We start from the raw sequence: 54,090 nt of genomic DNA on the forward strand, positions 1-54,090 counted from the left end.
ACGAGTCATAAAAGAGCCAAGGTTGACTACCCCTGGATCTAGAGAGCCAAACTCCAACCCGAGTATTTCCAGGTCGACCCCTGCACCTAAAAAAACACCCACCCCGGTTCGGCCAGCAAAGCCCTCCCCCCCCCAACCCCCCTTGCATCCGCTGCTGTCGATGGACGACACCCCGCTTCTTCATGCATCATGTTTTGTTTCCACCTTCGGCAGACAATACTTGACGCCGCCGCTCTCAACTGCCCACTTCCCCCAAAAAAAACAACAAACGGCATATTCTTAAATCTCCTCTGACAATCAACCCTGTTCTTGTTTCTGTTTCTTTTTTCCCCTCTGGTGTCTCTTTTGATTTCCTTTCTGCCCCATCTACCTTCAACTTCGGATTAAGAGCAATCGGGCCTGGCCTTTTAGGAACTAGGCCTGGGATTATCTGTTTTTAAACCTGATAAACTCCCATCTCTGGAAACCCCCCCATCCCTGGATTTCTTTTCTTAATCGGGGAGGAAACGTTTTAGAAGAAATCAATAGGGGAGGAGGAGAAATGTTAAAAAATAGAACAACAGGAAACAAATCTCATTGGGTCCTCCGAGAAAAGTTAGGAAGCCAAGTAGACTCCCCTCTCAGCTTCATATTTTTTTTTCCCCCATCTTCCAAATATTGAGAGGCTTGGATGATCCTTTCTTTTCTGGTTGTGGACGATGTGGGGAGAATGAGTATATAAAGTGTGGTTTTCTTCCAAAGAGATTATTTCTCCTGTTGAATAACAACTTGGGGTCAGGGGAGGAGAAAGCCAGTCAGTCAGTGTGACGTGTCCAATTAAAAATAAACCGGTTAGGGCAAGAAATGTGTTTGTTTAGCAAGAGAGTAAAGGTCAGCAGAAGTTGGAAGAATAAATGTAAAACTTTTAAAACGAGTAAAAACGAAGAAAGAAATCCACTGTTCTGTAAATTCATCTGGCACGATGATGAACATTAGCTGCAATATTGACTAATGAAAAATTGATTCCTTCAAATTTGGTTTCTATTATATGTTGAATTTATCTTCCTTCTTCTGATGTTAATATCAGGAAGTAAAGAGTCACAAGCTGATGTACAAAAGAAGCTATATTTTCTGTTGTGCTGAAATCATTTGGGGACAGTTCATGTTTCCTTCTGCATTTTAGATTTATACACACATAAACACACAGTCCAGACTTACACTCATTCATCTAAAATGGAATAGGAAACCAAGATATACTTAAATGAAGTAAGAGAAAAAAGGAGACAACTGGTTATTAAGTGCATATTGTAGAAAAAGACTCATCTATTGTTCTAAACTTTTGAACTTACAAAGACAGGCTTTGGAAAAAATTGCTTGTGTGTAAGTGTGTGTGTGTGTGCATACAAAGAAACAGGAGTGCTTTGCCTAGAATGGAGGAAAATGAAAACAAATAAGAACCTATTTTATATAGCTTCTGATTTACAGCTTAATACATAGCAAATATAAAATTTTCAATATTTAGATATCAGCATGCATCTTTCACAGAAAAATGGTACAGTGTCCTAATATGCTGACAGTCCCTTTAAGCACTGGAAGAAGTTTCCTTGTTTTGATGCCGAATTTCTACATAGTGAAATAATATTTTTAAGTTCAACCATAAAGATTTAGATAACTAGTAATTTGGAGTTTTCCAAGCCAAGTTTTTCTTTGAATGACTATCTTTTGTATGTTGTATGGCAGTATTATAGTGTATATTTGAAATATGTAACAATTTAATGATTCAGAGATAAAGATAAAATACTAAATTATCACTAACCTAAATGAGAATGATGTTGTGTCCTTGGGCTTTCTTATCACTGTGACAAAGATTATAAGTCATTGCTTCCGGTTTTTTATTAATTGTAACTTTTCATATCACATGGCAGATCAACTTTTATTTATCTTAGTTATATTAGAAATATTCAGAATTTGAGAGTGTTATGAATCTATGCTCACTAACCATAATCATAGTACAGGATAGTACAGTACTAACCATAATCATAGTACAGATGCTAAACTGCAGATAAACTAAAATAGAAATGGATGTTTTGACCTCCTTGCAGCCATGCTGAAGGATGAGTTGATAGCAAGGGGGAAAGTAGAGGCTAAACTTGTTGGACTAACAACAATGATTTATGCACTGTTAAATCTGAAAAGTGATTAACTTCCTATGGATTTGAGCTTTAAGTTAATATGTTCATTATGATTTGCATTGTTAATCAGGAAATATACGTTGAGAATAATTTACAGCTATTCCATATTTATTTTATTTTGTATTGTACTTTTTGTGTGATATTTTATTAACAAGTATTACAGTGTGTAGTTTGGCTTAATATAAAAGTATAATAGTGGTTTCTTTCTTTGTCTGCAATGCTCAAAAATCGTTTCATTTCAGAAAATTTGGATTGAGCTCATTTCACCCACAGAGAAATAGAAATAAAACTGCACAATTCATTCATAACTATGATTCATTAATAATTACTGTAATTCAAACATTGATTTAGTTACTTGAGGATCTATATAAAGAAGAATATTGAAGATTTGATTATATAGATACCATTTGATTTTTTTTTCTTAGAAAAAGTATATTTGGAGAGATAAAATGATAAATCAATTCAGTTCAAAGAGATATTAAGTCTTAAAGATGCAGTTGGAGAGTGCATCTTTTCCAGTCTTAGGTAAAATTCTCAAATATAAAGAATAATTCTTCATGCAGACAATAGTTTTGCTGTATACGCTAGCTACATCATCTAGTAGTGTCAAACACTAGATAATAAAAAATAGTGGAAAAAGATTTCTAGAAAACCTGTGTAATAACTAAAAAAACAGAAAATGAAGGATTAACTTATTTAGAAGAGGAAGGCATTGTATTTTTATATATAATAACATTCTGAATAAGTTCAATGATGTAGCTGTTTTGTTATTAGTTATATAAACTTAACACTTTAAAACTATAATAGATGTCCCACTAAATTATAAATACGTTCAAATGAAAGTTTGATACTGATAAATAGATGAGCCATTGTAAATTTTGTTGTTATGGAAGGGAAAATTGTATAGGTAGTTTTTTTTCTTCTCTAATAATTATTTGAATGAATTACTTAGTACCAATTCTTCAAACAGTGATTCTACAGTAATAAGATTATGTGGGAACCACACAAACTATTTTCTATAAATGTCTGCACTAATTTTCAGATAGCTGAAATGCAAGTGTCCTGATTAAAACCATCCCCGCTGAACATTATCTTATATTGAACCAATATTATGGCCATGTGGCTTATTATCATTTTATAGCTTAATTACAAATGAAAAAAATATTATTGCTTAACCCAAACTGTATATGGATATGAATGGATAGCAGTGTCATTTTTTTCTCTGCTCCTTCTCTTGCATAAATACCACTTAAACTGTGAACTGAATATTGCTCATTCAACCCTATATTTTAGTGGGCTGTTTGCTATATTTTGATTTTCTAGTAGCAAATATCACTGTATAAGAGTTTAACTCTGCGTTAACATTTGTTTTGTTTTAAACAGTTTTCAAAACTGTTATTCTACTTTGAGAAAAGAATGTACATTTATAGTTTACCATAAGGCTTATGCAACCTGTGCAAGCATAAAATAATGTAGTATAAAATTTGTATCCCAATTGCTAAGCCTTATTCTGATAGCTGGTTCTATACCTATTGTTTAAATGCAGGACAAATTAAGAAAAGTGATTGGTGGATTCCCATAGATTAATTTCTCATTCCATTAAATGTTACGTGCCAATGGGAAAAAATACCATTTACTTTCCCTGATGTGGAGAAAATGATTAGAATGAGATTGAGCAAGTTTAGGCAAGTGCTTGAGTAGTTTAGCTGTTTGTCAGATTATGCAACTAACAGGTGCAGTGACATTGGACCCTACCAGATAGATTACTTCTCAATACAGATCTAGCACTTTTATGTGAAAAAAACCCTAAACCTGTTATCTAAAATTAATCCTGACAAGTTATACTAATAGAAGAGGAGCATAGGATGAAGCAGGAGGGACAATCAATAACAAGCAAAAATTTCATCTTGAGTGCTGCAAGGGAATATCAGTGCTGGCATGCAGATATCCAGAAGTAGTCATGGAGCCAGAATGCTTTTGCAATATAGTGCTGCATTCCCCCACCATCAGCATCATAAACATATAGCTTCATGAACCTTTTATTGGCAGAAGTAATGGAAAACCTGCAATGCATATACAATGGTGACAGAGCCAGCAACATACAATTAGTGGGTAGAAATCAGCTTTTTTTCCCCCAGCCTTTTAACTCAACCTTCTGAGCAATTAAAAGACTAGCAATCTCTTTATAAGGACCTTATCTAAGGCCTGATAAACACTTCAAAAAGCACCGATCAGGCAATTCAAGAGGAGATACACATGGAAATATAGGCACAGTGATACCTTGGTACTCAAAACTGCTTTGAAACTCATCAAATTTGGTATTCAGCACATTTTGACATGAAAATTTTGTCCCAGTACTCATGGTATTGGACAAGCTAGAACTTGTCAGTGTCGGCTGCCTTTTGACTCACTAAAAATTGTTCGGTACTCATTGTTTTGGTACTCATTATCTCTCCCAGAACCAATTAACAGTGAGTACCAAGGTACCATTGTATTTTTAACACATATGTAGAATCATTTCAAATGTAATCACTGGTTTCAAATCTCATGCAGGTATCTTAAGTAATCTTATATCTGTAAAATTATTTAGCCATGATTAATCTTATTTACTGGTTTGATAGATTGTTTTTTTTTTAGTAAGTACTAAGAGTAGATGTTTTTCTGGGGAATAAAACCAAAAATAATACTTAATTACATAGAAGTAGTAAACTACTCAGTCTTGGCTTTAAAGAAACTAATGTTAAACTCTTTGAAAATTGCTTCAGGTATAAGGAATGGTTGTAAATGAACCATTGTTTTGATACAATTGTTTTACAAATAGTTCTTTCCTTGTTTTCTGATCAAAATGATGATGAAGATGATGATTTATTAAAATTGTATAGCAGCCAAGTTCCAACTAATCAGGACACTTCACAAGAAAAAAAACATTAAAAATAAAAAAAATACAGTAGGCAAAAATAAAAGGAAAAAAGATGGCAAGGATGGCAGACATTGATCCCAAACAAAAGAGAACAAAACCCTATAGAATCCTAAGGGGGATCTTGCTAAAGGCCTGGACAGAGACATGTCTACAAGATTCTTCAAAACATCAGTAGAATGGGGGACCATCCCAATCTCAGGGGAATCTCATTCTAGAACCGGCTACTGCTAAACTGAATGCATGTTTTAGGGTTTCAATAATACCCAGATTGAAGAATACGATTAGGAAAGTTAAATGTTTAGCCTCTCACAAGTACTTTATTTTGTAGCTGTTTTATTAATGAATCATTGTCTTCAATTTCTAGAATATATTTTAATATATTTTCACAGGCCATGGGAAAACTCCAAAAGATGCTGCTTCTGTTCGTGCCACTCATCCCATACCTGCTGCTTGTGGAATATATTATTTTGAAGTAAAAATTGTCAGTAAAGGAAGAGATGGGTAAGATTTTCATATATATTGTTGCAAATATAGTTTGATTTATACAGGCTGACATTTTAATAAAAAAATTAGTGGTGCTTGCAATTGCTGTTTCTAATTTTCTCCATATATTAAAGATGTAATTCATTTTATTCAGTTGAAGAATTGTTATAGACCGACACTGTTCGTTTTTTTTCAATCATCAATTTCTGTATAGTCCAGAGAAATCAAATACTTGGCCTACTTGCATTACAAACAAATTCCTTTTGGTAATTTAATACAGTAACACTGTTAAATTAATAGTATGCATACTACCTAGATTAAAATAGAATTTTTTATTTTTCATTTCTGCTTTCGATTATTATTCTAGTAAATTCAAATTTAGTAAATTTGTGGCTCATGCTAAATAATCTAATGCAAGCTACAATTTCAAAATTCTGATTTCTTTGATTCAGTTAATCTTGGTCTATAGAGGAATATACAGTTCCCACTACCTGAAGCCACAAAACATTTTGCACAACATGCTAATAATTATGCTCCAAAAGTGAATAAGTCTAGAGCCTTTTTTATAGAATAGGAATTTTAAGGAGTCAAATCAGTTTTCCTAAACATCTGCAAATGTCTATGGAGATTCTCAATCATCCAGGTCATGGTTATCATGCCTTTTGGAAAAAGCACCTTTAGGATAAATTTCTGCAGCATCTTTCTCTACAATTTCTGAGGTTGCAGGTCTGTAATTTTCTATTCATATATGAATATTCAGTCCAGGTTTGGACAGTATACTACAGTTAAATGTTGCAATTGGATTAGTTCAGTAAACTATGGTTAATAGATTAATTGTGGGAATAAAATTAGCTCTATCTTAATGTGATTATAATGATGAATAAAGACTAATGTGCCATATAAGTAATTAATAATATGATAAAATTTTGTAAATCGTGTTAGCATATTGGAGGAAATAAGTACTTCCTCATTCCATGGTTGACAATCAGGACTTCATTTAATTAACAACAGACTTCAACTGAATCCCAGTAAGACAGAGTGACTGAGGTGGGCCCCTCTGTACTCAGGAGTTTATCATTTTTGGATGGGATTGCACTGCCCCAGACAGACCTGGTGCATAACTTGGGGGTTCTCTTGAACTCATGGCTCCTGCTCAAAAAGCTGGTGGCGGCTGTAGCCAGGAGGGCCTTTGCCCAGTTCCACATTACGCGCCAATTACACTCTTTTCTGGACAGGGAGCCTCTACCCTCAATCACTCCTGCCCTGGTCATCTCCCTATTAGATTATTGCAATACACTCTACATGGGGCTACCTTTGAAAAGTATCCAGAAGCTTCAACTGGTGCAGAGTGCAGCTACGTGAGCCATACTGTGTGCCCAAAGAAGGGCTCATACAACACCCTTACTCCACAAACTGCACTGGATACCAGTTTGCTTCTGGGTCCAATTCAAGGTATTGGTCATCACCTATAAAACCATACATAGCATAGGCTTCATCCAATCTCATCAGCCCATCTCACTCGATCAGGCAGGGAAGGTATGTTACCTGTCTGTAGCAAAGAATTTCGACTGGTGGGGTCTAGGAAAAGAGCCTCCTCGGCCAGTGCCCTCACTTTGTGGAACATCCTGCTACCAGAGGTGAAGAAAGTCCTCAATCTCTTGGCTTTCTGCAAAGGGGGCAAAATTTGGCTCTGCATCCTTGCATGAAGGTCACAGAGGATCAGGCAACCATGGGGCTGGTTAGCCCCTTGAGAGCCCCTCCACCTGTAATAATCCAATGTTAAAAGGCCATCTTAGAATTTTTTTCCCTTTTGATATTTTGTCATTCTATAATTTAAATTTTTTTAACCCTAATTTAAGTTTTAATGTTACTATTTATATTTTTATGTATTGATTATATTGTACATCGCCCAGAGCCCCTTTTTGAGTGAGAAGGGTGATTTAGAAATATGATATATAAAGAAATAATAAATAATTCCTCCTACTTTTGAGTGTCTATCGAGATCCTCAATCATCCAGGTCATGGTTATCCCAAAGATGCTTGTCCAAAAGGCAACTGGACTTTCATTCCTTTTGAGGAATGTGATAATATGAGTTTATATTTGTGATATTGATAGAGTAAATATAGACAGTTTATAAAATAATGTTAGCAGTAGAAATATCCAGCTCTATATTCAATGCATATGTGTGCATCTTGGAGTGAATGTTGAGTCCTGAAGGTTTTTTTGACAAGAATTTAGAAGTGGCTTGCCATTGCCTTCTTTCTAGGTCTGAGAGAGAATGAGTAGGCCAAGATCAAAACTCAAAATCCCCCAGTTTCTAGCCAGGTATCTTAACCACTACACCAAACTGGCTCTCAGTTACATCTAAAGAAGAAAGTTAACCATTGGTCATCCTCCAATTTGGACTTTAATAACAGAGTCACATTTTGCAGAAGTTAATTTCAAATGATTCATGGTCTCAGAGTGCAACCAAAGGTCTGTGTTTTAACCTATCTCTGTTATTGTCCCTGGTTAGAGATCATGCTGAACAGAGCAGAACAGAATAACAGAGTTGGAAGGGAGAGGCCTTCTAGTCCAACCCCCTGCTCAAGCAGGAGACCCTATACCATTTCAGACAAAGGTCTGTCCAGTCTGTTTTTAAAAGCCCCCAGCGATGGAGATATTGAAGAGTACCGGATCTAAAATAGAAACTTGTGTTACCCTTCTGTTTCCTTCTTTCCATGTAGATGTAGTTCCATTAAGGGCTACACATTGAGTGTGGTTTGTCAGTCAGTTACAAATTCATCTGGTGGTGATGTTATCTATCCCACATTTTTCTAGCTTACCAAGAAGTAGGTTGTGGTCTACTTTATCAAATGCCTTACTGAAATCCAAGTATACTATGTCCACAGCATTTCATTGGTCCACTAATTTAGTCACTTTGTCAAAGAATGAAATAAGATTTGTTTGACATGATCTGTTTTTGACAAACCCATGTTGGCTTCTGGTTATAACTGCATGCCTGTTTTCAGATCAGTTGCTTGATTATCTTTTCCAGGATCTTCCCAAGTATTGATGTCAGACTGATTGGTCTGTAGTTTCCTGGATCTAATTTTTTTCCCTTTTTTGAAGATGGGAATCACGTCCTCTGGTAATTCCCTGGTGCTTCAGAATCTTTGAAAGATATGATTCAATGGTTCTGAGATCATGTCTGCCAGCTCCTTCAGAACTCTGGGATCTAATCCATCAGGTGCTGGTGATTTGAACTCATCTAGAGTAGACAGGTGTTCTCTTACCATTTTCTTGCCTATTTCAGTTTAAATCCCTTGTCTGTCTTTTACGATTCTGTTTTTGGTAGGTTGGGCTATTTTTTCTTTTTGTGTGAAGACAGATGCAAAAAAAGAATTAAGCAGCTCTGCTTTCTCCCTGCTGACCGTCACTTCCTTGCCATCTTCTCCCATTAGTGGACCAATTGTTTTTTTGACTTGTTTCTTGTTTTTTATATGTTGAAAGAAACTTTTAATTATTTTTGACATTTGTTGCAAGTCTTAGATCATTCTGCGCCTTAGCTTTCCTGACTTCATCTTTGCAAATTTAGGCTACATGCTGGTATTCTGCCTTAATTATGTGTCCCTCTTTCCATTTTTCATACTTACCCTTTTTGTCTTTCAGTTTATCAGAGAGTTCTTTGTGCAACCATGCTAAACTCTTGGCACAACATTGTTTATCAAAACCAGCAAATGCATTTTATAATGCTTGTCTTTTGTTATATTAAACCAGGCATGTCAAACTCGCGACATCACGTGACGTCGTGCGACGTATCATGACTTTTCCCCCATTGTCGGCAATGGGGTGGGTGCGGTTTTGGCGTGATGCATCCGGCCCGCAGGCCAACAGTTTGACATGCCTGTATTAAACCATCACTAATGTACTTGGATCTTTTGCTATAAGTACTACAAATTGTGGATATAATAAGTTGTATTCAGAAAGTCGTTTCCTTATAGTTTTCTCTGATTGGAATAGTATATTTTCAGCTTAGTATTTGCTATAATTTAATGCATGCAAGTCCTAATGTAACAAAAGAATAAATGGATATACTAGGTAGTGGAAATATTTAATCATATTGTGCAATTCTCAAGAACATTTTAGAACCTGAGCTTGGCTATGTTTACTCAAAAAAAGTCCTATTAACTTTCTTAGAAGTGTGTAATATTACAACAAAAGAGGTGCAGTGCAATCTTGTAGCCAATTTTTAGTAGAACTCTACACGGTTGTCCTGGAAATCTGTTATTTTTTATATAATGAAGATAACTTAATTTTTTTCAAGAAATATTGTATGATAATGCAAAGTTCAGGCTTTTTGTAAAGGAGGAGTTTTAATCTGTTTAAGTTTATTTTAATTCTGGAGTAGATATTTAGAAAAAAGTTCTGATACTTTTAACTCCACGTCTCAATTATATTCATTGGTTTATTTTATTAATTTATTTGCAATGGAAATTTGAGTTCTGCATTTTTAGAAAATTAGACTAGAACATCCGAGTGACAAATGTTCTTATATTTTATACCTCTTCACAGAATTTCAGAAGGTTTCCTCAATTACTATCATCCTTTTGTTATTAAAGCCATTTCATTATTCGGTCTACAATACAGAAATGCAAATAGGATCTAGATGCTTTGCCATTTTCATTTGAGGGAGAGACATAAAAATCGTGTTTTTTTTTAAAATAGCTATTAAAGAAATATCACGGTGTCATACAAATAATTTAATGTACTTTTATTATGGATTCAGTTATAGTATGTTTTATAAAATATAAAACTTGCATCAAGTCTTAAAATCCTTTGAGTTATTGTAAACGCAATTTGGGCTAGGAAAACCTGTGGAATACCTACCATTTAGCTAAAATGGAAGAGTAATATGAAGATGGATAATATTAAATATTACTTTGGAACAAAGAGTTGCAGTAATCAGTTTGAATAAATCAAACTGATTTGACTGATTTGATATTATGTTTCTTCTAATCTTAAGATAATTCAGCAAAAGACTATTTTACTATTTATTGAATATCAGAGAATGTTCTTAAAAGGCTGGCTGAACTTATATTGTTTAAAAATGGAAAATTATGTAAAGGCAGTTACCTACATGGCTCTCTCACTATTATCCTGGTTTTGTTTGATATCCATAATATTATTAATAAGGTTTTGGGGAAAATAATGTGACTTAATTCTAAATTATATACCTCTTGAAACCTAGTTGCAGATGAAAATTAGATATTGGCTTATCAGTCAATAATATCTTGTAGATCAAAAAAACAAATACAATGTTGATGGTTTCCAAATCATAAGAATTAGTAGTTTATCTTGCATTGGTGAATTCCACCTTCAGCACCACTGACCTTTTTACCACTGTAAAAAAGTCCCAAAGGTGCTTTTTCAAGAGGCAATTAGATTTTCTTGTTTTTCTTTGAAGATGTTTAGCTTCTCATCCTAGAAGCTTCTTCAGCTCTGACTGAATGGTGGGGAATGGAAGGATTTATACTCCTGGTAGGCAGCTGGTCATTTGCATTCTTTTAGAGAGTCGTTGATGCCACCTGGAGGTTTATCTGTGTCCTGAGGGTCATCTGACTAGTGCAAATGGGTGTGGAGCTTTCTTGGAACTGTTGAAAGGACTGTGTTGTGGACTGAAGATAGATGATGTCGTATCCTTTCCCCTCTGTTGAGAGAGGGCAGTTCAATTTTGACATAGATGGCCTCTTTGACTCTTCTTTCAAGCCAGCGATCCTCTCTGTCCATCATATGGACTTTGCTGTCTTTGAAAGAGTGGACAGAGAGGACCACTGGTTTTTATTTGTTTGCTTGTTTGTTTTGTTTTTTCCCTTTTATCTATAATATTTGAGTATTGCTTAAAATTAGTAAAATATCTAAACCAGGGAAAGTGTTTTTCCCTTTAGGGTTAAAAAAAATAACTGAAAATATATATCATATGAATTATAATAAAGATTAATGACTCAATACAGGTATATATTATTCCCCACGGCAATGAGAAGCAGAGATGGTCAAACTGATCCTTTTATCCAAAGAATAGAATAAATCTAACTTTACTTCTAATTTGAAATTGCTTCCAGATGTTGGGCTTGCAATGAAAAATGAAACCTTGATTTTGTTTTTTTTGTTAATTACGGTAGATAGGTTTGTTGCTATAGAAATGGTTTGTACATATTGTTGTTTAAAAACAAAAAGTAGTGATTGTAATGTTGTTATCTTCTACTGTGCTAAAGAGAGTCGGAAGTTGGTGTCTTTCTTTTCTTTACCCTCTTTACATTATCTTTTCTTTTTCCTCCCCCTTCTTCTAGTTTTCTATTATTTTTTTGACTTTCTTTGTATTTTATATTTTGACAAACCAATAAAAATATTATTAAAATAAAAAAAGAAAAGAAAAGAAATGAGAATTGTTGTTAATCTTAATGTTTGGGTTGGAATTGTAATCTCAAAATTTGGGAATTATGAAGACAGGAGAACTAGTTTCTGGTTTGTTGTATATTCAGCTTTCCTCACATAACACTAAAATATTTCCTTTGAATGCTATAAATACATTTAATTTTGAATATTTTTATACCAGAGGTCCTCAACCTATGGGCCATGGACCACTACTGAGCCGTGGCCTCTTGGCCGTTGGGCCGCATGAGTAGCTGGGCAGTGCATGCCCATGTATGCGTGCTCAACCCCCCTCGTGCCATTGTTGCCACGAGTGTTGTGCGGGCAGTGGTAACGCCGCTAGTATCACGCGGGCAGCAGTGTTGCCACGAACCTTGTGCGGGGGATGGCAGCACCATGGGCAGTGGGCAGTGGCGCACCACACAAAGATGGCAGCATTGCCGCAAATGATGTTCGGGCGGTGGCAATGCCGCAAGTGGCAGGTGGCCTGCGGCATGATCCTCGTGCGGGGGGTGGCGGCGCGATCTTCGCACTGGGGTGGAATCACTGCGGGCCACAGAGCGGGCCTCGCACTGATAGTAGCATTGCCACAAACTTCACACAGGCGCCACCGTCACAGCCTTGCATGCATGCTCGCAGCCCCATTTGTGTGGTGCGCATGCTCGTAGCCTGTTTGTACACACACATACATACACACGTGTGGCCACATTCACATTTGCGCATGTGTGCGTAAGGCACCTGCTGCTCCCTCTCCCATCGGGCCGCCAATCCAAAAAGGTTGGAGATCCCTGTTTTAGCCTGTGTAATGCTCAAGTTAATCTTTGGTTGTACAAAACAGTTTTAGCCTGAGAAACTGGTTGATTGATATTTAAGTGTATAATACTCAGTTTATTAACCATAAATCACTTTGCATATAATGATCAGTCAGAATCTTTAAGAAACCTGGCTCATTGTTAATAACTAGTTGTTTATGCTGCCCAATCTTTCACCATTTGACTCCTGCCATCAGAAAAAACTAAACCTGTCATTATGGAAGTTGTAGTTCTGAATTTGTGAGGCGTCACCAAGTTGCTTAACTAAGGAAATAAACAAGATTATTTTTACCTATGCTTTTTTCTTGGTTTGTTGTTTTTCAAATTGGAATTTTGAAATGCCTTTTTTGTTAGGCAAGGAAGAGGGATTTCATTATGAATATGAAACTAAATAAGGCCTTAGTAGAGATGCCTTTGATGAGAACCAAATAGGATCAGTTAGATTGCAGTTAGATAGTGACTTCTTTTAAATGTCAGAATTTGAAATTAAAACTGGTATTTAAATGTATTTGGTTATTATACCTGAGGATGCAAGATATGGAATAATAGTCATAAATTAGAGGGAAGGATTTTCTGATTATTAAGAAAACCCTAAGAAAATGAAACCTGTTATATTGGATTCTTTTTGCTGGTTCCACGCAGAGCCATCTGGTGAGGGTTTTAATTTAGATATGTATACAAAAGTCAATGGCCTAAATATTTGTTTAAATTATTGTTGCATTTTTATGAGTACAGAATAAATAAGTACATATGTTAACCCCTGAAACTGTTCCCACAGCATGTGGCTTAAGTTGAGCACTACTTGAAATTATGGTTTGTTTGTTTAATTGATTTATGTAGCCAGCCTACTTGGCACACAACTCAAATGTATGTTATATTTCATAAGAAGTCCATGTCTGATTCATGTTTCTAAACATAGGACATCTGTGGTTTAGATTAGTGTCTATTAATTGCTAATAGGCCAGTATATGAGCACAGCTCAGAAGGACATTGGGAACAACACCAATTGTTCATAGAGAGAACACTCACCCAAAATTCAAGGTCTAGAAGGACTTAATCTGAGTAGCCATAAAGTGGAGCATATACCAAGGTAATGCACTGTAGCTGCTCTGTTCTGCATAGGCAGATAATCCCAAAGAAATATGGATATATGTTCAAGAGTGGAACTACCATCAGCTACCTCCTCTACATGGAGGACATCAAACTATGTACTAAGAGTGAATGAGACATTGAGTCGCCCATCCATCCATCCATCCATCCGCAGTGAGGACATTGGGATATCATTTGGACTTGAGAAATGTGGCCAATGGTAATAAAGAGAGGGAAGATAGTTAAGAACTATGAGCAAGCCACATAACAGCCATACTGATCAGCCACAAATACCTCAGTATCCAAGAGTAACAAGGGAACCATGAGGAGGAGGCAAGGAAGACATCAGCACCAAAAATAAGACGGGTCTTGAAGAGCCAACTCATAAAGAACAAGTTCCATACCATCAACATGTATGCCCTGCTAGTCGTTAGATACCCTGCCAATATAGTGGCCAAAGGAGGACACGGGAGATAGTGATGTGAAGATCCAGAAGATCCACAATCTACAAAGGACTCCATCCCATGTCCAACACCCAGATACTGTACACCAGTTGGAAACAATATCAAAACCATTGTCCTGGAGGAAACCCATAGCACCTGGGACTACATCAGTAAGATGGTACCCAAACATGAGCTGCTGAGAGAATGCCTGAGGCAGCATTGGACAAAGGAGGAAGATCAAACAGAGGAAGTACCATGGCAGGAAGTACCATTGCATGGGATATACTATTGAGAGATAGCTGAGGTGGTTGACATTGGGAAATCCTACCAGTGGCTGGAAAGAGCTGGAAGAGAGAACACTAGTCACAGCAGTACCAGAAGAAGAACTAAGCATCAGATCTGTAGAAGCAGGGGTCTGCTGCACTATCTAGGAGCCAAGTTGCAGACTGTGCAGAGAGACCTCAGAAGACAATTCAACCCATACTGGCAGGATATTAGTTTCAGGTAGGAATAGCATACATTGAAAGGCACAACCAAGTAGCTGACATTGTGTACAGGGACAATTGCAAAGTGTATGGGCAATACCCTCCCAAGTCCACAAGAGAGATTTGTGGAAAATAATAGGGCTAAGATCCTATGGGACTTCCAGATCCAAACTGGAAGGCAATCAACCAGACATCGTGGTAGTCGGCAAGAAGAAAAAGACAGCAGTGATAATAGATGTAGTGGTGGCAAGTGACAGCAACATCAGGAAGAAGGAATATGAAAATCTGGAGAAGGGTCTGAAGGAGAAATCAGAAAAGATGTGGAAAGTAAAAGCCAAAGTGGTCCTAGTAATGGTAGGAGGACATAGGGTTGTAACTCCTAAGTTGGGAGAATGGTTTAAATAGATCCCAAGAACAACATGAGAGTTCTCTGCCCAGAAGAGTATAGTGCTAGAAACAGCTAAGATGCTGCACAGAACCTTCAAACTCTCAGGCCTCTTGTAGAAGATTGAAATTGAGCAAGACACATACTACCCATGGGGGCAGGGGAGGGGGCAGATAGGCAGACAAGACAGATGAATAGGTAGATTGGCACAGTTTTACCTCACAGAGTAGCTGTTGGAAAAATTAGACCAGGGAGTGCTATATTCAGTATCTTGAACAATATTATCTAATTATATATAATCTAATTAAAAGATAATCTAAAAGAGTTGTAAGCACCACTGTAGTATCCACATTCCCCTCATTTTATCTCTGCAACAATAATGCTGTAAGCTAAGATAGAAAAATTAATGCCAAGTCACTCAACTCAGTTGTTAAATAGCAATTTGAATCTAGGTCCTATCCAGGTGTAATACCTAAGCTATTGCCGTAATTTGGCTGCATTGCAGTTTATTTGATGTATTAAATTTAGAGTGAGAAAAGAAAGCAGTTATTAAAAAATCTGCAAATAAATATTCCAGATTAATTGCTTGATAAATTCTTATATTTTCTGTGATTATTACTATTAGAGGAGCTCAGTAATATTTAGTTTCTTTTTTCATTTAAAATACCGAAATATTTGTCATCAGGAAAATATTGCCTGGGAGAATATAGAAGGTCCTGTTTGTTATTCACGTCAGTAAGCGAGACTTTTGTATGCACAGAAGGGGAAAGACCAACACATTCCTACAATGAAAGAACAAATGGGGAAGCTGATGGAATTGGCTAAGGTGGCTAAATTGACTACTTTGATTAAAGAAAAGACCGTCTAGCTTTGTTTTTCTCTGGAAACTCCTTTAGGACAGTTTGCTTGAAACTGAACGAGGTGAAACTGTCAGGTGCGAAAGACCAGGGCCCCACTTGAAATTCCAATTAAACTGATAGGGAATGCCTATACAGTTCTATTGGCAGTCATCAATACTAATTTTAGAATTGAATCCATCATTGAGCATAAAGTAGGGCATGGTAAATAATCCTTGAGAGGTAATCCATCTGGATTTTAGCACTTACAGTTTCTTAAATTCTAATAAAGCCTACAGCAGTGATGGAGAACCTTTTAGAGACCGAGTGCCCAAACTGCAACCCAAAACCCACTTATGCATCGTTGGGTGCCAGGTGGGTGTGGCCCATTGGCTGGGTGTGGCCCATTGGCTGGGCGTGGCTGTGGCGGTAACAGCAGACTGGGTGGGACTAAAAAGTTCAATCAATCAATTCCAACTTTGCAAGATCTTTTTTTTTCCCACGAGAAGTTGAAATTGACTGATTGATTGAACCTTTTTTTTTTGTACACGGCGGCAGAGGCCTAAAGCGAAAAGGTTTTATAAAACCTAGCTGAAGGCCTAGGACTGGGGCGACGGCGCGCGTGCCCACAGAGAGGGCTCTGAGTGCCGCCTGTGGCACCCGTGCCACAGGTTCGCCACCACTGGCCTACAGCATTAATTATAAAATGCATAATTTATTTTAGCCATTATAATTTATCACTTGGTAAGTTCTTATTGTTCTCTTACAAAAAATACATTATTAAATTGTTGTGTGATAGGAGATTATGATTGAGCTTCAAGGAGTAATAACTGCAAGTTTTGTGATGTTGAGTATTAACAATCTTTAGTTTACACACATTCATCCTATAGAAATCTTTAAAGATTCAATTTAAATTTTGAATTTGAATTTTCCTATCAGGGTCCTATATTGGCACGACACTTGCTTTCTCAGCTGCTAAGCAGAGGAAAAGCTATTGTAAATGTTAAATATCTCTGCAAAAATATGTTTTTTCTTTTTCTTCATTAATATTTTTAGAGGATGAGCACCTCCATATAACAGATACATGGGGAGGGGAACGGGGACTTTACTTTGAAAAGTAGATATTTTCCAGAATTGCATTAAAAATCAAACATACCAATGTGGGGAAAATCCACATTAAATTATTTTTCTTTTCCAAAATCTTACTTGCTAGGTAGAAATTAATACATTATAAATCAACTTTCTTCTTTTTCTTTTTTGGTCATTTTCATGAAATGTGGATTGTATTTCATTTTTCTAGAAAAAGATTTTAGAAATCAGTATTACTTTCGAACAACCTGAAGGAATTTCATCCTAGAAGACATTTGATTTGTTTGCCATCAGATTTCTTCCCTTTCTTCCCTCCCTAAGCACATGTATTTTTCTCTGGAACCATTTTAGGGCATTTCTACCTGTCAAAGTCAGGCTCCATCCACTATTGCTTGCATGTTATCTCTTAGGAAGATTCTTGGAATGGCAAAGTTCAAAGTTGGACATGGGTGCGTTCCTTGTTGAAGTTCTTAAACCTTGGCAAATATTTTCTAGATTAATTAGTAGAGCAAAATATAATCCAAATGGAAAATGTAACACAGGGTTTTTTTTCTGATTAATTACACCAGAAATAAATACTCAATAATTCCTTAATATCTGAATATTGTAAAAGTATTTTTTATCAGTCGTTAATATTCTCAAGAAAGGAAAATAATAAAAATCAAATAAATAAAAATATTTTAAGTAAAAAGTCAAAAATTTTGGCATTATAAATTAAATTGAAAAATTGCTTTTTGTTTCATTACTGTTTTGAAATGAGTATATATGAAGCAGAGAAAGATGACTGTTTAAATTTCCATTTTTCAGTTATATGGGAATTGGGCTCTCGGCTCAAGGAGTGAACATGAACAGACTACCAGGTATGATGAAGAATAATTATTTTTAAAAACCTTTTATTGTTATCATATATGAATCCATTCATCTTTTCTTTCTTCTAGATGAGAACTGTCTTTAATAAGTTTTTAATGTAATCTAGGATTTAGAAAGAATGTTGGTTTTTATTCAAGGTATAGCTTGTCATATCCTATCAAAATTTACTCCAACATTTCAAGAGTGGTTTTAGGAAGATAATGCAGGCCTTCTATGCAAACATCAGTTAAACACCATTTAGCATAACAGAACTGAAAAAAAGTACTCTGTATCTCAGTATAAATTTTATTTGGAATAGGTTACTCTTATAGATGGATGTTTCTATCTAAAAAAGGGATATTCAACATGCCACAATTATGTGAATATCTTAGCTCTGCTTAGGAAGTTTCAAAATGTAACATTTTGACCAAGAAAAGGAGTTTGGTATAATGCTGATTTCACTTTAAGCATAATATATTTGAGGAACACTTCCTAATCAAATAGGCCCAAAAGAGTTATCAGTAACATAGATTTTTTTTCTTAGCAGTTGTTTGAAACTCTGCTTGGAAATTGTAAATACTTTAGAGGAATTGATTGGTAATTATAAAACGCTTAAAGGCGTCTGTGTTGGTAATTGCCCGAATTGCACTGTGTCTTTCATTTTGTGTATGCATGGTGGTTTAAATTACCATCCTCTCCAGATTTTTTTTAAAAAATCCTTTTTTTCTTAATTGAAATTAAGCTAGTTGTTAGGTTAATTTATGTATAGCTGAATGAGTGAAGGGCTTCAAACTGGGCAGACAAGAGGATGTACATACTGGCCCTAGCCTCTTTTCTCCTCCTGATTTCTATGCATTCTGTCTGAAAATTGAAGACAAGTTTTATTCATCTGTTTAGTACTATTACTGATATATATTTTGGAACTGTTTTGTTAGGATACTGAATCATAAGAAATTCTCTATGCCAGTTCAAGCAAACCATGCTTATGTTCTCCTCCAGCTGAATATGTGTAGAATGTGAGAAATAGAAGGTGGAACTATAGAATAGTATCATTCAGTGGCTGAAAATAGCTAATGTAAACATTAAAGAGACATCTTGTCTAATTTGGATTTTTAGTGAGAATTAAGATGATAATGTATGACATTTTTTTAATTTCTCAAACCAAAGTCTACAAATCGAGACATGTTTTTGTAGCCAGTCATTCTTCACTGCTAATCAGTCTCAAGCACAGTTATTTTTGTAACAGTAGCATAAATCCTAGATTTAGTTTTAAACTAGGAAAAATTATCTTAAAATGCATTTTAAATAATATTTAAATCAATGATATATTCTAAGATTGGTTGTGATTTTATCCCCAGCACCGTGATTTTAACTGCCCTTAAGCAGTGGAGAGGAAATGCAGAAAATATTCCTGGTCTGAAAGGTTTAACAACAACCATATACACATATTTGGGAATTTGTCTACTTGAACAAGGAGAATTGTTCTTGAATAAATTATTATATTTATAAACTTATTTATATGCATTTGTTTATATTTCCAAAAATTGTACTGGGAAGGAAAATGAGAAGGGAAGAATTAATTTCATTTAATTACTTTGAACCAGGTTTTAACTATACGTTCTCATACAAAACTCAGAAGATTATTGATGCGAATGCAGAATGCCAGGAGTCCATACATAACTTTCCATATATCATCTTTTTTTTTATGCATGTCTAGCCTCTGATGTACACACAGTTTCATGTTGCAATGCCAAAACCAGGTTCATTTTCAAAGTCATTTTACTGAAGATTTCTCAACTGTCTTAATTTATTTGTATAAGGCTGATACAACTAAATAATACAGGAATGCGTGAGAAAATTTCAACCTAACAGCTTGGTAAACAGGCCAATAACAATCTTGATAGAACTGACACTAGAGAAGAAGAGAAGAAGGGGAGAATACTGTTTCCTAGGTACAAAGAGAACATTTCGGTACCTCTTCTGCTGCTTTCAAATCTTGCATTGAACAAGAACTTTACATTCAGTTTTTACATGCCAAACTTTATAACCTATGGCCTGTGCTGAATCAGAGTAAAAATTATTTGATGAGGGGGTGGCAACAATAATTAAAGGGACCTTTGTGTAATTCTATCTTGTGCACCAATTAAGGCCTTTCCTGGAGAGCTTGCTCGTAGTCACTCATGCCTAGTCACCTTTCATTTGGACTATTGCAATGTGCTTTTCATGGGGCTGTCACTGAAAATCACCCAAAGCTTCAACTGGTTGAAAATGCAGCACTTATAAAGTGATGGGAGCCTTTCCGTTTTCCCGTTTAAAACCTCTAATGCAATGGCCTAGATCAGGGGTAGGCAACCTTGGCTCTTTTATGACTCATGGACTTCAACTCCCAGAATTCCTGAGCCAGCCATGCTGGCTCAGGAATTCTGGGAGTTGAAGTCCACGAGTCATAAAAGAGTCAAGGTTGCCTACCCCTGGCCTAGATATTGATCACCTTCTTCTAGTGGCTTCGACTTACTAAAAAAGGAGGGTGTCTCTGGATCCTTAGGAAATGTCATATCCAGGAGTCATAGAGATAAGCTATTTTACTTGTAGCCCCCTTCTCTGGAACAGCATTCTTTATGAAGTCAGTGTGGCTCTAATATCTTTTTCCATTTGGAAATCCATTAAGCCCTGTTTATTCTAGAGAGCTTTGGGAATATCTTTGTGGTGATGGAGACTTTCCTGCCAGGTTTGGAAACTATAAGCTATTCCTTGGAGTGCTGTTATTTTGTTTTGATACTGATTTTACTACTGTATTGTTTTAATACTCTTTCTTATTTACCTTATTCTGTAAGTTAATTAGAGCCTTGTTTAGGTCAAAGCAGCATTTAGATTACATCAAATAAATAAATAAATGTTCTTCCCCTCTAACATTCATAGTGCTGCAAACACACATGGCTAATTTATATATCCATGGTACCTGCAGTTTCTTGAGCTCAGAAGCACAATATTTGTCTTCATATCATTATAAAACATTTTTTATATTGTATGTTCTTGTATGTTGAGGCTAAGACAGTCCAGATCTTTCATTTGTAGGATTTGATGTATTTGAATCTATTGAAAGAACTAATTAAATTTAGATGCAGCTCTTAATCTGTTCCTGGGCATTTTATGATGTAGTAAATACTTATTTTTGTCTTGTTTCTAGGTTGGGATAAACATTCGTATGGTTACCATGGAGATGATGGGCACTCATTTTGTTCCTCGGGAACGGGACAGCCCTATGGTCCAACATTTACAACTGGGGATGTCATTGGTTGTTGTGTAAATCTTATCAACAATACCTGCTTCTACACAAAGAATGGGCATAGTTTGGGTATGAAAAAATAATTCTATTTTGTGAAAGTATCAAATACTGTATGATAGCAAATTTGACCAATCTTTCCAAATTTTAGATGTATGTAATTTTGATCAGAGCTTAACTCTCAAAAAATAAGCACACCAAAAATATAATGATTAAAGTATGTTTGGCTCAAACAGGTCTTAGTTTCTCAGGCAAGATCCTTGTTTGATCTCTGAGGGCTAAGATCTGATTTGGAGAAATGTAATATACATAGTTGTCCATTTTAACAGAATAAAACATTATTAGTTTGAAATGAAAGCACAGTTTAGTAGCATGCTTGAAACATGCTACTGTTCTGTGGAAATGGCATTCCTGAAACATTAAATGAATTCTGAAAGTGTTTCTGATCTTTATCAATGAAAGTTCAGAAAACCTCATCATTCATTCATTTATTCATTCATTCATTTCATTCAATTTGTTTAGCCACCCAATTCAAACCAGTGACTCGGGGAGCAAATAAAAACAATTAAAATACAATACATAAAAAAAACCAAAATACAAGCAACAGCCAACAGATACTATTATCTGTCAGTATCAGTGCATGGCAATTTGATAATAGCTTTGAAATTTATGTAGTTTATTTATTTTATGGTAAATATAGCCTTTTAATATGATTGCTTTCCAGTTACTCTGGTTATCTCAAGAATTAATGTTTGAGTCAGTTAAATATTTTTCAGTACAGCTTAATTAATCAAAACAAGGATGTGGAATTATACATTCAGTGAAAAAAACATGAAATGAACACATATGTGATAGTTTCCCAGTTTTGGTTCCCTTGATTTCATGTATAATTGTGTGTAGTAAATATTGTACAATAAATGCATTACAGTTTTAGTTTTAATTTTCAGCAAAAGTGAAAAACCAATGGACATTGTTTTATAGGGCAGTTTCTTAATGTAAAATATTGTATTTGATTTGAGAATGCCAGATAAAATACATAGCATTTTAGTAGAACAATTAGACTTTCATATGAATTGTTGATATTTTATATAATATGTTGTCATTATAACTCAAGAGTTTTGAAATCTAGAGAGCAAAGATGAGCTGGATTTGTATTAATGAAGTATAAATATAGTCAAGCAGTATGAATCACTGAAATAGTGAGCAAATTAAACAGAAGCAATAAACAGTTATGTAAAATCTTTGAAATTACAACTTAAAAATGAAACAAAAGAAAAGTCGCTACTCATAATTAAGACACTTTACCCCTTCTTATGGAAATCATTGCAGATTAAAAACTTGACAACTCTGCTATTGATGGTAGGATTGTGTGACCTTATAGCAGGAAAAATTACCTCTCTCATAACACATCCAATTTTTTTGTTGAGCGAAAGTGCAAATATTCTTGCATGTATATCACTGTGGGAGAGACAACAAAAAATATACCAATTAGGGTCTCAGTTTCCTTCTGGCTTCTGTTGGTGAATGGGATTTTGTTGTAATATCCATCTAATATTGTTGAAAGTAAAGTATTGAAAGGAGCCAAAGTAAAGGCATTATTAATATGCTGGCAAATAAAGTAGAATAAGTAGCTTGTAGCTGTAAAGTTTTTTCAACTAAAACCCACCACAGGTAATTGGCTGTGGAATTCAGATCTGACTGCTGAGAAAGATATCAAAAAGACTTTGAGGAGTTCAGTTTTAATTCTCTAGAACCAGGGTGGATTTGATTTAAATCAAGTCGATTTAAATCACTAGTAAAAAGGCCTGATTTAAATCAACTCGATTTAAATCATAATTTTTAAAGAGCAGCTGTCATCTCTGTCCCGCAGCGGATCCTCCTTTGACCCGCTGTTCACTCACTGACAGTCCCATTCACTTTACTGGGACGGCTGCTGATGTGGCAATGACACAAGGTGAGGGATGTGGCGGGCAGCAGATGAGTGGATGGCCGCTAACAGGCGCTGCCATGATGGATCTGAAATGACAGGTGCTCTTTAAATATAAGGACTCATTCTTGCTGGTAGTTAGAATCTTTAATATTATTTGCAAACAAAATGGTTTCCTATTTAGAATAATAAGCTGTCAAGTTAGTAAAACAGCGATATCAGAACCAATTTTAGGTTAATAGGTTAATCGCACATAGTTGGAAAACTACTCAAATTCTTTTATTTAACTAAAACACTTAGAGCCTGGTAAGATGCATTTCTCTGCAAACAATCATACAGTTTATAATGTATATAGATTTGCAAAACAATGGGATAAAGGAATATTCCTGAACTTTATGATTTATCTCATGGTTACTGTGAAATTGTGTTAATGCATCAGTGCAGTGCGTGTTATCTCAGCTTTCAGAGCTTGGATTCCTTGAATGAGTTTACCAAAAATGTAAATATTGCAGAATATACAGCCTCAAACTACATAACTAAGCTCCATTTCACGCTGAATAAACAAAATTATTAATGTATCTTAAATAGAAAATTATATTTAGATAGATATTTACTCCAAAAGCCTTTTATTAAAATAAATTTGATAAAAATAAAAAAAATCTGATTAAAATAAAAAAATCCAATTTTGTTGACTTTTTTTTTTTAAAAAAAAAATCATTGATTATTATGCACCCTGTCTAGAATTAGGATCAATAGAGAAAAAAGAAAGCGATTTCAATACACAATTCGGCTAAGATTTTTGTTTCCATGTTGATGAAAAGTAGTGGCTTTCTCCTTGCAATCCTGCCATGTATACTATTGTTCAGTGTTTTCCTGATGATGATCTCATAAACATTGACATTTGCCAATGCAAGAGAGGCCTTTAGTTTGTTAAGTTATTACCCTGCTGTTCTTTAGACCTCCTGGAGAATTTCCTCCATATATAAACAATCTGCTTTCTCTGGAAATAGTTTGATAACATTTCCAGCCTAGGGAAGCATTAACAACTGATTTTTGGATGTCCTCAGAAATCTCCTTTTTTTTTAGTAACATTTACTTTGAATGTTGTGAGCTGTTAAAGTTCTCTCATCTTACTGTAGAAAAGAATTTTACCACTTCATATTAAATAAATATATCCTTAATATATTCAGGAATTCTCAATAGAGATGTGCAGATATCTTTTTTATGTATACACATTGGAGAAGTAACTTCTCTCATAATACAAAATCATAACACAGAAATGAAACCATGTCTATTTAAGATACATTTATACATACCTGTGTTGTGAAGATCAGATTTTGAATACCCAAAACACTGTTCTTTAAATAAGGCAGGACACTCCTCTCCCCCCCCCCCCATACACACACACACACAACTTTTTTTTATCATCCCATTGATTGAACAACCTGACTTTATTTTCCCCTTCAAATGAGCTGATTATCCTAGAGGCTCATATACAATTATATAGCTTTGGATCATTTCCTTAATAAAAATGAACAATAATATTTTTGACTCATATGTTTAATTGGATTCGTTTTATTCAGTTCTAAGAATTGTGTGGAGCAGTCACATTTTATGTCATATTTGTACAGAAATATTGAAAATCTAAAACATTTAAACACCATTGTATTAGAAAGAGAAGAGAGTTGCCTTTACGTATTTGTCCTTCCTATCTGACTTGATAACACCAAAATAACTTGCCACATGAGAATTACATTTCTGCAGTAGCAGAAAACTTTAGTAGCTGGAACGCTACATAAGAGACAGTGGTTATTTTACTACTGAATTTAGTAACAAAGCATTTGTTAATCATAATATCATGTAACATTTAAATAATACTGTATTCGTTTAAACCTGGACAAAGTAAGCATTGGAGAAATGTACTAGTTTAGGTTTATTGCAATTACTTTGAAAATTTGAATAATATATGTGGTATAATAATAGTTAAGACCTGGTTATACCAGCAGGTCAGATACCTGAGGAGATGGATGAACTCAAAGGTTGCTCCACTATTATTCATATCCCTCTGTCTTATTACTTTTCTTCTGTTTTTATACAGAACTATTATAGTTTTTAATATTCTTTAATAATTATTGTAATGGTTTTAGGTAACAATTGTTTTATATCTGTTTTATTGGACTATAGTATGCTGCCCAGAGTATGTTTCTTTGCAAAAGTGGTGGTCATTCCAATTTGATAAACAAACAAGCAAGTAAAGAATGGTAATCCTTTGCAGTTAGATACACAATGATGGGAGTATGATTCATATGAGGAGGGCTTTTTTTCTCATAGAATGCCCAGAACGGAGTTCCGGCACCTTTTTTGGGATGGAAGCTTGTAGGGTAGGCAAGGCGGGTTGTATGACGTGTGTGAGTTCCGGCACCTTTTTTTTTTTTTTTTTTAAGAAAAAAAACTGCATATGAGTAAACTAAAAAAGTAGCTTTTCAAATAGCTTTTCTTGAAGCTGAAAATAAAAATTTTACTTGGTAAATTGGTGCTTGATAAATACTTTGACAATCCTGTGCTTTCTGGCCTTCTTCAAATATAATTATATAAATAATGTAAATGTGGTTACTATTGGATGTCTTGCCTGTATAAATTTATTTTCTAGCAAAAAGAAGTGAATAGCTGTTTATATTTTCTCTCGTGTAGAGATGTATTTTAACTACAAGAGCATTAAAGCATGACTTGTGTTGACTGTGACAGCTCAGATTTTAATTAAATATTTCTTGATTACAGGTATTGCTTTTACAGACTTGCCGGTAAGATTATTGTATTGAAGTATAAAATATCTGTGCCCAAAGAGTATTTTCCTTGCTTACATGTGTAAACATGCATTTTTCAGTTAGTTCTGTTTTAAAAAAAATTATAAGAGCAAAGTGCATTTTAAAAATATCAAAATTACTTAATAAGCATTTGTTTATAATAATGGCAGAAGATTCTAAGGGATTATGATTACCGTTTGGAGTTACGTATTTCTAACTTTTGATGCTTTATCTGGAGGATTTGCAAATGTAGAATTTTAAGTTTAGCAGTAGAGCACATCCATTGCATATAGAAGGTCTCTGATTAGGTTTCTGGCATATTCATACATATAAAAAGAAGCACTGACAACAGGAATGGCTAGATTTTATGCACAGTAATAAGGTAAAAGTATTGCACTAGATTAATACCAGTTCTGGCCTTCCCCAGTCTGAATTCCCTCAAGATGGATGGACTTCTATTTCTCGAATTCTCAGCACTAATATTGCTATTCATTATGCAAAGTGCCCACTTTTAGAGGACAGCCAGGTTGAGAAATGGTGCTATAACATCTACATCACGTTATGAGAACGTATTGATTTTAAGTTTTTTGTTCTGGTAGATTTGAAAAACATTGCCCATCATATTAACCCCCCCAAAAGATCCCCCCCAAAAAGCAATACGTTATTTAAGAGTGTTTGTTTTATCAACATGTTCATTACAACAATTGTTTTTTGTTTTTATAATTGTTTTATTCTTGGTGACACAGGCCTACTTCAGACTTCTTAAAACCTAGATCATTCAGTTCATAAGATTATCAAGTCTCGTATTGCCTGTCCTGATTGGCAAGAACTCTGCAAGTTTCACTGAGTGAAATTTTTCCTCCTGAGGATTTCTTAAATAGCCTTGAAACTCAAACATTAACTACTCAATTATTTTTTCTGTTGGTGGAGCATGCAAAAATTATTAGCTTAATTATGTGGTTTTAATGCTAATTTCAAATTATTTGTGTTTTGTACGATTACATTGTATATTGTAATTATCTCTTGCAGCCAAATCTATACCCCACAGTTGGACTTCAAACACCTGGAGAAGTAGTGGATGCTAATTTTGGACAACATCCATTTGTATTTGACATTGAAGATTATATGCGCGAATGGAGAACCAAAACGCAGGCTCAGATTGACAGATTCCCTATAGGAGATCGGGAAGGAGAATGGCAGACGATGATCCAAAAGTATGATTTGAAGATTATAATGAGTGTCTGTTTAAATTCCTATTCAAATTTGGGAGATTTTAAAACTGGTCTGTTTCGGTCCTACAAATCTTGTTCTGTATTTCTTGTACATTTGTGCAGTGAAATAAGACATGCAAATACAATTTTGATTCCTGAGAGGGTAATTTTATCTGATGTAGTTTATCTCCATGTAAAAACCATGCATTTAACTCCTTTCAATAAATGTTAACCCTTTTTTTGTATGTGGTAGGGCTGTGCAGCACTTTGGATTTGAAGGGAAAAGGATACTATGGAGTTTTTAAAATATTTTTCCAGGGATGCTGTGAGGGCAGCCATGTGAGCCTGGAAAAAAGACATTGTTGTTTTAAAGAGTTTTAGACAGATGGTACATCTCACATACACACGTGTGTGTATGTACACACATGCATACATACTCCTTGCAAAACATTTTTCCCATCTTTCATATCTGAAGCATTGCACAACTCTCATTATCTGATTACTGTAACTTGGTGGTGGCTGCATTGATTTCTGGTCCAAACTTGTTCTACATAATGCATCTAATTTAAAAGGTCTATTTTATGAGAACATCTTAAATCATTTTTGTGCTTGAAAATGTTAGAATTATTGTGTGCGCACTAATTTCAAGTTTAAAAGTGATCTATAAAATGCAAATGTAGTTGGCAAAATCATTTTAATTTAATTGCTGCTCTTTTAAGCTTTGCATGCTTCATATTGATATTTTCAATAGAGTATGCAGCATGTACTCGGAGAGGATAATTAGCATATTCTTGATTTAGAACTAATCACTAATTCCAGCTGTACATGCCTTAATTCATACCATACCATGGAAATTAAGCAGAGAACCCTGTTTGACAATCCTGTCATTATGGATTCTTCACAATCATGATAGGGTATTTCATGTTATTGTGAATTGTCAGCACTGAAGTGGATTAAGAAAATACTGTTCTAGTAATTTGATGGGAAGATGAGTAGAATTATTTTCTCTTAATTATTTTATGAGCAGTATATTCCAGGTTTGATTCTGCTTGATTGAGGATGGAAAATTATGTATATTTTTTCAGTGAAAGCTAAATTAACACATGCCATTTACCTACTGTTGCTGCTTTTCATTTTAAAGCCATTTGTAATTAATGTTTTTGAATCACCAGTCATGTGGACACACTTGGATAAATTTGATGGATAGAGAATACAGATAAACTTTCCTCTTTAATATCCAAAACTACTTTGTCCAGGACAAAGATGCTCTTTGCATGCACGTTATTACATGTGTTACACATCACTATGTTACTGCTTCTACCACATCTCTCACCATGCTAAACGATTTCTCCATTGTGTGTAATTCCATTTTGATAGTCTTTGTTATCTTTGGCACTCTTGAATGTTCTGTTTAAAGTATTAGGTTCCAGCCAATGGTGGGATTCAAATATGTGAACAACCGGTTCTCTGTGTGGATGCAGCTTCTGGAAGTCCATTCTTGGCCTGGGCAACAAAAAATTAGCTACCGGTTCTGCCGAATTGGTGCGAACCGGCTGAATCCCACCACTGGTTCCAACTGGTAATGAACTGAATGTACATATGTATTTAAATATACATATGTATCCAATTTTAAATTGAGAAAAGTTAAATATATATAACTTGTAAATACATATCATTATATTCTTATTTATATCATTATATTTTATAATATATTTTATTTTTAACAGTGTATATTAGAATAAATGTAGCATTTTTATTCAGAGTAAATTTACCTAACCTACTAATAAAAAGTTTGTATTGAAGTGAATCTTCAAGGAAAAGAGATACTTGTAAATAAATTGCCTAATGGTAAAGCTGCCTCCATGCTATATTTTGTATTAACTTTCTTTTACAGAATGGTTTCATCTTATTTGGTACATCATGGATACTGTGCAACAGCAGAAGCATTTGCTAGATCTACTGACCAGACTGTACTAGAAGAATTAGCTTCCATTAAAAATAGACAAAGTAAGCTTGAATAGTGCTGTGTTGTTAAGTCTAAAAGAATTTAAATATTCAGATTTAGAAATGCTTCTTCTTAAGTGGCCTTTGGATTTCAAATATTATATTTCATTCATCACTGTTTTATATATCTGAATAATCAATAGAAACATGATAAGTTTGTTTTGCCAGAAATTGATTATGCACAAAAAAATTGATTGGCTTGTTACCTAATAAAAATAATGGTTATTTACTTAATTTCATTTTTTTACATTTATATTATGTGTTTATAAAAACAGCTGAATAAACAAACTGATAAAAAACCCAATAATATGTAGTACACTTCCAATGAAGTAATGCTTAAACGCTTTATTATTAGTTAAATATCAATTTGCAGTTTAAAACAGTCTATATACATTGTTAAGATACTAATAAAATATAGCTTATAATTGTGCCCAAAGCTATCTTGAATATTTTATATATATTTTGACACAGTGCATTAGAACTAAAGCAGATTAAAAATAAACAATTGTCTGAATCCTTTTAGTTTAATTATTAACTTTAGATCCTAGTCATTTGATCAAAGTTATATGTAATTCATCAATTTTAGTAACACATGATTAGAAAGAGATTTGTGGCACCCAAGGTATCAATAGTGTCATAACAAAGAAAGAAATACAGACTCTTACCAAGACTGACGAGGAGAGATCCCAAAGTATTCAATTGTTGCTTAAACTGGTCCTGAAATGTACATTTTTAAACTTGTGTTTTTGTTTCTGTTAACAGGAATTCAGAAACTGGTGCTAGCAGGAAGAATGGGAGAGGCCATTGAAACAACACAGCAGTTGTATCCAAGTCTATTAGAAAGAAATCCTAATCTTTTATTTGCTTTGAAGTGAGTCTTTGTGTAAAGCAGATATTTGTAAATAAATAGCTGCCTAGTCTGGGGGAATATGGAATATGTCCATTTTATGGTTTTCAAGCTCCTATAGAAATAAATTACTTTACTGATCATCTGGGAATTTATGTCGTTATGTTCACTGAATGAATAATAAAATAATGGCTCCAAACTTTTCCTTATTGTTTAATCCCAAAATTAAAAATTATGAGAATTAAAAACAGGATTAAAACAATTAAAAAAACTAGATTAAACATAACATTTCTGATTACGTTGATTCTACAATAGATCATTCAATGAAGATAGAATCTCCTTGCACCCAGTATTTGTGAAGGGTGCCAATAATCATTCATTTATTTGAGTCTTAATTTCTGCATGTCTATTGCTCGCAGATAACGTCAGTGTCGCAATTCATTGTTTCACCTACAGAGTTGTGTCCCACCATTTCTAGACTTTTTTGTTGTCAAAATGTTTTTTTTTTTAAAAAATCCCTAGCGGTGAAAAGGTAAGCCTAGAATCTCCTTGTAATAGCTACTCACCCAACAAGCAAAACTGATTTGATTGAATGGAACTTATTTTTGGATATGCATGTTGTTGTCGCTTAATTCTCTAATGTACAAACTTCTATGAGAGAGGAAGAAGACTTCTTCCTTTACTATTTCATTATTTTAATACATCAATTTAGACACGTCTAATTAGATGCACAATTGGCTATTATTTGTATAAAATAGCAGTAAACCCCCGTTGTACATATCTTTAGTGCTAACACTAGAAGCTTGGTTTTTAAAATTATTGTTTAATTTTCACAAATAACTTCTCTTCGTGTTTTCCAGGGTACGACAGTTTATAGAAATGGTCAATGGTACAGACAGTGAAGTACGATGTCTAGGAGGTCACAGTCCAAAATCTCAAGATAGCTATCCTGTTAGTCCACGATCATTTAGTAGTCCTAGTATGAGCCCCAGCCATGGAATGAATATCCATAGTCTATCAACGGGCAAAGGAAGTAGCACGCACTGTACTGGTGAGTTTGGCGGGAGGAAGAAGACGACATGCCACTTCCTTATCTTCAGAATTTAGGCTCATTTGCCATTTAGCATATGGAATAGTTTGTGTTGTGCATCCTGGCCTGGATTGTTGAATAGGAGAAACTGACCCTTTTTTGCCAGTATCTACTTCATGGGTTACCAGCTGTTTTATAATACTTTGTCCTCGCTGCAGGTTGCACTTTTATCAACAGTTTCCACAATATGACCTAGTTTAGAGGAGTTCTTTCTTTGTGTGACGTCATTTGTTTTCAACAATATTTAATAAAAATTAATTGATATTCCGCAAATTTGAAAAAAAAAATCAGAAATGGGGCAGGAGGAAAAAGAGAAAGAAGACATACTCAACAAACTGCTATAGCTGCTACCAATGCCGCCTTTGTGAGAATAAAGATCACTTGGAAGCTCTTGTCATGACGTGTACCTAGTAGTAAGAAGGGAAGTTTCCTCTGTACTTCTGACACCATGTTTGTCCACACAGGCTGTTTATGGTACTGCATTCTGGGAGAGAACTATCCTCTGAGCAGGATTGGTTGCTAAGTATTTTGAGGCAAGAATCAGGATTTATTTTAAATTAGCTTAACTTCTATATTGATGCATAAGATGTATTCTTATGTGATTATAGTATAGGCATGTCCATGTAGCTTATATTAGTTAATGTGTGCAAACTACATGAGTTACATATACTGTAATCAAGTAAGAACACATTCTATTAATTCAAATCATTATTTGATTCCTTCACCTTTTTTTTTTAGGTTTTGAAAATAGTTGCAGTAATGGAGTGATATCAAACAAAGTTCATCAGTCATATTGTCACAGTAAACATCAGTCTACCAGTTTAAATGTACCAGAACTCAATAATATAAATGTAACAAGATCACAACAGATCAACAACTATTCCAGGTACATAAATGTAATTCTGTCTAGTTCTATTTTTTTTCACTTACCTGTTGTGTTTTTTCCCCCTTTATTGTACTCTATTCCACTCTTCCCTTGTTCTCCTCACCCACACTCCAGTATTCCTGTATCACTCTAGTGAGAGGGAAATGGGCTGCCACTGAGAAATGGGTTGATAGTAGCTCAGTATCAATTCTTGTGTATGTCAAGGACAACATATGATAATGTTAATAGGTTAAGTATTATGAAAAGAACTCCAACCCCCATCATGCATGAGTAGGTTGCCTGCCTGCCAACTTCCAGATTGCAAAGGAGAGCAGCAAGAAAGCCCATGGCTTGATTTGATCTCCCTAAAATTTAGAGCTAGGCCTATTTTGTATATTTAACAACAACAACAACAACAATAATAATAGAGTTGGAAGGGACCTTGGAGGTCTTCTAGTCCAACCCCCTGCTCAGGCAGGAACCCTACACCATTTCAGACAAATGGTTGTCCAGTCTCTTCTTAAAAACTTCCAGTTTTGGAGCATTCACAGCTTCTGGAGGCAGGTTGTTCCACTGGTTAATTGTTCTAACTGTCAGGAAATTTCTCCTTAGTTCTAGCTTGCTTCTCTCTTTGATTAGTTTCCAGCCATTGCTTCTTGTCCTGCCTTTGGTCATCAAAAATTATCATTTTTAGGACTTTTTGGGAATGCATTTAACACCATGTTGAGCTGTAAGGGAGTCTGTTTTTTCCATGTTGACTCTCTTATCTTGGCACAGGGTAAGAAAAGGGCTCTCTTACCCTAGCATAGGCTCGGTTAGGGTGGTGAAAGAATCAAGAACTGCAGGATGCTGGGAGCTATAGCTCAGCAAAACCTGGAGGCAGCAGATTCCCCGTCCATGGGCTACACTATCTGCCTAAAACAGAATTTAATTGTATTGTGGATATATAGTAAAATAATGGTGGTACGCTGCTACATCTAGCTTGTAGATTACAGTGTGACTATTTATAAATGAGATCTAATTCTAAAAATGATCCATTACTTTGTTCACAGCAATGATGTAGACATGGAAACAGATCACTACTCTAATGGAATTGCAGAGACATCATCTAATGGTTTTTTAAATGGTAGTTCTAAACATGATCATGAAATGGAAGAATGTGACACAGAAATGGGTCTGCAATTATTTTTTTTTACCTATCTTATCTTTGCAAGGATTGTTTTTTATTACTGTTATTTGAAAAGATTTCCAAACGATAAAGACATTTAATTCTTGTGTCAGTTTATATATTTAACATTGTCATGAAAATATTTTATGCAAAGTATACCTCATACATACAACATGGTGTCCCCCAGATACATGTTTTGTCCATGTTCTTCGTACTGATGAGAATAGGTCTAAAACACCTGAATACATCATAAATATTTAGTATCTCAATTTTTTGAATCAGTATTATTTTTGTTGGATACCTTACCTGGCTCAGCTATGCTACAGAATATTGATGGGATCAAACTATTAAAATGGGGATAAGCTCCATTTGTGTTGTATTTGATTAGGCAAGGGCTCAAAATGGAGACTCCAATGTGCTTAGTAATTTGATGCTACTCAGTATGCTTCTTCGTGCCATCATTTGATTATTCCGTGTTGAATAGCATGCCTTGGCATCTGCCACATGATTTTCTTGGCAAATGGCTGATGTGAGATAAAAAAAAATACCAGACTGAACGATGCTACAGTACACCCTCTACAAATGTTTTAGAAAATGAACTATTATAGTCCACAGAACAGGATAATGTGCAGGTAGGATTTTAGTAGTTTTGGTGACTGCCTAAATTCTTTGTATGTTTTGTCTTACTATTTGATATACAAAACAGCCTAATCTGTAGAAATATCAGAAAATAATTCTGTGACTAATCAGTTAAATTTTCAGAGGTCAAGAGTTGGGATATAGTACAAAGCTGTATATAGAAACAGACATTTAGATACTCAGAGACTATATTGTAGAGCAGTGTTTCTCAACCTTGACAATTTTAAGGCATGTGGACTTCAACTCCCAGAATTCCACAGCCAGCATTGCTGGCTGTGGAATTCTGTGAGTTGAAGTCCACATGCCTTAAAATTGTCAAGGTTGAGAAACACTGTTGTAGAGCAACATTTGCAACCTACAAAAAGGTCATGTGCAATTCTCATACAAGGACTGAAATGAGCCTAATAAAAGGCTTACAATTGTGGTTTTCTTTGTCTGAAGGATTTTCAAAATTGCCCTGATTCTCTTTATAAAGGGATAGAATTAATATCATAAGCTTTTGTTAGGGTTCAAAGAAGCTATTTTATTCCTTAACCTCTTCTCCTCTCCCCAAACCACAAAAATAATTTCAGGCATGTATATTCCAGAGAAGCGGAGGATCTTCAGATTGCCACAGCTTTTGGCTTTAGTCTCAGCTTCGCAGAACTTTTTTTTTCAAAGTATTGGTTAGTTTTGTATTCCTTGGTGATTTCAGAAAAGCAGTAAAAACTATATTTTCCCTGGGCATTTGTGCCCTTGAAATTTTTGCAGTTGGTATATCATGCAAGTGTCCTGTGAAGGTAGTGTAGCAGAGTGGTGAAGGTATTGGACTTGGACTAGGGGGACACAGACAAATCCCTAGCTGAAGCTCAAACTCTCTGAATGTTTTTAGACCTGTCACCCAGACTAATTTACATTGTGGGGATACAGTTAGTGGGGACTTCTCATGCAACTCTTTTAACTGTCTGAGATGGCTGGTTAGTTAGAGAGAGAGAGAAAAAAAATAAGCAGGAATCATTGTTATCATCATTTATAGCAATCATACGAATACTTTATAAGCTACATATATAAATACTGATTTAAATTTTAACATGTCCCATACCTGCATTGTTTCATCATTATCTAATTACCACCTTGTTATTCTTAGAGGTGGATTCCAGTCAGTTAAGACGCCAACTGTGTGGTGGTAGCCAAGCAGCTATTGAAAGAATGATTCACTTTGGCAGAGAATTACAAGCTATGAGCGAACAACTAAGAAGGGAGTGTGGCAAAAACTCAGCCAACAAGAAAATGCTCAAAGTAAGTCATGTCACCTTTGTATAGAAATTGCTAATAATATGGTAGGTTTAGATTTTACTCCATTTATACAATGTAAGGGGATGTATAATAGAGGGAAATTGTTGTTTGCTTGCAGACATTTCATTAGCCAACTAGGTAACATCATCAATACGAGTTAAGTATGGGGTTTGCTCCCTACTTAAATATAGTAACTTTTCCTTCCAGTTTTGATGGGGATGTGGCTTTCTTCTCAGTAGTTCCTAGATTAGGATACCATATTTTGCTTGATTGGTGTTTATCCATGTTTATCTGGGTGTTTGGCTGCTAGAGAGGATGTGTTCTGGTCTTTTTGTTTCCTCCTTAGCTTTTTTATTGTCTCTTCTCAATCCTAGACCAAACCAAATCCAGAAATGTTAGGGATATCTGGAAGCCTGGCATTCAGACAAATCAGCCATCAGTAGACCCATAGAAATAAACCATGTTTACATGCTATTCAAAAGACACAATAAAAAACACTAGGAAGGAAACAAAAAGACCAAAACATATCCTCTCCAGCAGCCAATATTCAGATAAAGAAGGATTAGTTTAAGGGAAACAATCAAGCAGAAATCAAGGAATTACCGAGGAGAAAACTACTTCCCCCACACACACACACTAAAACTGGCAAGGCAAGCTATATAAACAGAGAGCAAACCCCATACTTCCTCATACTGATGATTCTACCTTCTTGGGTAATGAAATGTCTACAGTTAAACAACCAAGCGCAGAGAGCGCAAAGTCTCCACAGTTCAACACTGAGCTAAGTTAATTCTCTTGGTACTTAAAATGTAGATAGCATGAGATTGTGTTGGCTTTTCCTTTTGCGTGACGGGAAGACTGAATTGTATTGAAGGGAATGCGGTTGTCCTATTAGGATCGGTTGCAGGAAATTAAATATTTGCCTTCTTTTTATTCTTAACTAGCACATTCTCAGTCTTTATTGAGGTTTAATACTAGAAACTATTATTATTACACAGAAGTGACATCTGTTGAGGATATTAAAGGGAGTGGGTAAAAATAGTTCAAATGTACATTTTGGGAAATATTACGATGCATCCAGTGAGGGATTTAAATTTGATCTGAGTAAGGTAAAAAGTAATACTGAAAATAGTCTTAGTTTATTTCAGTAGGAAGAACAACGTAAATGTCATGACACAATTCATACAATCATAGACAGAAGGGCTCATTTAAGTCATGAAGTCTATTCTCCTGCTTTATGCAGTAATCTAAGTTGAAGCTTCCAGAATAAATGGCTATCCAGCCACTAATGTCTAAGATTTGTTTTCTCAACAGGATGCGTTCAGTTTACTTGCATATTCTGATCCGTGGAATAGTCCAGTTGGAAATCAGTTGGATCCTATTCAGAGAGAGCCTGTATGTTCAGTTCTCAACAGTGCAATACTAGGTAAGTCTGTTAGTTTCCTTCTTCATACAAACTTGTTAAGGTACATTAAGCACAGAACAAGCACAATTACTTGATTATTGAAGGAAATTCTGGAATTTCTGATACTTTTTTAGAGGAATGACTATAAGAAAATAAATGTACCGTAAACCATTGAGACTGCCATTTATTATCAAACTCATGATGTACCATCTACAAACAAGCAATTTTATTCAGAGGCTTGTAAGTAGCCAGGATAGGAGAGCCATTTCACTCTCTCCCCTACTCTAGCCCACCCTTAACTTCTTTTTCACTCCTCTGGTCATAGGGAAATATGAAATATAATGGCATTTCAGCTACTGACTTAGAAACTAAGGATTGCTGTATTACACCCAAAATAATTGGTATCATTCCATAAGCAGTCTTGAAATTCAGGTACTGTGTCACCCAGGCTGACCACCTTTGCATTTACTAGTTGAGAGGATACAAATGGGCATACTCTTTCACGAACATCAGAACTTTCTATCAAGGGTTTATTAACATTCACTAAATATTGGAGGCATTAACATTTTATGATTTGATATGGTCTGCACAGTGAATTAAACTACTACTTAGTTTGGAATTAACATTCCATTCAGTAATTTTGAAAATAAGTTATTTGAGTTGGGTAGAAATATTAGTGTACTAATTTTTTGAGAAATAAAACAAGTTAAAATAGTGCATTGTTGAATTTTTTCAGAGACACACAATCTACCAAAGCAACCTCCTCTTGCTCTCGCAATGGGACAGGCTTCACAGTGTCTAGGTCTGATGGCCCGATCAGGAATTGGATCCTGTGCATTTGCCACAGTGGAAGATTATCTACACTAGCTATGCATATGAAGATGTCAAAGGTGTATAATGTGGCATATATTCAACACGAAAGTAGACCAACTCTGCCAATTGGAGTTTGGATTTTTTTAATTATGTACTAAGGACAGGTCTGTTGCTTTACATTGCTTCCTAGTTTACAGCATGATGCAAATGATTTTCTAAATTACTGTTAGGAGATATTTTCCATCTTTAACCAGAGTTAAATACCATCAGTAACATCAGATTGAAAAACCTTTGAATTGTTACAAACAAACCAAAAAGTTCTGCCTTCCTAGAGGGCAGAGCAAAATAGATAATGTTGTGGATGTGTTAGTACGTGGGTGATGTAAACTTCAAGCAGGATAATTTGCCAACTTTCACCCTCATTACATAGATCAATCAATGTAATTTGCAAACTGCATATGTACCTGACAGTTTGGCTGTATAGTATTGATGGGAAGAAATATTTTTAATGTGTACTGTAAAACTTGAAATACTCAGGAGCTGAGTGAATATGTTTGTTGCTACTTACAATCTCAACCTGTTTCCTAGTGGTTTTTGTTTTAACATGATCGTTTCAGCTCTGTTTCCTGTTTAACTGCAAACAACTTATTTTGTAGACTCACCTGTTTAACTGTTGTATTATAACAGTATTACATGTCAACACAGTGTGGTTATGGCCTATTTATATAAAAACCAAATATTTAGTCAATTTCAGTCTTAATTTAATCTTTGTACACCCTGCATTTTAAAAAGTGCTTAAATGAGTACTCTATTGCAATAAAATGTAGTGATACCATAATTAATCAGCCATTAAATACTTACATATGGTAGGATTGCTACCTTATTTTTCTGCTTGCGTTGTATTTTGGATTCAAGTAGATAAAATTTAAATATTTAAATTTAAATATTTAAATACTCTGGTTTCTCTTCAGATCATATAAATCTTTCACCTTTTAAATATTATTGCTATGTCAAGTGACTATCCTGGACTAAAATTATGTTATGACCTAAGGCTGATGAAACAAAATTAACTGCCCTGAATTATTGCAGTTTTTTTGCTTTTTATAAGTATATATAGCTGATATAAAAGCAGAAATAGTTGTGTAAGTGGTTAGCAGAATGTTTACCTATACCAAGTGTCAACAAGTGAAGGCAATGGATAGCCAAAAGGTGATTCTCATAGGTCCTGCCCTATACTTATCCTATATTCTGTGCAGCAGGGGGTCTACATATGAGCTAATATTTGTTTCATATTTGACATTAATGGTAGCAACATTAGGACATTATACAAGATGTGACATTATCCTATAATAGGAAAGAATCAAAATGCAGGTATTTGCTTCATTATTTTTGTCTGAAGAGAATGAAAATAGTAGGGATAGTAGTTCCTTCAGATATTAAGCCAGGAAAACTTTTATGCTTTCACCAGAATAGATCTTGAAATAATCTACCTGTTCCTCTTAATGCAGTGGCAAGGAAACATTCCTGAATTATCAAGTAAAGAACTTATATTGGGCAAAGATGGTCCAACTTCATAAAAAACTGTTGATGCTTTTGTTTGGTAAGCCTTTTGCTCTCACTGTACCATGCTCTTAACCATTTGCTTTTCTGACTTGACAGATTTCTTGGCTCGTAGGCAACATTAGCTCCTCCTGACAATTTTGGATTATGCCCCACTTGAGCACGATAGTTTTACCTATATCAGTGTTTCTCAACCTTGACAATTTTAAGGCATGTGGACTTCAACTCCCAGAGTTCCACAGCCAGCATTGCTGGCTGTGGAATTCTGGGAGTTGAAGTCCACATGCCTTAAAATTGTCAAGGTTGAGAAACACTGACCTATATTATGCTCTATTTTGTAAAGAAGGTATACCATTTGCAGCAATTTATCAGCATACTAGCTCAGGTCTATTCATAGAATGAAAAGAATAGTGTCAGTCTTGTATGTCTTCCAAGCAAATTTAAAAAAAAAATCTGATGAAAAGTGCAACATTAGTAGCAGAGCAGTACTTTCCCAAGGCTGTGATAGGCAGAATTTGCAAGGCGAAGATTGGCTGGCTATCATTATCAGTATCACATCCCATTTTGTTACTCAGCCTACCCCTTCGTTATAGCTATAGATCAGGGGTAGTCAACCTTGGCTCTTTTATGACTCGTGGACTTCAATTCCCAGAATTCCTGAGCCAGCTTAGCTGGCTCAGGAATTCTGGGAGTTGAAGTCCACGAGTCATAAAAGAGCCAAGGTTGACTACCCCTGCTATAGATGTAAAGCTCTACAGAGNATTTTGTTACTCAGCCTACCCCTTCGTTATAGCTATAGATCAGGGGTAGTCAACCTTGGCTCTTTTATGACTCGTGGACTTCAATTCCCAGAATTCCTGAGCCAGCTTAGCTGGCTCAGGAATTCTGGGAGTTGAAGTCCACGAGTCATAAAAGAGCCAAGGTTGACTACCCCTGCTATAGATGTAAAGCTCTACAGAGTTTCAGCTTCTGCAAAGTCAATCCATTGAGTCTCCAAATTTGAAGGGGTGATGTGATCAGCTCTGAATACAATAACCACTAGATTTAATACAAGTTAGCTTCCTGATTATGTATCTTTGAACTTTGAAAAGTTGGATAGGAAGAGTATTGACGCTTTTGAATTTTGGTTGTTGAAGACTCTTGAGCAGTGGTTCTCAACCTTTTTAATGCCGCGACCCCCAACCGGTCGTAAGTCGAGGACTAAACCGGTCGTAAGTCGAGGACTACCCAACCGGTCGTAAGTCGAGGACTTTCCCTCGGGAGAGCCGCGCATGCGTGGTTCCGCCCCCTGCGCCGGCTGAGGCATAGCTGGCAAGCGGCAGAGACGGAGCAGGCCGACCACCAGCTGGCCCAGCCCAAGGGAGGTAAGGCACCCGCCGGAAAAGGGGAAAAAAATGGCGGGCAGCCTTGCTTGGCGACCCCCGTGAAATGGTCGATCGACCCCAAATGGGGTCGCGACCCATAGGTTGAGAACCGCTGCTCTTGAGAATACTATGGACAGCCAAAAAATAAATCACATAAACGAAATCAACCCAGAGTTCTCACTTGAGCTGCCAATGAACAGACTCTAGTGATCCTACTCTGGGCATAAGACAGCACTCTGGACAAGGATCTAATATTAGAAAGGTGGATGAAAAAGGATGGATCCAGACACAGTGCAATGAATATACATACCACTGCTGAAAGATTTGAAGCATCAGGTTAGGGGCAGATAAAATTTATATGGTTGCTAAGAGTCAGCAATGACTTGACATATAATGCCAGCTGTTATCCCAATTCCCTTGGAGGAATAGGGAGAACAGAATTTGAGTATAAAAAGCCAAATTAATATAATCCAGTGACATCAGGGAATAATACTGAGATCTTAGTGGAGCCACCTTCCATTACCTAATTCTAACCAGGATTCAGATCGATTCGTAGATCTGGGCTACAAGAACTATGGGATTACCCCATCAAGAGACAAAGGGCGAAGAAAAAAGGGCTTGCCCAATTACTTAACATCTTAAGAATAGTGGTCTGCTTAACATACTGGGAACCTCCTCCTGAATAGCTCAATTTCTACAGTTAGTTCTGATCAGTATAAAAATCATTCAGATGAAGGACATCAGGTTCCAAGTTTTAATTTTTTTTTACTGGAAAGGAGCCAAACATGAAATAAATTCCCTGTCAACCTGATTTTTGCTCTGGCGTAGCGTTCTATAAATCCTTTGGACCTGCTTTGCTGTTGGTGTTGACTCCTAAAAAAAATCAGGACTGGATTATAACTATACCATTGCCTATTGTAAGTATTCTCTGCTGACTTCTTGCATTGGACCATTTGGCTATGCCTCTCCTCCTAGTAAGTGAGCCATAGGGACAGGCAGTTAATGAATTAGGAATTCCTACTGACTCACATCTTGCTTCTGGTTCCCATAGGCACCTAGAAAGCCTACTTGTTGGAACATTTACCAATTCCATGGGAATTATTTTCAGGAAAACTAGATTCAATGTTTTGTGTAATATTTCCCATATTTGCAAACCTATATACACATTATTTCAAGATATATCTTCTTTTTACAACTGAAATGTACTTCCAAAAAGATGCCCTGGGTACATTAGTAAGTCAATTTACGAATGTAGGAGAGGCAATGTTAAAAAGTGCTTTAGGAAAAAGAGTATCAAAAATATTTAAGAAACCAATCTCTCATTCAATCAAAAGTGTAACTTGAGTTCAAAAGACCCAGATAAAATTACTTTTAGTTGGATCATACATTGCAAGATCCTAATTTAGGTTATCCTTTTTAATTCTCCTTAAATGAAAACAGAAATCATAAAAATGTTAACAATATATAAAACAATAGCAAGGACATTATATAATTCAAATACAAGACATTTTGCAGTGATATTGTACATAAGCAACAGCAAAATATTTCAGGGAATTATTTTTGAAGATACCCAATGTTTTGTAAACCGAGTAGCTTTTTCTTTTTTTACTTTACCTAGGAACAAGAAAACAAACAATTAGTTGAAAACAGAATTCAATAATAGTAAAATTGTTGCTGTAGGTTCCATAAAAGCTTGGATTCACTGACTGAGCAGTCCCATTTAAGAAAACATTTTCCATTCACTCTCAACAGAATCGATAAAAAACAACTAAAACTATACGTCTACCGCATATACAGTATTCGTGAACAATTTGGTTGGGATTGCCATTATGCTCATGTCATGGTAATCAAGCAGAAAGGGGGGGAAAAGTCTTCCTTCCATCTCTAGAATTTGAGATTGTTTCCTGTACCTTTCTGTAATGTCATCGATTTGGTAGCCCAGAGAGACAAAGTACCTTGCCTCTTTTATTCCTCACCTGGTATCTAGGCGATGAATCGGATAACTACTAATATCAGAACTCACTCTCCAATCTTATAGGAATAAATACAAAAATGTGTATTGTTCCTAGGAAGCCTTTACAGGATTTGCAAACTACAAAGGTTTTCATTCAGGTCTTAGACCCTTCACAAACTCACATGGCCTTATATATAAATTACAATTCTCAAATAAGCACATCTATTTCATCTTCCTGGAAAAAATACTGAAGCAGTTTGACATCTGCTACCTTATGCATTTTTTTCCCCTTTCACTTTCCATGGGAGCCTACAATCCTGGAATCTCCTGATGGTCTCGACTCCAACTGTTACCAGGTCGGACCCCGTTTGCTTTTTAAAATGAACTAAAATTGACTATATGTGCTGTCACATGTGCCTGTTCAAGACCACAGGTGCTTTGAATGGTAAGACATCTTGAATATGCTCAGAAGTAAACAAATCTTAAATTACATGGACAGCTTTATCGTTCAATTTCACATTCAAGCTTCTTAATCATATTCCAAGGGTATCAATGTCTCTCATGCTACTTGTGCTTGTGTTATACTTGACTGTATTTTTGTTTTTCATATGTGGGGGTATGTGGAAAATTACCATTTTGATAGAAATCCTTCAAAATGACTAGAGCAGTTATTTTGGACCAGATTTTCACTTTTAGTATATGTTCCTCAGTTAAAAGAAAAAGGGGCGTACAATGCAAAACCTGAGATTAAAATACTGAAGTCGATAAAAGCACAATCACTACAAAAGCTCTTTTCAATTGTTGCTATAAGACAAACAAAGGAATATCATCTTACCCCAAGATTTATTCACAAACTGGATCGCAGCTTTTTTAACTGGTTTCTTCTTGCTTTCAACAGAAAAATATTGATTTGCTGGAATAACAAGAGGGATGTAACTGAATTATAATTGTCACACAATCAGTATATTTTGTAAGTGCATTATGCAAAGCTCCTTTACCAGTAGTTCGATTGCAGCTTGCTCCATAAAGCTGTCTTTGTATAAAGTCTTTGGCTTCCTGTTGCTGTTGATTGGTTAGCTCCTGGTCTTTTAACCGTACAGCCATATAATTTGGGGGGCATCTAATGATAAAGAAACAGTTAACATATTTACTGCCTTGGTTTTTTACTTCATTTTACAGAAGCAAAACCACATTCCCTATTTTTTTGCCCTATTGACCAAATAAAGCAATAACATGCAAACAAAGTAACATCTAAATATATTTCAATTATTTATGTATTTACATGGTTATACTCCCTCACTCTCATGATTCTGGGCAGGACTGTTCCAACTCCCAAGACTTTGGGCAGGTTTACAATAAAGTAAGAATAGTAGGTACCGGTAGGTAGATATGGCTCATTTAGGTTCAGATTAAGCAGTTTAATTTGAAGAATTGCTAGTTGCAGCATGAAGTAAAACTAAACTCAAGCTTATCAAGAGTTTTGTTATTTCAGATATTTAGTTTACATACAGTGGTGCCACTTACACAGTTTGCCCTTTGTCTACAACTGGTACCTCAGTTGGAATGGTGCATCTGAGGCCAATAATTTTCATGATATTGACTTTCAGGTTTACACTATTGCAAAAAAACTGCTTCAAACAAAATAATATGCAATGGCAAATATGTTTATTATAACAATATTTAAGAATTACTCTAGTTCATTACAAAGCCCCACCATCCATAATACAGGCTTCTTTGCCATGCACCACATCAATTCTATAGCTATAGGAACCTTTTGAAGCTAAAACAAAGTAATTCTAAAGGCTAAATGTAAGAGTGACTTCGATTTTAACTAACAGTGGCCTCTCTTCTTAACGTAATTTAATTTGGAACATTATGAAAGTAGAGGACATCTCAGCAATTTGAACAAGTATATCTACAACTGCCTAAATGAGAATGCTGCTTTTATTTGAGAATAAATTTCATATATTCTAACCACATGAGGGAACAATAAGGAAATCAGATTTTGCAAAGATGTGAGCTTTTCTTGAAATTACTTAATAATTAAAGTTCATTATACTAAATAAGAACAACCAAGGCTTGCTAAACCTGGGGTCAAGAAATTCAGAGACTTGGTATATACATCCAGAGGGTATCCAAAATTGGGAAGGCTAATCTAAGCCATACCTTGCCGCCAAACTTTCTTCTTTTGAGTCTTTTTCTGAATCTTCTTGATTTTCAACTTCATCTTCAACATTCTGATCTACAAATCAATATATGTACTGAATTTAAAGGCCATATGAAAGTAACATTTCAACAAATTTCAAATCAGGATTCTAGAAACTCTTGCTTAAATTTGTCCTCTTGACTTCTACAAGGATAAAGCCAGAGTCCTTCACTTGCACTTGCTCATGGAGACAACTCTGCTAACCTAGATTTACATGATGTCCCATAGCAAATTGTTCTTAACAATCAACTTGGTTTTTATCTGAACAGAATGGGATTACAAAATTGCCAAATTTAAAAAAAAGTGCATAGAAGTATTTACAGATCAATATTAAGGAACAGTAATATTTTTGTATGTAGGGTACTGTCTTATTGACTAAGGCTTTCACATCATTATTCTAACCTTTTAGAAGCCATCTGTACGGGCATCAGAGACAAGGTATTTTATGTGTTCATCTATTTCATGTATTAAATATTACTTTATATTTTTTCAAATCATTCTGCTCAGCTTCTCTATTTGACACTTAGCTTGTTGTATTAGACGGAATATGGATCTTAAGACACACTTTATACTATATTCACAATATGATAAAGAACACAGTAGAGGTAACATAAAAAGTAGACTTTTATACATACCTTGCTCATCAGATGTCTGATTTGTGCTAAAGGAAGAAAAGAGATTTCATAATCTATTAATAAAAAGTTATTTACATGCAAAGTATCAGTACTGAGCTAACTAAAACATATGAATTTCATATGACAGATTGTAAATTCCTCACACTCTTTCTTTTCAGAAATTGACAGAAATTTTTGAACTGGAGGAAATAATTTCTTTCAGGTAGGTATAAAAATAGTCAAGTACTTGACTCATTAACAGAAAAAGATTTCAAGCTGTTTCTTACATCACAAGTTATTTTTAGTTTCACAAATGCCTTATATAGGTGGTCCTTGACTTACAACCACAATAGAGCCCAAAATTTCTATTGCTAAGCAAAAAAATGAGTCTTGCCCCATTTTACGACTTTTCTTGCCACAGTTAAGTGAATCTCTGCAGTTGTTTAGTAACACAGTTTATATGTGAATCTGGCTTCCCCATTCACTTTGCTTGTCAAAGGATCACAAAAGGTGATCCCATGACCCCAGGTTACTGCAACCATCATAAATAGGAAATAGTTGCCACTGTCCAAATTTTGATCATGTGACCATAGGAATGCCGCAACAGTTGTAAGTGTGAAAAATAGTTATAACTCACTTTTTTCAGTGCCGTTATAACTTTGAACAATCACTAAATTGAATGATTATAAGTCAAGGCCTACCTGTAATACAATTTGATAAACACATAGTACTGTCATTTATGGAAGCCTGAGAGAAATGATGGAATTAACTATTTCTCAGGATTGCAGACCAAGATAAAATGTAGCTCAAAACCTAGAATAGTCACATGTAGCCCAGAACATATTTGTCTACCTTTTGGGTGTGGATGCTAATTCCTCCAAGACGTTTTCAGGAAGCAGCTTTCTTTTCTGAGAAGATAAAAATTTTCCAGTTAATACTATTTCTAGACATTAACTTAGTCCTATAATAATTTTTGGTTAATTATAAACTGTAGATCTAGTTAATTTAAGGCAACAGATCTTATGAAAATATAGTTACATTATAACAATAATGTAATAATTAAATCAAGCACATATTGAAATGGTACCGAAACATAGTACCCTCCAGATATTTCCCACCTATAACTCCCAAAATCCTTGATCACTTGTGATGCGAGCTGAAAATCTCTGCGTAATAAGTTGCTTGTTATTGTCTCAGAATTACCTACTTTCAGATTGTAATAATAGCACCAAGGGGTTTACTTTTTCAAACTGCCACATATCCTGATAGTATAAAGTTTTCATGGTGAGAAATAAATCCCTAAGAACAGTTCACTTCTGTATGATTTACTGCATTCAGCGCATATTCTCTTGTCATTTTCATTGCTTAAAAGGGCCTTGCGCAGTCTGGTTCTCTTTGGATATTCTGAACAAAACTCATATCATCCTCAATCAAGTCCAGCTCATTTGGAGGGCACATTAAGAAAGGCCACTTTAAAATGGTAACTGGAACACTTGGAGGTACAACAGCAACACTTACATAGCTTTTCATTAAGACAAATCCTTGTTCAATAATTTCAACATGCTGTTACAAATTCTCACAAAATCAGGAGGCTGTATATGTAGTCAAACTTACAGTGAAATATAATATAAATTGTAATGAAATTTATTCCTAGGTAGGGTGTAAACACATCTGAACCTTTTTATATTTAACGAAGCATGATAAGTACAATTAGCATTTCAAACAATCTAAAGAATTATGAACATGAGATGCAAAATTACCTTTTGTTCCTTAAATAGTTCTTCTCTGTGTCGTCTCTTTTCTTTCAATAAGGCCTTTTCTCTAAGGAAGCAAAATAAGACATGAATGGATTTTAAAAAATAAGCATTTTCTCCATAGTCAAAGCTGAACGCTTTCACAAAGTGTTGCCTACGTACAAGGTGATGTAATTAAGGGAGGTTTTTCTTTTTTAAAAAAATGGCTACTGGGATGTGTCATAATGGTTACAGTCTTTATTCTTCCAATGCGCATTATCACCCAGAACACTAACAGAATACAGAGTTGGAAGGGATCTTGGAGGTCTTCAAGTCCAACCCCCTGCTCAAGCAGGAGACCCTAAACCATTACAGACAAGTGGTTGTCCAATCTCTTTTTTAGAAAGAATCAGTGATGGAGCACCTGCAACTTCGGGAGGCCAGCCGTTCCTTCGATTAATTGTTCTCACTGTCAGGAAACTTCTCCATAGTTCTAGATTTCTATGGAGATTCTCAATCATCCAGGTCATTGTTGTCCCAAAAATGCTTTTTCACAAAGCAACTGGACTTTCTTGTGTTTCTTTGAAGACGTTTCACTTCTCCTCCAAGAAGCTTCTTCAGCTCTGACTGGATGGTGGGGAATGGAAGGATTTATACTCCTTGCAGACAGCTGGTCATTTGCATTCTTTTAGAGCAGTGTTTCTCAACCTTGACCATTTTAAGGCATGTGGACTTCAACTCCCAGAATTCCACAGCCAGCAATGCTGGCTGTGGAATTCTGGGAGTTGAAGTCCACATGCCTTAAAATGGTCAAGGTTGAGAAACACTGTTTTAGAGAGTCATTGAGGCCACCTGGAGGTTTACCTGTGTCATCAGGATCACCTGAGTTCTAGGTTGGGTCTCTCTTTTTATAAGTTTCCATCCGTTACTTCCTGTCCCGCCCTCAGGTGCTCTGGGTACGAGAGGCAGCTTTACAACTGCTTCCATAAACAATGAGGCCAAAGACAGTGGTGAGTGGAGTTAGGGAAGAAGGGAAATTCCTACGGAAAGCCTGGCTAGAAAAATCAGCGTTGGCAGTATCGGACAAAGGGCCACTCCTGAAAAGTCCCGCTGCGTTGGCTTTAAATGCAACCTCCCGCTGCCTCGGTTTGCTTTTGGCTTCTCTGCCTTGCTGCGCCGGGGCAGCGCTCCCAGGAGGGCGTGCAATCGGCAGGGCAGGGCGGTGAGGCCGCTCCGAAGCTGCCCTCCCCGCTTGCCCCTGGGGCCGCGCCGGTTCTCGCCAGGGTTGCCGGAGGGCTTGTGCGTTACCTGCGGGCGCGCTCCCCCGCCAGCCGGCGCTCCTCCGCAGCGGCCTCCCGCGCCCTCTCGAAAGTCACCTCCTCTGGGGCCTCGTCGCTTTCTTCCCCGTCGGAAAAGGCAGCGGCGGCCACCACAACCGCCGGTTCCTTTTCCTCCCTCGCCTTAGCGCCATCACCGCGCGCCTCCATCTTGCTAACCTAACTTCCGGTTAACTTCGAACTCTATGGCCGGAAGCAATCGGCCCGCTTCCCTTCGCGTTCCGAGGAAGGGAGCTGTCAAAAATAGAATTTTAAAATGCCCGGAAGGCAACCTCTTCTCTCCGTATTAGAGCGTTTTAAAACAAAACCATCTCGTTGGTGATTTGTGGAGACAACAGAGACAATTTACAGTGTAAAATACCTGTAACTGTGCGTTAAAACTAAAGGGTTTTTTATAAGGACCGCGGGAAAGAAGAACCCAAAATGTAGGTTCGGACGTTTTTCTGACACCAATGGAAGCGTTTTATGCTTCTCGCTCTTCCCAAAACGAATAGCGGGTCCGGCTCATGCCCTTTCGGTGTGTCTGTCTGTGCTTTAGATCAGGGGTAGTCAACCTTGGCTCTTTTATGACTCGTGGACTTCAACTCCCAGAATTCCTGAGCCAGCTGTGCTGGCTCAGGAATTCTGGGAGTTGAAGTCCACGAGTCATAAAAGAGCCAAGGTTGACTACCCCTGCTTTAGATGAACGTTTTTTAATAAATCGCCCGCCTTCATTTTGAACGGCAAACTAAGGGAGTGATAGTTGGAGTGGTAGGAAGTGTAGTCCAAAATCCGGGCTGTTGTAATTGGACCGAAAAGTCAGACGGCCACTAGAGTTCGGCCGGCCAAATGTAACAACCTTCCCCAAACACAATGGAAAATTGCTGACTGCTTTTCCATTAGCAGATTGGAACAGCTGGACAGTTCACTAGGGTTCACTGCATCCTGGCTTCAATGTTGTATGAAAAAAAATAACTTGCACAATCTACGGCCAAGCCTTTGCTCTGAGCTCTTCTCACTACCATGTTAGGAAGGCAATTGATTTCAGTATTCTCGTGGCAAATTTAACACCCCAAAAGACTGCATAAAAGTTGATTTATTTTGGTCTACCTTGTATTTCCTAGTAGACACAGCAATAGACAATCACAATTGCTCTGAAACCCCCACTTTCAGATCCATTTCCTCTTCTATTGTAGGAGACATAGACAAGCGTGAAAGGGTGCAAATCCCATTACAGATAATCCTTATTTAATGGATCAGAATTTTTTTTCTAAGCAAAGCAGTTGTTAAAACATCAAGTGACCATGCTGCTTAACAACAGTTGTGTTGCAGTGATTAAACAAGGACTAAGCAGTCGTATAGGCAGGGATTTCTCACTTTTCCCATCTTGAACAAACTGTTTCTGCTTCAACTCCACCACCTGCCTATCTCCTTTCCATCTCTGCTCTTTTGGCGTCCTGCACAGAATGGCAAAGATGAAGACATCACTGTATTCGGCCACCACCATCTACCTGCTGCTGCCTCCCTGTTTCCCCAGCTGACCATTATCTTCTTCACTTCCTGTTCACTGGACTGCCATTGGCCATCCTCAAGCCCCACAGAGCAAGGGCACAGTTACAAGAATAACAGAGTTAACAGCTGGAAGGGACCTTGAAGGTCTTCTAGTCCTAAACCAGGATATATCATTTTGGACAAATGGTTGCCCAATCTCTTCTTAAAAACCTCCAGTGTTGGAGCACTCACAGGTTCTGCAGGCAAGTTGTTCCATTGATTAATTATTCTGTCAGGAAAACAAATAAAACTGTGTTTGGCCTCTTGCAGCTGCCACCTCACCACCCTGGCTCTTGGCAGGCCTGCCTGCTTCAGCAGGCTCAGCCCACTGCCTGACTACTCTTCAGTGTTTTTATTAAGACTGTTTTAGATGAAAAGAAGAGAATATTCAGCAATTTCTGGGTGAGACATTAGAATGTTTTGTGGACATACAATTTAAAATGATCTTAGCGAAATGGGCTGAAAATAACTGACATTTCAAACATACAAAATCCTTAGGAAATTGATCAAATGCACAAACATAAGACAGAGATATCTTGCTAAGTGTAGTTGTGAAAAAACTACCAATTTACTAGAGAAAAGGAACGTGCATCAGGGAAAGCAATATTTCCAAATCGTATTCTAATTTGCTTTGGCCAGGGGCCCCATCTCAAGTACTGTTCCAGTTCTGAATACTAGGATTCAGAGAAATTGGAAGAGACTTAGAAAAGACCAGATCATAGAGTCGCTCAAAGAGTGAGATGGGCAGTCTCTAAATATGATTAATAAATAAGCAGGCCTAGAAGGAAAATCCAATGAAGAAAGCTGGAAGGAGCTAAAGCCCTATGTATTTCTTTTATACTGGAGAAAGTAAGTTCATACTCACTGCCATAAGACCTTTTAAAATCAGATCCATTTCCCAGATGTTACTTGGCTTTCATTATACGAGTTATTGTTTTTAAGCCCTTAAAATACCATCCAATCTAGATACCCAGGGTACCTTGCTATGTTTCAAATGCAGCAATCCACTTAAAACTGAGGTGATCCTGTTGCCAAGAATCTACATGTGTTGGCTCTACTGCTGGCGTGTTCATTTTCCCAATGATTCTCTTACCACGACTCTGACAAGTTTTTTCCTCTTTCCAGAAAACTAGAATCCAGAATTAGCTATGCCAGTGTTCTTTTTCATACCAACCTCTGCTAGCCTTGGAGCTATTAAAAGCTAGAACTTTAATTTGGCAGGTCTTCAATAAGTCTATCCAGGTGGACCAGGGCAATCGAGGTAACCAATAATGAGTGACAGGACATAAAACAAAAAGTCTTTGAACCAGCAGATTACATACTTGATATTACCTGTTCCTGTGGTGTTTTCTTTGACTCACTTTATATCTGGTTTTCCATGATATATGTATAACAATACCTCTTTTACAGAGTGAACTTTGCCCTTGTCGTTTGGAGAAACTAGAAACACTACCTACTCCTTTGTTATTCTTTCTACAGCAAGTTGTACCCCACCCTCATAATGGCACTTGCTAGCAGAAGTTCCACTTGTTCCGAGCATGATTTTGCTTTTTATATGGTCAGACAAGCACAATTATTACAGCTACCATAAGAAAATGCTGTCTTACTTTTAAGATTGTATTGCTTTTAGGATTTTACAATTATGAAATCTTATTTATGCTTTCTACATCTTTTTGTGACATCACTAATCCAAAGAGATAGTGGATGTGATCCCAGGCTTGATACCAATTTCAGTGGAGTGCTTTAATCTTGATTCTTAAACTGGGCAAGATTGGCCCCTTGCAACTTTAGGATCTGAGAAATGTATCTTCTTTCCAGTTCACCCACCCAAAAGGATCGCTAAAAAGGAGGGGAACAACCTCGGCTAATGGCATCTCTATAAAAATACATGGCATTACAGGCATTCCGAATGGCTAACTGTGGAAGAAACGACCAGAGCATCCTAAGTGGAGGAAGGAACAGGAAACCACTTTGCTAATTGTTTTCCACATTCCACAGAACCATGGGCCACAAAACATTACCTCTCCGCCCTCTCCTGTAGCACAAGCAGACCTTTGATGAGCATTGCTTTCCATTTAATCAAACCTAGTCTGAATATTAAATTATAAAATGGGACCTATTAAGTCATGCAGAGTGTTTGTATATCAAGCTCATTCCCCTTCAGTGTGTTTATCAGTGTTACTCTAATAAGGGGCAGAAGTAAAAAAAAAAAAAAAAACCAGCCTACTGTCTACCACCTGCTAACATGAGATCATATAGCCTCACCTTTTGATCAACAAAACAATATTAATCAATTAAAAAGGCATCGATTTATTTTAGTGCCTCAGGACAGCAAAGAATTAAAAGCTGTATTTAGGTTCATACATATATTCATTCAACTCTGGAAGTGAAATTAAAGTAGGCAACCATATGCAAATTGAAGTTATTAATCTACTATTTTTATATTGCTTACAATCTTGAACCCATTAGAGAGCATCATCTCATAGCAAAGAATACTTTCGTTTATTGATTTTCTGCAAAGTACTGGAGTGTAGGCTCTATTAAAAGCTAGCTTATTCTTAAAATTTTCAGAATTTTACCCCCGTTTTCAGAAGATAATTTTGTGAAATATGACTAATGGTAACATCCTTGTTTTGCTTGACATTTATCCAAGATACAATCTGAAAACTCTATAGAGTACAAATATCTTTTTCATACGTTTGAGCAGTTTGTATATTTATACTTTCAATTCACATGATTTCCCCCCTCCCCAAAAAAGCGATAACCACTTTTCCTGTCACTGTCCATCATCCTTCTCCACTGCTCGTTCTTGTCATCTGAGAATCATGATTTATTTTGTTCAACGTCATCTTCAGATTCCATTGTTCAGTTTCAGGCAAGGCGTTTTCCAAAGGAGAACAGGTTCCTTTTAGATTTGCACCATTACTGAAATAGGCAATTATAGTTTTTCTCTTTTTTAGTTCTCATAAACATTCAAGTTTCTTTATAGGCAAGGGCTGGGGGCAGCGTAGTACCACAGGGACCCGGGAAATGGAATCTGATAAAGAAGATTTGTGATTTAAATTGTTTTTCAGTTAAGTTATACGTACAGTACACATTTTATTAATTTAAACCACTTATGGAGTTCCCACAGCAGTGCCTATTACAAATGCATTTTGGCTATTATATTAAAACTTCAATCAAAAACAAGGCAATCTTAGGAGACAGGTGTCTGATCCCTCATGCCAGCACAGGAAATCTATAAAGAGAGTGCCAAGCCTTTTTTTTTTAATTCATTCATTTGATCTTCATTTGTTTTTCCATGGACTTCTATAGTACTGCCAAGAAGACATAACAAACTACTGTAAACTAGAAGATGACCTTGTCTTTCTAACAAGCATTTATAAATCCTTCCAATTCTATTTACATTGCTGCACAAACAGGATCTCACCATAACAACAAAAGGTGTTACCTGAATTTATCCGTTGCTGGAGTGCTCTGCATGTTGAATTCTGCAACTGGCACTCCCCTGGCAGATACCTGAGGAGCAAACATAGCAGCAGGATACACTACAGAAGAAGTTCCAATCTGTGAAAGAGAAACAAAACATGGCTGTATCAAAGTCAGCAACACTTGACTGAACTAATAAAGCGTTCACCTGGCTTGCCCTCCAACTTTGCCTGAGACAAATATTTGCTTTCTCAATCTCTTTTAACTAGAAAGCTTGACCCCAGCCATAGGAATGCCTACTACTACTACTACTACTACTACTACTACTACTACTACTACTACTAATAATAATAATAATAATAATAATAATAATAATAATAATAATAAAGTTGGAAGGGACCTTGGAGGTCATCGAGTCCAACCCCCTGCTCAGGCAGGAAACCCTACACCAGTGGTTCTCAATCTTTTTAATGCCGCGACCCCCAACCGGTCGTAAGTCGAGGACTAAACCGGTCGTAAGTCGAGGACTAAACCGGTCGTATTTCGACTACCCAATCGGTCGTAAGTCGAGGACTTTCCCTGCCCGGGAGCGCCGCGCATGTGTGGTTCTGCCCCCTGCGCCGGCCGAGGCGTAGCTGGCAAGCGGCAGAGACGGAGCAGGCCGACCACCAGCTGGCGGTACCTCCCACTCAAGGGAGGTAAGGCACCCGCCGGAAAAGGGGAAAAAAATGGCGGACAGCCTTGCTTGGCGACCCCTGTGAAATGGTCGATCGACCCCAAATGGGGTCGCGACCCATAGGTTGAGAACTGCTGCCCTACACCATTTCAGACAAATGGCTGTCCAGTCTCTTCTTAAAAACTTCCAGTGTTGGAGCATTCACAATTTCTGGAGGCAGGTTGTTCCACTGGTTAATTGTTCTAACTGTCAGGAAGTTTCTCCTTAGTTCCTTAGTTAGCATTAGGATTAAAAAGATGTAATACTAGCCTTTGGCCACAGATCTACAAGCTGTCTTTAAGTTCTCCTTAATAGTTCTCCTTAATAGTTATGATAGTGCTGA

The 54,090-nt window shown here is 36.2% G+C and overlaps 3 protein-coding genes across 3 annotated transcripts in view; 1 reads left to right on the top strand and 2 right to left on the bottom strand.

Moving 5' to 3' along the window:
- The first annotated feature begins 5,480 nt into the window (after positions 1 to 5,480).
- Positions 5,481 to 38,193, top strand: RANBP9 (RAN binding protein 9). Its single transcript, XM_015814692.1, has 13 exons — positions 5,481 to 5,592; positions 17,933 to 17,985; positions 21,162 to 21,329; positions 25,963 to 25,985; positions 27,018 to 27,202; positions 29,094 to 29,206; positions 29,966 to 30,074; positions 30,911 to 31,101; positions 31,879 to 32,026; positions 33,058 to 33,179; positions 34,939 to 35,090; positions 36,402 to 36,513; positions 37,229 to 38,193. Exons 2-13 carry the CDS (start codon positions 17,937 to 17,939, stop codon positions 37,357 to 37,359), a joined length of 1,503 nt encoding a protein of 500 aa, XP_015670178.1. The 5' UTR covers positions 5,481 to 5,592; positions 17,933 to 17,936; the 3' UTR covers positions 37,360 to 38,193.
- A 2,794-nt stretch (positions 38,194 to 40,987) lies between these two features.
- On the bottom strand, positions 40,988 to 48,223 carry NOL7 (nucleolar protein 7). Its single transcript, XM_015814704.1, has 8 exons — positions 48,045 to 48,223; positions 46,764 to 46,824; positions 45,856 to 45,911; positions 45,025 to 45,050; positions 44,350 to 44,425; positions 43,182 to 43,303; positions 43,019 to 43,096; positions 40,988 to 41,843 (listed from the first exon to the last, which is right to left on the bottom strand). The coding sequence occupies exons 1-8, from the start codon at positions 48,221 to 48,223 to the stop codon at positions 41,776 to 41,778; spliced, it is 666 nt and encodes a 221-aa protein (XP_015670190.1). The 3' UTR covers positions 40,988 to 41,775.
- Positions 48,224 to 51,893: 3,670 nt separating this feature from the next.
- SIRT5 (sirtuin 5) overlaps positions 51,894 to 54,090 on the bottom strand; it is a 13,469-nt gene continuing 11,272 nt past the window's right edge. The window contains exons 8-9 of the mRNA XM_015814693.2: positions 53,055 to 53,170; positions 51,894 to 52,640 (exon numbers count right to left, since the gene is read on the bottom strand). Of these exons, the coding sequence (XP_015670179.1) occupies positions 52,577 to 52,640; positions 53,055 to 53,170 (180 nt within the window). The 3' untranslated portion in view covers positions 51,894 to 52,576. The remainder of the gene's footprint in view (positions 52,641 to 53,054; positions 53,171 to 54,090) is intronic.

The sequence above is a fragment of the Protobothrops mucrosquamatus genome, unplaced genomic scaffold (genome assembly GCF_001527695.2).
Source record: "Protobothrops mucrosquamatus isolate PMUCROS unplaced genomic scaffold, P.Mucros_1.0 scaffold276, whole genome shotgun sequence".
NCBI lineage: Eukaryota > Metazoa > Chordata > Lepidosauria > Squamata > Viperidae > Protobothrops > Protobothrops mucrosquamatus.

Coding starts and splice junctions, on each gene's coding strand:
- NOL7 (XM_015814704.1), bottom strand. CDS start 48,223: ATGGAGGCGCGCGGTGATGGCGCTAAGGCGAGGGAGGAAAAGGAACCG. Junction 45,912..46,763: donor AACTATTTAAGGAACAAAAG/GTAATTTTGCAT, acceptor TTATCTTCTCAG/AAAAGAAAGCTGCTTCCTGA. Junction 45,051..45,855: donor TTAGCATCCACACCCAAAAG/GTAGACAAATAT, acceptor TTCTTCCTTTAG/CACAAATCAGACATCTGATG.
- RANBP9 (XM_015814692.1), top strand. CDS start 17,937: ATGGGAATTGGGCTCTCGGCTCAAGGAGTGAACATGAACAGACTACCA. Junction 27,203..29,093: donor TGGCAGACGATGATCCAAAA/GTATGATTTGAA, acceptor TTTCTTTTACAG/AATGGTTTCATCTTATTTGG. Junction 30,075..30,910: donor AATCTTTTATTTGCTTTGAA/GTGAGTCTTTGT, acceptor CGTGTTTTCCAG/GGTACGACAGTTTATAGAAA.